We start from the raw sequence: 69,865 nt of genomic DNA on the forward strand, positions 1-69,865 counted from the left end.
GCTGGGGCACACAGGTTTGATGGGCCCTGGTCTGTCTAGAATACGTTTCTGTTAGCTCACTGGAAGTGAAAAGGGTGTGGATGAGTCCCCACACCACGCTCCACGACAGCTTCTTGTGTGAGTCATGGATCAAGGCCAGGGAGAAACCTCTCTGCATCCAGCCAGCCCTACTTCTCTCTGAAATGTCTGTTGCAATTTCCACTGAAGAGCAAGGTGGTATCTACCAGCACATGCAGCACAGGCAGACAAGGCTTGTTAAGCAATAAATACCACCTGGGCTAGTTTCTTTATCAGTGCCAAGAGCTTTCATTTCACCAGTGGAAGGTGATTATTTATTACAGCCCTACACACCCAGAAGTGTCTCATTGAGGATATTACTCCCAATTAGCATTCCACTCATTAAATAAAGATTGTCTCACTAAGGTGGAATATTTCCTATTGATCTATTTGTCTTGTTAACAGCAGTGAGTTACAAGCTCATTCCTGTGTCATACTCCTTTAGTGTTTTATTTCAGGTGATTAGCAATTTCTTGGATTTCAGGTTGCTTTCATGCCATGAGGAGAGGCTGAGAGCCCTTGGGCTGTTCAGCCTGGAGAAGACTGAGAGGGGATTTAATAAACACCTATAAATATCTGAGGGCTGGGCGTCAAGAGGAAGGGGGCAGGCTCTGCTCAGTTGTATCCTGTGATAGGACAAGGGGCAATGGATATAAACTCCAGCACAAAAGATTCCACCTCAACATGAGGAGGAACTTCTTCACTGTGAGGGTCACAGAGCCCTGGAACAGGCTGCCCAGAGAGGTTGTGGAGTATTCTCTGGAGACTTTCCAGCCCTGTCTGGATGTGTTCTTGTGCAACCTGCACTGGATTCTATGGTCCTGCTCTGGCAGGGGGTTGGACTGGAAGATCTCCCTTCCAGCCCCTAATGTCCTGGGATCCTGTGATGCATTTGGGTCAACTGCAATTGGCTGCAATTTACTGGCCACAAATCCATGATATTGTTTCCAGTTTTATCCACCTGCCCAGATTAGAATTTCAAACACCACTTGAGATGCAAATTAGCCTAGATAACATTTACATCTATCAGAAGCCATCTAAAGCCCTATAAATGCAGCATTGTTTGAAGTAATTTCCTACTATGGTGAACTTGATTTTCTTCTCCTTTCCATCATCAGATAAATTCCACAAAACTTAAACTGTCATGTAGTCAGCATAAGCAACATTAGAATGTAGTCCAAGTAGAGTTGCAGAACTACATGAAGATTACAAATAGGTGCAAATGAATTAAAAGTTGGTGATCCAAAACTCAACTCCAAGTTCCTCAGGTTGCTTGTTGCAAACCACATCCCTTCAAATTGTGAATCTAAACTGTCATTGGAAAGTCTTCTGACAACCTCTCTCTGATCCAATTTATTCTTCTTTAGGAATGGAAGGCAACTGTTGGTCTGCCTCCATAGTACACACTTCAGCATTCAGCAGCAGCATAGAAGGAAAAGCTCTAAACCCAAAGGAGGACATAAGTCATTGCCTTTCATCTGTCTCCTTCTGAAAGCACTGCTGAAGGGAAATTAGTGAAGTATTGGGTCACTCATCTTCACATCGAAGACACTTGAAAGAAGGCAACACTTGAAAGAAGGCAACATCAAAAAGCCATTATACATTTTCTAGTAATTACAAGAGCAATGACAAAAATACTTCTAAAGCTGGAGTTGAGTCTCTAGGTGTGTCCAGATTGAATGTATTTTTGCACTTCAAAAATGTCCTGAAAGAGACATACAAATATTTTGCCTGTGAAACTCAATCCACGCTGACATTGTTTGGTAATGTAGCTAGACCTGGACAAAGGCCTCCTCTGTGGCTGGCTGTGTGTTCCAGACTTGCCATGACAGGCTCACTTTTCTGGGGCGAGCAAGCTATACAGGGAAAACCAGGTTAAGAACAAATGTCATTAATATACATTATTTTTTTATGTTGATTACCCTTGTGTCTGAAAGAAAATTATTGGCAAACATTTCACCTGGAATTACTGTTCTGAAGAACAAATACAATTCAGGATGCAAAAGTAGTGTTTCCATTTGACTTAAGAGTATCTGTTACTTTCCACTTCCACACTGACAGAAGGAGTACTGGGGGAGTTGGTGGAGCAGACCTAAAAGGAACTGGTGAGCCCAGCTGGGTGAAAGCAGTTCAAAACACAAAACTAACTGGAGAATTAGTTGCTGAGCAACAACTATGGGAGCTTGTGGAACACAAGCTGTATTTGCCAGCTGATCCAGGCAAAATGTGACCTTTCACACAGAACAACCAGAGTGCCAGCTCAGCTTAACAGCATTTTCATCTTCAACATTCCTTGTTAAGTAACAGACTTTTCTTTCAGAATTATATTAGGGCAAGTTATGAATATAAGTCACAATTGGCAAAGAAAGAAGAGATGGTAAAAGAGAAGCTGGTCCCCTCCCTGCCTTTCTCAAATGGGAGTCTACACTGCCCAGCACTGGCAAAATAACCAAAGAGGCAGAACAAAGACTGCTTGTGTCTTTCCTGGCAGCAAGAAAATCTGTTTCCCTGGGTACTTCTCCTAGTTTCTTTCGACTTCTCATTTCTTCTATGTCATCGAGCCTAAGACCTAAAAAGGGTCTGACTCCATCCTTTCTTTCAAGCAGTGCATGAAGGCTTTTGTGACTCTAGCATTTTTTTCTGTGCCAGATTCCTGGTCCAGATGAATCATTGATCAATGCATTAGTCAATTCATGGGCAAAGCTGCCCAGATTTATGAGGAGGAAGCCTGTGTGTTTCGGTTCCTAGCACCACCTCCTTTCTTTCCCACAAGATTAAAGTATCACAACCTTTATCATATGAAGTTAGGAATTAGCACAAGCAAAGAGAAGGGAAATTCTCAGTGTGTGCTTTATCCAGAGACCTTGCTACAGAATCAGAACTGCTAGTCGTCTATTCAGCACCCCACTATATGTGATTTGCCAGTTAATTCAGCCAGTCTTTTCAAACAAAGTGACAAAGAATAAGCACTCACTGAACCTTGAATTAGTCTGGGTTTGGGGCAAGAATCAGTTCATTATTCGAACATATTTAAGAGAGGAGAAGGACTGGAGACAATTTTGCAGGTTCTGGGGATGTAGTTTTTGACTTGGCACAAGTTATCAGTCTGCATAGAAGCAGAACTGGGCGGTAAGAGTTCAAAGACTGTATCAAAAGAGCCTGAAAGCTGAAATCCAGCTAATTCTGGCTGCTCTTACTGGAATTCCACCTCCCCCGCTGCATAACTGTCTCTGCCTGGCAGTGCTCTTATGTCTGAAAAGGTAACACCTCGGGTTCAAATTCCTCCAGAGGTTTTAAAATTCCAGAGTGATACAATCTCAACTTAAGCCTCTGCTGTATGTCAAGAGGTGTCTACACCGAGCATGCCTCTCAGAGTAAGAGGAGAGAGGGGGGAAAGGATCCTGTGAAACATGTTTAAAATGCAGTTCAAGATTCTGTTTGCCTCCCCATACTTGTGTTTGAACTGAAGCTCTGTGTTTGAAGCTCTTAAACCTCTAACAAAGTTAGTAACAAAATAAAGCAAGACTTGAAATCAGGCAGTCTAGGAATATGCAATCTACTTTCTAAATCATCTCAGGAAAACTTCTCAGGGCTGATCATGAGAAAAAAAGCAACATCAGGCCCACATTCTACTTTATTCTTCTTGGGACTAAGTGAGCAGTACACTGTTATCTGCCTTCAGTGTCTTGCAGCATTGCACAACATTGCATTTGATAAAGGGATGAGATGAGATGACATATACACAGCCTCTCACAGAATCAACCAGGCTGGAAAAGACTTGAGAGATCATCAAGTCCAACCTATTACCTAATACCACCTGACAACTAAACCATGGCTCCAAGTGCCACATCCAATCTTTTTTTTGAAAACCCCAGGGATGGTGACTCCACCACCTCCCTGGGCAGCACATTCCAATAGCAAATTACTCTTTCTGTGAAGAGCTTTCTCCTCATCTCAAGCCTAAACTTGCCCTAGTGCAGCTTGAGACTGTGTCCTCTTCTTCTGGTGCTGGTTGCCTGGGGGAAAAGACCAACCCCCACCTGGCTACAATGAAAAGATCCACATAGGGGATACAGATTCTTCACAAGGAAAGGCAGAATAACACATATGGAGCTAAATCTTGCCAAATCCTTTTAATCTATCAAAAGCTGATGTGCTGATAGTGCAGGGACTTGTTATGGAGGTGATAATGTACAGCCGGACCGGCACAAAGCATCTATGTAGAAATCCTGTGAGTCGTACAGTTAGCTCTTCTCCCTACATATGGCACTTGCACCAGGGAAGGAGACCTGCCCCCAACAAGATTAAATTCTGGACATACACCTATGCAGTGCTACAGGCTGAGGCCAGAGTGGCTGGAGAGCGGCCAGGCAGAAAGGGACCTGGGGGTACTGGTTGACAGTAGGCTGAACATGAGCCTGCAGTGTGCCCAGGAGGCCAAGAAGACCAATGGCATCCTGGCCTGTATCAGGAACAGTGTGGCCAGCAGGAGCAGGGAGGTCATTCTGCCCCTGTACACTGCACTGGTTAGGCCACACCTTGAGTCCTGTGTCAAATCCTGGGCCCCTGTTTAGGAAGGATGTTGAGTTGCTGGAACGTGTCCAGAGAAGGGCAGCAAAGCTGGGGAGGGGTTTGGAGCACAGCCTTGGGAGGAGAGGCTGAGGGAGCTGGGGTTGCTTAGCCTGGAGAAGGGGAGGCTCAGGGGAGACTTTATTGCTGTCTGCAACTACCTGAAGGGAGGTTGTAGCCAGGTGGGGGTTGGTCTCTTCTCCCAGGCAACCAGCACCAGAACAAGCTGCAGCAGGGGAGGTTTAGGCTGGATGTTAGGAAGTTCTTCATAGAAAGAGTGATTGGCCATTGGAATGTTCTGCCCAGGGAGGTGGTGGAGTCACCATCACTGGAGGTGTTTAGGAAGAGACTGTATGGGGTGCTTGGTGCCATGGTTTAGTTGATTAGATAGTGCTGGGTGATAGGTTGGACTTGATGATCTCAAAGATCTCTTCCAACCTGGTCAATTCTATCCTATCCTATCCTATCCTATCCTATCCTATCCTATCCTATCCTATCCTATCCTATCCTATCCTATCCTATCCTATCCTATCCCATCTCTACATCTGCGCAAGTGTATGTATGCTTCTTCAGTATTATCAGGCACAGCTTGGCTCTATTTGCCTCCCTCTGCTTATGCCCTCTCCCCAAAAGCCAAAGTGAAATCAAGTAATGATTCAGGGAATGGCAGGGAAGATGCTCTTGGAGCATCAGGCACATTGACAGTTTGAGAAGTTAGAAGAGAAGACTTAGAAGCCAAGCAGTTCTGTTTTCAACTCTCTTAGCCAGCACACCCCTTCTCAGAAAGCTGCTGAGGTGCTGGCATTTTTTTACCAAACTGGACTTCATTACAGAAGTACCAAACCCCAACCTATTGTAATGGACATCCCTCCAGGAAGGCTGAATTCAGAGACTCGTGTCTCAAGCTGTGTTTCTGAAATGCCATACATTTTCAGTTTGGTTTCACCTTGTAACGTACAAGTCGTATCCAATGCCACCCAAGCCAAATGTGATGGTAGAAAAGGCTGAGTGTGCTTTAATTGTGTCAACCAGACCTTGTAAATAGCTTGCTACATGGTGATTTAGAAACTAGCTTGGAAATTAAGAGCCTAGTAGCATCAACTGTAACTCAGAGGTCTTGGGAGAACAGTACTCTGTCTTGCTCACTGTAACTTCTGGGCTGTGGTTTCTTTGGAAGGGGCATCACTTGCTGTGCCTCCTGTTCAGGAGAACCTGATTCTCAGAGAACATTTGTTCAACCATGTGCCTACAGGCAATACCCAAACTCTGATTCTTCTAGAACATGAATCCCAGAAGGAGAAAATGGTTAAGAGCTATTTCTTCAGAGGGATCATAGAACGTTAGAGGTTGGAAGGCACCTCCAGAGATCATCCAGTCCAACCCCCCTGCCAGAGCAGGATCACCCAGGGTAGTCCACAGAGGAATGCATCCAGGTGGGGTTTGAAAGTCTCCAGGGAGGGAGACTCCACAACCTCTCTGGGCAGCTTGCTCCAGGGCTCTGTCACCTCCACTGTAAAGAAGTTTCTCCTCATGTTGAGCTGAAACTTTCTGTTTTCAAGTTTGCCTCCATTGGTCCTTGTCTTACTGTGCACCACCCAGAAGAGCTTGGCCCCCTCCACTTGACACCCACCCCTCAGATATTGATAGACATTGATCAGATCCCTCTCAGCCTTCTCTTCTCCAGACTAAACAGCCCCAGAGCCCTCAGCCTCTCTTCACAGGGGAGGTGCTCAAGTCCCCTAATTATCCTCATGGCTCTCCCTTGGACTCCCTCCATCAGGTCTCTGTCTCTCTTGAATTAGACATAGGATTGCAGGTGTGGTCTCAGCAGGGCAGAGTGGAGGGGGAGGTGAACCTCCCTAGCCCTGCTGGCCACGCTTTTCTTGCTGCACCCCAGGATCCTATTGGCTCTCTTGGCCACAAGGGCACTTTGCTGTCCCATGCAGAACTTGATGTCCAGGAATGAACTGGAGTATCTGTGGGTTTCCACATCTGCATGCTGTTGCTCCACATCACAGTATTTGTTATTGAAATGGGTCCAGGTGTCCATTGATTATGTGGAGCAGCTGGGCTTCAGACCAGCATTACCTACACCTCAGCTAATTTCACTAGTGTCTTCTTTCATTCACCAGTGCCTTCTATCATTCACCAGTGTTCAGGATAGATAACTGCTTACAAGAACTCTACAGACACCACTCTTCTAAGTTCATCACATTCTGCAGATGCAAAACAGTTTTTCTTGACAAATTTGACCCTAACACCTTAATGGGAACTTCAGATGTATTTGTAACAGTATTAGAATGAGGTCCTAAGACCCTGCTTTATAAGCTTGGAAAAGTCTGGGAGTTGCTAGGTGACAAATCCACATAACTTGGCTGTTGTACTTCCCTGTTTAAGTACTTACAAGTTTTGGTTCAGAGGAAAAGATAAGCAAATGCATCTAAACAAATGGTTAGCCACAAAACTCAGAGCCTGTAGTGTCTGAAATCATTTTAGAATTCTTCTTACAAAGGAATTTTTATTGCAGAGTGACAGCCTGGTTCAATGGTGCAACAGATACCATCTCATTCACTTGTTTCCAGTTTATTGTTCCCTGTATGTTACATTCTGCTAAAAAGAAAGGGAGAAAAAGAATGGGAGAAGCAAAGAGGAGCAGAGAACAAGGGACTGCTGGGAAGCACAGGGAGCAAACACAAGCCAACTCTCCCAACTGAGCTTAAAAAAAAAACCCCAAGAAACACACAAAAAAACCCAAACCTCACAACCTTTTTCCAGGCAGCTAAAGGGACTCTGTAAAGTGTATTACAAGTCAGGAAAGATTGTGGGGAAAAGTGCAAAGCTAGAGAACAGGACTGTGTTCTGCAGGAAAGAAGGAGCAGAGACCCCCAGTGTGCCCTTTCATTTCTCTTACAGCTTGTTCTACATGATCCTGTGCAAAGAGCACACAGCTCTGATTTTTTTTCTTTCTTTTTTTTTTTCTAAATGCAAGCTAGTTTAGAGTCAACAAAACACTTTAAAGTGCTAAAATGTGCAGCATTTGGAAAAGACCTAAGCAATGGTATTTCAAACTTGCCGCTAAGCGGGGGACCTGCCACCAGCAGGCATACTACTTACATTTGCAATTGGAAGCTTACAGTGGGGTGCTTTAGAATAGAATAGAATAGAATAGAATAGAATAGAATAGAATAGAATAGAATAGAATAGAATAGAATAAACCAGGTTGGAAGAGACCCTCGAGATCATCATGTCCAACCCATCATCCAACACCACCCAACCAACTAAACCATGGCACCAAGCATCCTGTCAAGCCTCGCCCTGAACACCCCCAGCGACGGTGACTCCACCACCTCCTCAGGCAGCCCATTCCAGTGGGCAATCACTCTCTCTGTGTAAAACTTCCTCCTAACCTCCAGCCTAAACCTCCCCTGGCGCAGCCTGAGACTGTGTCCTCTTGTTCTGGTACTGGTTGCCTGGGAGAAGAGACCAACCTCCGCCTCACTACAACCCCCCTTCAGGTAGTTGTAGAGAGCAATAAGGTCACCCCTGAGTCTCCTCCTCTCCAGACTAAGCAACCCCAGCTCCCTCAGCCTCTCCTCCCAAGGCTGTGCTCCAAACCCCTCCCCAGCTTTGCTGCCCTTCTCTGGACACGCTCCAGCAAGTCAACCTCCTTCCTAAACTGAGGGGCCCAGAACTGGACACAGGACTCAAGGTGTGGCCTAACCAGTGCAGTGTACAGGGGCAGAATGACCTCCCTGCTCCTGCTGGCCACACTGTTCCTGATGCAGGCCAGGATGCCACTGGCCCTCCTGGCTGCCTGGGCACACTGCAGGCTCATGTTCAGCCTACCATCAACCAGCACCCCCAGGTCCCTTTCCACCTGACCGCTCTCCAGCCACTCTGACCCCAGCCTGTAGCTCTGCATGGGGTTGCTGTGGCCAATGTGCAGAACCCGGCACTTGGATGTGTTCAATCTCATGCCGTTGGACTCTGCCAATCTGTCCAGCCTGTTTAGATGTCTTAGATAGCCAAGGAGTATTTTCCCTTTATATGAAATGCATTTTGCTTCCTATACTAACAGTTGTACCAATCAGATGCCAATCACAGTGTTTAAGTCAAAAGGAACCGAATCAGGAGGTAGGGAGAGAGATAAATTGCCTCAAATGTTCCTGTGAGTCCAGCACAGTTTAGATGAAGGAGACTGAAACGAAGAAACAAAAACTGATCAGGTGTTACTTTGAAACAAGATATCATGGAGAAAGAACAGTCATAACTGGACTCAAATCAGCTCTTCAGACTTAAAAACCTGAGCTGTCTCTAGCTATTAATAGAATAACCTGGAAGCAAACATTCTTTATGAGGGAAGGCATTTGAAACTGAGACTGGTCAATGTTTATCACTTCTAGATTGCTGTTGTTCTAATGAAAATATTCAACCTAAGAACATGTTTCCTCTCTGCACTTTACCTTCCATTCAAGTACACTAACAAACACAGCTAATCAAACAGCTGCATGTCAAGGCTGGCAGTCTGGAGTGCCAGCATTCCAGCTATACAGGAGACCCTCATTTGACCCCTAACACATTCTAATACAAAATACAGGGTTCAATATGGAGTACTTTGCTACAAAGCATACAGCTTTGCTACTGCAAAAGGCGTGACAGGAGGGTTACTGGAAGTTTTCCCTCACTCCTCCACCAAATCAGTTCACACAGGTCGGCAGCATTGCGCTCTGCCAGCCCACTGATATGGGGAACGAATGCACTTGTGTGCTGGCTGCTGCAGGAGCCTTGCTCCACACACAGGAATGCAATACCTTAGTACCAGCTGAGGTTGCAATCACCCTGGCCATCAGTTGGCTGAGTTGAATTTGTTTATGATGTTCAAAGGCAGAGAATGAATATGTCTGTAAAGACCTGCCTGTGGAGAGAGGAGAAAACCACTTTGGACGTTCTCCATAGATCACATCTGAGATGTTTCTCTTCCTTTATACTGGACTGGCAACAGCTATGCTCTTCCCTTCACACAGGGTTTGTGGGTTTTGGCAGGGCTAAAATGTTAAGATCTTTACACTGGCCTCAGTGGTTTGAGTTGACAAGAACCTGAAGCAGCAGAGAACATCTAAGAAGCGATATGGTCTCTGCTAGTATTTTGTCAGTCCTAGCTGACATCAGAGCCCAGCAAGAATCAAATCCTTCTTTCATTCAAAGCATCTGGAAGAAAAATTCACTCTTTCTTGTCATAATGATGAGCCCTGAGCTCAAACCAAAGGGCTTTCTGAGTTCCTTTAAAAGACAATCTCAAGTCTGACAATGAGGACACAAATGCACTCATTTCAGGAAACGTTATGGATCAAGGGCCAATGGTGGAAGTTGAGGCAGAGGAAGTTCCATGGAAACATAAAGAAACCTATTTTCCCTGTGAGGGTGACAGAACACTGGAACAGGCTGCCCAGGGGGGTTGTGGAGTCTCCCTCTCTGGAGATATTAAAAACCCTAGCTGGATGTGTTCCCGTGTGATCCGCTCTAGGTGATCCTGCTCTGGCAGGGGGGGGTTGGACTGGATGAGCTTTCAAGGTTCCTTCCAGCCCCTAACATTCTGTGATTCTGTGATAATTTACATTATTGTAGAGATTTTTTTTTTCACTGCACAGTGATATTTAATTACTCATCAAACTGTGAGCAATCATGTCAAGTTGAATAGGTAATGCCTGTAGTGTTTGGATAATATTCTTCCCATGGTGATTTTATTAAAGAATAAGATAAGACTTGAGTTGTATTTTCCTGAACAATGCACCACTATTCATTTTAAAATCCCCTAACCAAAATGCTCACAGAGTAATCATAGAATCATAAAATCAAAAAGGTTGGAAAAGACCTCAAAGATCATTAAGTCCAACCTGTCACCCAACACCTCATGACTAGACCATGGCACCAAGTGCCACATCCAATCCCCTCTTGAACACCTCCAGGGATGGGGACTCCACCACCTCCCTGGGCAGCACATTCCAATGACGAACGACTCTCTCGGTGAAGAACTTTCTCCTCACCTCCAGCCTAAACTTCCCCTGGCACAGCTTGAGACTGTGTCCTCTTGTTCTGGTGCTGGTTGCCTGGGAGAAGAGACCAACCCCTTCCTGGCTACAACCACGTTTCAGGTAGTTGTAGAGGGCAATGAGGTCACCCCTGAGCCTCCTCTTCTCCAGGCTAAACAATCCCAGCTCCCTCAGCCTCTCCTCACAGGGCTGTGCTCAAGGCCTCTCCCCAGCCTCGTTGCCCTTCTCTGGACATGTTCAGGAGTCTCAATGTCCTTCTTAAACTGAGGGGCCCAGAGCTGGACACTCAAGGTGTGGCCTAACCAAGGCAGAGTATAGGGGCAGAATGACCTCCCTGCTCCTGCTGGCCACATATATTGTGACCATGTTCTCTGAAGTACAATTCTACCATTGGTATGCTTCATTTTCTGAGGAAAAGAATTAAATTCCACTGATTATTACCATGTATGTGTTCAGTAAGTAGAAAGCTCAAACTAAAGACTGATGCATAACAATCATCACAAATCAGCCAGGTCTCATCATACAGAAAACATCCAGAAGTTTAAAGGCTGCCTCCAGTCATGGAAGCAATCAACAACCAATGCTGCTGAGTCTTGCAACGAGCTCTGGTAACGTACAAACCGCAGTGTGCAGCACTGCTTAACTTGCTGCTCTTCAGCAAGGAGACAAGTGCTGTACTGTGACAGCAAAGAAGGGCTGAAAGGACTCAGCAGTCTCTTGACAGAGAAGTAAAGCACCATCTCCCTCATGGCATTACTGGTGCACAGGGGGTAACTCTGATAGAGAGGGGGGGCGACAAAAATGATCATGGAGCTGGAGTACCACTGCTGTGAGGACAGGATGAGGGAACTGGGGGTGTTCAGAAGAGAAGGCTCCAGGGAGACCTAATGGCAACCTGGCAGTACCTGCAGGGGGCTATGAGAAGGATGGAGAGAGACTCTTCCCAAAGGCCTGAAGTGACAGGACCAGGGGCAATGGCTTCAAACTAGATGTGCAGAGCAGATTTTGATTGGATGTTAGGAACAAGTTCTGCACCATGAGGGTAGTGGAACACTGGAACAGGCTGCCCAGGGAGGTATTTCGAGTCCCATCTCTGGAGATACTCAAAGTGAGGCTGGACAGGGCTCTGGGCAACCTGATCTAGTGGAGGATTACCCTGCTGACTGCAGAGGGGGTTGGACTGGATGACTTTTTTAGGCCCCTTCCAACCCAGACCATTCTGTGATTCCATGATTCTATGACACATGCTAATGAATAAGTTATCTATGTACTCTAGTGCTAAATGGGAAGGTTTGATATGTTTTTCAAATGCTTTAACGAGTTTGCTAAGCTCATTGACTCTCCTTGGGTGTGATACACATTTTCAGATTTAGGAAGAGGAAAAATCTCAGAATGAAGATGCCTAGGCTGTAAAAGAGGAGAGCTACACCACTACAGCAGGCTAATTCTATTGATCTCTTTCCCAATTACCTTTAATCTACTCACCCCCAAGTCATCCACAAGCCAGCATCAACAAAGTAATGTTATACCAAAGAACAGAGATGCAGGATATTAAAGAAATCCTTGATTTAATTTTGCTGGTTAGCTTTAGTAAAGGATGCTGGAGGGTTTCATCAAATAACTCCAGAAGAGTAAGCTGTATCACAAGAGGATTCAATATTATAACAGCCAACAAGGGCAACAAAGCTGGGGAGGGGTTTGGAGCACAAGCCCTACGAGGAGAGGCTGAGGGAGCTGGGGTTGTTTAGCCTGGAGAAGAGGAGGCTCAGGGGAGACCTTATTGCTCTCTGCAACTACCTTAAGGGAGATTGTAGCCAGGTGGGGGTTGGTCTCTTCTCCTAGGCAACCAGCACCAGAACAAGAGGACACAGTCTCAAGCTGCACCAGGGGAGATTTAGACTGGATGTTAGGAAGAAATTCTTCATAGAGAGAGTGATTGGCCATTGGAATGTGCTGCCCAGGGAGGTGGTGGAGTTGCCATCACTGGAGGTGTTTAGGAGGAGACTTGATGGGGGTGCTCAGTGCCATGGTTTAGTTGATTAGATGGTGATGGATGATGGGTTGGACACGATGATCTCAAAGGTCTCTTCCAACCTGGTCTGGTGTATTCTATTCTATTCTATTCCATTCTAATCAGACAGAGTATGGTTTAACTTTTCCTCTCTCATAGTTCCCAAGAATAGGCTTAATAACAGCCTTGGGATGATATTTGTTCCAAGTGAAGTTTTGTTTATTCTACCCATCTAGTTGCCTAGATGTCATGCTCACACCAAATATTTTTGAAGAGCACTAAATCTGACCACCAGAACCTTCACTGAAAAGTTGTCTATGCCACAGCTCATGTTAAAAAGTCAGGATGGTGAGGAAGGGAAATATTTTTTACTAACCAACAATTGCTTAGTAAATGTAATTTATTTCCCTTAATTAAAAAGTCTTAAGGCTAGACTGGATTTGGTATTAAAAAATAAGAAAATAAAATAATTTTAAAATCTGTGTTCATTTAGATGAACCTTTTAAATGAACCTTTTAAACAGGTTTTATTCTCACTTTCCCCCACCCCCGGTTTGGCCACTTCCTCACAAAGCCAGGCATGACAAGAAAACCCAAGGAAACAATGTATGGGAGTTGCACTTGTGTCTATCATCATTTGAGAACAATAAACCTCATGGGACAGATGGATAGATACTGAAAGATTAATTTATGTAATTAAGATATTCTAGGGTAATGAAATTACTCTGAGAGACTACTTCGCACTTGTGGTGGAATACTTGGAACACTTTGGTCAGGCTAGCCAAAAGCATCTAGACACAGAAGGAACTGACAAATTTAGTGTCTCCATTTCTGTCACTTCTGTTGAGCTTCAATGACTTTTATTACTCTTTAGAACTACCCTAACTCTAGCAGGAGAGCATCACTACTGAATAAACATAGCCCTGTACAGCAGGACCTTACCACTCACAACAAGACATCTGTGGCATTGCTACAGCCACTCGCTCCCAGAGAAGTCTTCCATGCACCACAATAATCAGGGTGTAGTTCAAGTGTTCACTTGCACAAACCTTATTCCCCCTCAGGCACCCACATCTGGAGATAACAGACACCCAATGTACCCAAACCTGCAGGTTCAACCCCCTTGTAAGCAATAATGTTGCAAAACAGTTATGAGAAAAGCAGTAACTGCATCACACACCATGGTGTGAGTAAGAAGCAGCAGGACAGCATCCGGTAATTTAAGAGTTGATGCCAAAGCAATGTCGACAGAATTTTGTAGTGTGGGAAAGGCTCAAAGCCTCCCTCCCTGGGACACCTCCCCTGCATCCCAATCAGGCATCGTTTCCACCCTGAATCCCAGAAGCAACCCAGACACAAAAACACCCTCAGGATTTGTTCTTTGGCTGGTGGCTGGTTTAAAAGCGCTTGCATGGCAAGCGAGGGAATGCACGTGTGAGAAAACAAATTTGGAAAGCAGGGTATGAGCAAAACATCCAAAGATTTGCTTCAGGATCTCTAATGTCCATGAGAAATTAAGACTGGCCCTGTGATTCCCCTGAATCCCCTGAGATCTCTTTTGCTGATTTAAACTTTTATATCACTCTTGCCTACTCATGTTTTTTCAACAAGTGACATTAATGTCAGACCTGGGTTCAGCTCTACCCCAGTGCCTCTTTGTTATTTTCAGTTAAGCTACATATGGTTGTATAAAATCACAAGGTAGCTTTGGAATCTTAGAGCAGTTCACAGCAGTTTAGATAATAAGAAAATCAGAGATGCAGGAGGAGTTTATCACACTGGTATGGAGACTTCAGGAATAAACACAGCTACTTTTAGCTGTAAAAGTTGGTTCTTCACTCCATTACACCAGTTTAATAATATTGCTCATTACAAGAGTCAGTTAATAGAATAGAATAGAATAGAATAGAATAGAATAGAATAGAATAGAATAGAATAGAATAGACCAGGTTGGAAGAGACCTTTGAGATCATCGTGTCCAACCGATCATCCAACACCACCTAATCAATTAAACCATGGCACCAAGCACCCCATCCAGTCTCCTCCTGAACACCTCCAGTGATGGTGACTCCACCACCTCCCTGGGCAGCACATTCCAATGGGCAATCACTCTCTCTGTGTAGAACTTCTTCCTAACCTCCAGCCTAAACCTCCCCTGGCACAGCTTGAGACTGTGTCCTCTTGTTCTGGTGCTGGCTGCCTGGGAGAAGAGACCAACCTCTGCCTGACTACAACCTCCCTTAAGGTAGTTGTAGAGAGCAAAAAGGTCTCCCCTGAGTCTCCTCTTCTCCAGACTAAGAAACCCCAGCTCCCTCAGCCTCTCCTCACAGGGCTTGTGTTCCAAACCCCTCCCCAGCTTTGTTGCCCTTCTCTGGACTCGTTCCAGCAAGTCAACCTCCTTCCTAAACTGAGGGGCCCAGAACTGGACACAGGACTCAAGGTGTGGCCTAACCAGTGCAGTGTACAGGGGCAGAATGACCTCCCTCCTCCTGCTGGCCACACTGTTCCTGATGCAGGCCAGGATGCCATTGGCCCTCCTGGCTTCCTGGGCACACTGCAGGCTCATGTTCAGCCTACTATCAACCAGCACCCCCAGGTCCCTCTCTGCCTGGCTGCTCTCAGCCACTCTGACCCCAGCCTGTAGCTCTGCATGGGGTTGTTATGGCCAATGTGCAGAACCCGGCACTTGGATGTGTTCAATCTCATGCCCTTGGACTCTGCCCATCTGTCCAGCCTGTCCAGGTCCCTCTGCAGAGCCTCTCTACCCTCCAGCAGATCAACTCCTGCCCCCAGCTTGGTGTTGTCTGCAAATTTACTGATGATGGACTCAATACCCTCATCCAGATCATCAATAAAGATGTTAAAGAGCATGGGGCCCAGCACTGATCCTTGGGGCACACCACTACTGACTTGCTGCCAGCTGGCTGTGGCACCATTCACCACCACTCTCTGGGCTCGGCCCTCCAGCCAGGTCCTAACCCAACACAGTGTGCTCCCATCCAAGCCATCGGCTGACAGCTTGGCCAGGAGTTTGCTGTGGGGGACAGTGTCAAAGGCCTTGCTGAAGTCCAGGTAGACTACATCCACAGGCCTTAAATTACACTAATTCAGTTTCCAAGCATCAAAAAGGAGACCTGGTAATCCATTTTATGACCTGAGACAAATCCTCTTAATTGCAAATGCAGTTAAACAATTTTTGTCAGCACAGCCATTTATATACAAGCTGTTTGTAGTTTCCTTGCTTTTCCTGACCTGGAGTTCATTGGTGTCATCACCTATAATTCACATCACTTTTAGGGAAGATGCTCAGCATGCTCATGGCATGGCAGATGTTCAGCAGCTATGAGAATAGGCCAGCAGTAATGACAGTGCACTGCAGAACTGCTCAGTGAGCAGAGTTACTCCTGGGCAGTGCATGGACCTAATCAGCTCTCATACCAGTTCTGGTATCCACCTGCCATACCTTCATTCAGGTCAGTTCTTGGTATTTAGATACCAATGAATTTATCTGCATACTGAAGCTAGTTTTCTTTATTCTTCCTTCCTCTTTCTTTGCTTAAAAAAACAAGGAAAAAAAGGCATAATCCCATGATTACAACACAAGAAGAGAAATTAATATAAAATCAAGATATTGTACACTCCTGACTTCACCATGGCCTTTTGGCATACCCATAGGAGAGGTGGGTGAAGAGTTTCCTCCCCATGGATAAAAAGGGTGCAACATAACCCATGGGATGTATATAATCCAAATTAATTGAGGTATTTACAGGCACATACAGAAAACATTGACATAAGCTTGCTCTCAGGTCAAGATTCTTGACAGGCATTTTCCTTTTAGAAAGTTGGTTGGAACTGAAAAAGATTGAAATCACTAAGACTTATGCCAGGTACACACAGTATACAGAATCATAAATTACTTTGGGCTTGAAGGGACCTTAAAGATCATCTAGTTCCAACCCCCTGCCATGGGCAGGTTCACTGTGATGGGTTACGCCTACCCTGAAAGCAAGCGGGGGAGGGCTTGTGAGAGCCTTGCTCTCCCTGCAGGGCGTTTTCCCAGTGGGGAACTGAGTTAGTCTGTTCCACTCCCCCTCCCTGTCCAGCAAGCCTATAAAAAGGAAGACACTGCAGCCGTTTGGCTCTCTTTTGCTTCTGCCTCGTGGGGACAAAAGAGAGTTGCTGCTGGCTTCCTTCTTCTCTGCTACGTGGTCAGGCCTGGCCTTCCTCTCTGCTACATCCACACCTCTTCAAAGGACTGGTTTTGTATACATATTTTTCCCCATCCATCCCTCTTCCTTACCCTTGTGAACCCTTCCTGTTTTATATATATATATATATATATATATATATGTGTGTGTGTGTGTGCATAAAATTTTTTCTAAATAAATAAATAAATATAGTGTAAAGAAAATTTTTTTCCTCTCTACTTCCAAACCAACTCAAAATTATTTCTCAGTGGGTTTGCCACCTTCCCTTTTTTTTTCCTCTCTATTGGGAAAGAGGAGGGGGGAACAGGGGAGGGATTCTCAGCTTTGCCCCCATCTGAGCTCTTAAATCCCACTTAAGTCTCAAGCCACCACAGTCACCTTCCTCTCAACCAGGTTGCTCAAGGCCCAACTTTAGGTTCCATGGGACCAAACTGAAGGTAATTTTACATTACTGAAATTCACAGCCTAACTACTAGCATTGCAGATGGATGCACAGTACCTAACAAAAGTTTTTCACTTACCAAATATATTAATTATAATGCTGCTAAACCACAATGTTTCAAAGGCAGTGGTATTTGTGAGCCTGTGCATGCATTTACAGCACAGTACTTGATGTAAGAGCTCTGAGTGATAAATGCCAAGACACTTGTAGAAGTAGGAACCAAGTCAGAGATTGCTCCCTAACCTTCTGCTTTATCTAATTAAATACAATTAATTGTACAAGCCAGTTACCCAATCACATGTGTCACAGAGACAAATCAAACCAAGATCAGGAGCAAGGTTGTCTTTGAAAAGCTCCCGGGAGTTCCAAATCTTACACAAGTAAATTGTGCACTCTAGGTCACGACAATATTGCTGGCTTTTAAGTGGTGAATGTTTTATAGCACCACAAAGTTTCAAAATATTAATAATTATTATGAAATTTCACTCACAGTCTTGCAAAACTGTAAGCATAGTGAAACTGATCTACTACTGCTGTCGTGTGAGGCATTCCCCTGCAATGCCAACTGTATAAGCTAGTACCTAAACCATGATGTTGAAATTGCTGTGCTAAGCAATGCGTTATTTTGCAGCTCTCTCTCAGATAACCAGTTTAGAGATCTGGCAGATCATCTGATAAACCAAGTACATCCATCTCTTTCAAGAAACCTGGCAGGTTTAGGTTCACTTTCTCCTCACTTTTCCCATAATCAGTTCTGTGCTCTACATGTTGTGGAATGAAAATGTGTAGGATCTGCTCACCACCTGGCAAACCTTCCCAGAGGTGAATAACCTTCATCTCACGATGTTCATCAGAGTGAAGGAGTCACAGAGCAGCAGAGGTCATCTCCTAACCCAAATCATGAAGCTGGGCTCATGCTCTTATGCTATGTCGCCCTCATACTCCAAAAAAGCCACACTGGGACCCTGGCCTCCATCAATAGAAACATCTCATTCACTTCCATGCATTAGCAGATGAATATGACTTGCTTTAGATGCCTATACTAGGAGAAGATGGGTTTCACCTTAGGAGTGGACTTTTTCTCTGCTGACTGTAAAATGAGCAAAAGATAACTAAATTGGTTGGACTGTCTCTAAAGACTTGGATGCTTACATTTTGACATTCCACTATGGCAGCCAGATTCTAAATTTCTAGACAAAGTGGCAGAGTTCTAAGTCAGCAGAAAACTTGCCTGCATGTAGGAACATATATGTGAAATAAAAGGGAAAATTTCTGTCTTAAATGAGCTAGTACATACAGAATCACAGAACTGTCAGGGTCAGATGGGGGGACCTTGAGGATCATCCAGTTCCAACCACCCTGCCATGGGCAGGGACACTTCCCACTAGATCAGGGTGCCCAGAGCCACATCCAGGCTGGCCTTAAAAGCTTCCACTGAAGTGGTCAGGAAATGTGATCAGAATGTCACAGTTATGTCACCAGCTGCTGAGAATACTTCCAGCTCAGAGGCATCAGCCCATGTCAGGCAGCACAGGGTTCCTCTCCTCTCTCACACTGCTTGGTGCCTGGAGTCAGGCAGTACTGAGCAGTTCTCATTCTACAGTCACATTCTGCACTAAGACAGAGTGAAAGAGGACAAAGAAGAGCAGAGGCTGCAGCAGCAGTTCCTCATCTCGACACTTCTCCCTTCTCTGTCATGCTCTTCTCCTGCCAGCCTTATCTAGCTGCACTGTTCCCTTGGCATGCTGACTTTCCCCCCAGCTTTCAGATTTTACCTTCAACTTCCTTCCCTCCCTCAGAATGGCCACCTTGGTAAAGTTACCCTATTTCCTCTAACCACACAATGCCCCCCAAGCCCTGCTTGACTGCTTGACCCACACACATCCTTTTGCTCAGGCTCTGCTTTGTGCCACTCTGCTAAACTGATGGCTTCCTTTCATGCTGCACATGGTGAGAGAATCCTCTCCTGGACATGTCAATCACCTGGTGATGTGATGATTACATTAAGAACTGAGAAGTGTCTCCACAAAGATAAGATCATCCTGAAGGACCTGCCTCATGTTCCGGTTCTGCCCACCAAGACCGCAGCTGCCCAGGGGGTGTGGTAGACAGGGGACAGCAAAGAGGGGTTGAGGCCACTCATAGCTGACCCCTGCAGGCACATGAGAACCCCCCTGGAAGTCCACTTACACATTGTTGATGTGAGCCAGGTGGAGCTACAATGAATGAACCAGGAACATAAAAAGAGCCCTGGGCTATGCCAGCTTACAGGGGGGAACATCACAGAGAGGAACATCACAGAGGCACCAAGGACATCTGAGGCTGGAAGCAGCAGCCCCGGAACATCTTTCTTTCTCTGTTTTGCTTGCTCCATTCTCTCTCTCTTTAACAAACAGTCTCATCTTGATATATGACCTCCTTTGTGTCTTTGTCTCACTCACAGGAACGTCCAAGAGAACCAAGTCTCCTTCCCAACCTTTGTACTGAGACACCTGGAGTACAGCATTTAAAAGCCAAGTGTTAGTGGACACCGGAATATCTTGCTGGAAATTGGAATAAGGTAACATTGGTCAAGCTCGTTAGTCTGGACAGAGTCTGGAGGGTTCCCCACCTATCTCAGGTATGGAAGGTCATGAAAGAAGAGGTGGGAGTGAGAAGGATGAGCAGGAGAAGGGAACTCTGAGATTACCTCTGTCAAAAATGGAAGCCAACACATCCCACTTTCCACCTTTTGTGACTGAAGGACAAGGAAACTAACTGGAATGAGAGCCTAAAGGTGATTTAAAGCTTTATATAAGCACCTCTTTTCTTCAAACAAGTAAGTGCTGTTTATCTTTGTGAAGTCCTCTGGAAATTTGCAATGGTCTTATAAGGTCACAAACCTGAAAATCTCGTCACACGAGATCTGTGTTCTGCACAAAGTCAAATGCATGCGAGCCTTTGGGCTGATGCAATACTGACACACACCTGCACAGAGACAGTGTTGAAATGTGATCAAAAGCAAGGCAAGAAAATAAAAAAAATGGCTGGATTTTAAGGAAGGTCTACTGGTTATTTAAAACTCCAGGCTTTAAGGTGCACCTTGGAACACACCACATGAATTTTAATGCAAACTCTGGTTGAAATGGTCCATATGCAGTTATTCTGCATTGTGAAACAGACCTGACTGCATGCATTTCAGTACCTGTCAACTGTGAAAATAAAAGGCAATCAAGTATGCAACTTTGTTTGTCTTCTCCTACCTCCAATTTTCAGGTATAAAACACTGTACAAATCAGCATCAAAATAAAAAGTCCTCTTAACACTGTAAAATGCATCTATTCTTCCAAATTACGTAATAGCATCTACCATGAAACTCCTTTCCCACCTTCCCCGCAGAAGAATCAGAGGCTAAGTGCAAGACCAGCTCCCTCTAGAGCTTGTGTATTAGATGAGAACACAGCATGCAAATCACTGTCTCCAAAGCGTTGGGTTAAGTACTCAGAAAGGCAGCACAGTGAGAAAGAGCAATATAAACAGCAGGTGAGACACAGAGACTGTCCCAAGGCTGTAAGTTGAGATTCAGAAAATGCTGTCAGTTGTGTGTGGAAATGCCATTCCCAGTGATGTGTGGAAATAGCATACCCTTCCAGTGTAAGGCAGGGAAAGGTTTAACAGGTCCCTGGTTTATGGGAGAGGTGAGGTGCAAACCCCTGAACATTTGAACGTTATTTGCTGTCTAGCGAGACAGGCGAAACTTGCCAGGGTCCACATTTGCATGTGCACGGAGCAAGAGACCCAGGGCTGTGAGCTAGCTGAACAGTCGTGCCGAACGTCTTGTGTTTAGCCCCTCAGAATTTACAGCGCTTAAGATAATGAACCAAACACCACTGCTTCAGGATGAGCTGAACCAAACACCACTGCTTCAGGATGAGCGGAACCAAACACCACTGCTTCAGGATGAGCGGAACCAAACACCACTGCTTCAGGATGAGCGGAACCAAACACCACTGCTTCAGGATGAGCTGCCCTGCCGAGAAGTTAGAGTGCCAGCACCTCTCGCCCTCTCACCTTGACAACCAGCCAAAGGTGTGCAGAGAGTGAAGCTCGTTGTTGGTTGCCTGGTACCACCGATACTCCTTCCAACGGCTAACAGAAGGGAAGGGAGGGGTGGTAAAAGTGCATGGGGACGCGGAGGAGGCGGGGAGACACGGGCTGCAGGCACGTACAGGTGTGCTTGCACACGCAGGTGGGCCTGCGCCCGGGAGCGCTGTTCTGAGGCCGGAGAGGCCCGGGGGACACGCCGCTACTTCCCTCACTGCTCCTCTCCTTACAGAAGAGGTTTCCTCGACGATCGCCCTCCTCCGCTTGCTCAACCCGCGACGCCTAAGCGCTTCCGGCAGCCCCGCCGCTATTCCCAATGACCCCGTCCCGGCCGGCCCCCCGCCGCTCCCACCGCCTTCGTCGCCGCTCTGCTCCGCGGGCGAGGCGCCCGCAGTCCCCGCCTCTCCTCCCACACATATAAACCGGCGGCTCCTGCCCAGTCGCAGCTCAGCGCGATCAGCCTGACTGACGTCCCGCCGGATCTCTGCCCCGAGGATGCTGCCCGTAGTGGCCGGAGGACGGGCGCTGCTACGGAGCGCCCTGCTGCTGAGCACCCTGCTGTGGCGCCTGGCTGCCGGTGGGTAGCGGCGGGCTGGCAGACCGGAGGGCCGCGGTCTCGGGCGGAGTGGACTGGCGGCGGGGTTCGGCTCCGCTGACAGAGGAGGGGAGCCCCGGGCCGTTGAGGGAGGGCTCCGCCGCTATCCCGCGCAGGGTCGCGGCGGGAGCGCGGCCCTTGCCCGCGCGCTGTGCCGGACCCCGAGCCCGAAGCGACCCTGCTTCGGCGCCCGGACGGCGGAGCTCTCGGCGCGGGGGGAGGGTGAAGGGGCGCCGAGGGCCGGCTTCTTCTGGATGGGATCCTTAATGACTACAGCTGTGCCACAGGTGGGGAGCAGGGGCAGTCTCCGCGGGTCGGCGGCTGCACGGTAGCAAGGAGCCATCTGCAGGATCTCTTTCCCTTGTCCCCCACTGCCGAGCTTGGGGAGAGTGGGCAGTGGGGAGAGGCAGAGAAGGTGGCACTTAGGAAGCGCCTGGGATACCGCTCAGCGAAACGCCTGATTTCCAGCGGTTACAGCGCTTGTGCATTGTGCGGGGTTTTCCGCTCCCGCTTCCTCCTGGGCAGTTCCCCGAAGCCGCGATGGCCTCTGCCGGCGGGGGCAGTCCCGTCCGCCCCCCCTGCCTGGGGTGTCCCCGCGCAGGTGCGAGCGTGTAGGGCAGCCGTTCTTCAAAATGAATGCCTTCAGCAGCAGGTACGGCCAAGGACCATTCTGTACTGCACCGCCTTCGTTTGGTGCTTGGACATTCTCATCTTAAAGCTTCTTCAGAGGCCTTGGACCCAAAAGTAAACGTTAGAGATCCAAATAATTTAGCTCGGCAATCTTGAGTCACAAAAAAATACAATATTCTTCTCTTATTTCTCACATCTGCCAGGACACATTCCTTTAGCAGGATGAGTATGAGCCCAGAGGGCAGGACCAAGGCTTTTCACCCAAAAAGAACATTTCGAAGTAGCACTTAACAGCAACTGTCAAATGATGACTGCAGGGAACCAGGAATTGCATGCAATATGACTGATGGCCGCCTTCTCTTTTCTGTATTTAAAGGCAATCCAGAGCTACCAACAGCAGTTAATATAACTTGGTCTTCAATCAATTTTAAAACTATACTGCAGTGGCAACCCAAACCATCAGGCTACTTCTACACAGTAGAAATACACGGGTAAGTAGGCAGCAACACCAAGGGCTGTCCTCTAATGGCAGTCGGAGAGGGTACAACCAGAGCATGTTTGCATATATCTGAGGCTGTACCAGGAGCCTACACGTGAGGATTCGGGAAGATTGACCGCTCAGCTGCTAATACTTCTCTGTATCAAGCTGTAGGAATACCTGGTTCAGGCCTCTGTTTTTCGCCTGTTTCAGGAAAGGAGAGTTGAGTTTAGATGTATTTTAGTTGTGGGGTTCAGTGCAGGCCACTTACTCTGGAGATCTAGGACAGAATACTTTGAGGAAGTTGGCACTCGGTCTGGCATACCGCATATTAGATAGACCTTCACCTTTCTGTGTCTTTCAGGATGTCTGGACTGAGTCCTTCATTTTTAGTCTTGGGAGGTGTCTGATATATACAAGTCCATTAAATATAATCAGTGAATCACAGCAAATGAGTAATTTGTCTTGCTGGGTAATAATAAAACCACCTTTGTTCATCTACCTCTGCTGAGACTTCCTCTGTCATCATATTTTATGTAAGCTATAAAATATGTGGACATAAAAGGTATATTCACCTTATGTGAAGTATCTAACACCTCCTTCAATACTGCACACAAATTTCCATGAGGTTCAGTAATGAGCCTTTACTGTTCTCAGCTCCATTATTAAATATGCCCCAAAGGGAAACTACATCATCACTTCTACAGACTAATGAAAATGTGGTGCTGTAGTCTCTTCTGTCTGGAAAATGAGAGCTGTGCCACGACTGGTGGATGAAATACCAGTGCAGTGGCCTAATGTGAAATTAGCAGACTTAAAAGCACACAACTAGCAGAAGGAACTTTATTAAAATTCAGCCATCTGTGCTTGCAAGCCAGTGAAGTCTGTTTGCCCCAGATTCAGTGTAGAATCAGGCACAGTGCTGATAGAGACAAGGTGCTCTTAGGGATGAGGTGTGCTTGAACAGTTGCTTTCTCGTCTGTGTCCCTTTATGGGACACACTTGTCTGATCACGAAGATCCTATCTCCTCTGTCCCCTTTCAAGGCACCTTTAGAACACTGGTGCTAACTGACCTGTGACATAAAAACAGAGAGAGAAGGGAGTTCAGATGACTTAAAGCTTGGAGGAAAACGCGTTTGTTAATCTCCAAACAGTTGCACTTTCAGCTGAGGTCACGCAGCAAAAAACAGGGAAAGGAGCTGAAGTGCTAACCTAATCTGTATTGCTCTTCCTTCTTGTTAGGGAGTAAAATGGGGATCTTAACACCTTTTTCCTTGTTCCATCATGATTTCTCAAGGAAATGGACCTGCTTCCCATCATTTAAAAATCAAGAGAAGTGCATGGCTCAAGCTTTTTGTCAAGACTTTTTCGTTGTAATTCTGCTACTGTCTGGTTCTTCGTGACGTTGGCACCTGTGCAGGTGCAAACATCAGTGACATAAATGAGGAGATGCTGCCACATTGAACAATTAACACTGGTGTCAACAGAGCTTCCCAGCACAACAGGCGTTTCTTAAGGCAATAGTTTGCAGATGCATCAGGGATAACACCTTAAAAGTCACTTATGCATCTTCTAGGTTTTTTTAGTAAGTCATAGAATCACAGAATGTTAGGGTTTGGAAGGGACCTCCAGAGATCATTTAGTCCAACCCCCTGCAAAGCAGGACCACTTAGGGCAGGTCACACAGGAATGCACCCAGGCAGGATTTGAAGATATCTAGAGGAGGAGACTCCACAGCTGCTCTGGGCAGCCTGCTCCAGGGTTCTGGCACCCTCACAGACAAAAAAGTTTTTCCTCATGTTGAGGTGGAATTTCCTGTGATGGAGTCAGCTGCAGAAAAGTCCAAAATCAGAACTACTTACATTTTCTGCGCAGGTCATATGAAAGATTGAATTGTAATTCATGTATGTATCCAGTAGTATATTTCTATCATTAACATGGCTTGTATTTGATTTACTTGATGCTACTTTGAAGTGTGAAATACAGAGGCACAGGATAGTGGGGTTGGATTTTATTTTGTTTGTTTTTTGCCTTCTCCTTTTCAGCCTAGTACACCTGCAGGACTTCCACTGGGTGAAGGAAACCTGTACAGTTAGGGGGGGGGCGGCAAAACATGTTTTCAGCTTATCTATAGCTGTAAAAGTCAGTTTGGAAAGTACTGATGCATTTTTCTTGCTCTTTTCAGGCAGACATCTAACACCAGAAAAAAATGCATACAGACAACAGAAACAGAGTGTGATGTGACTGATGTGGTCAGGAATGTAAAGGAGACCTATACAGCACACATACTGTCTGTGACATCCTCGGGGATGGATAACTTTGAAGAACCACCTTTTGCAGTCTCTGAAAAATTTACACCTTATAATCAGAGTAAGTAGGATTACCAGTTAAATTTTATCATAAACTTCCTTACAAGAGAGCTTCCCAGATGGCCAAGAAAGCCAATGGCATCCTGGCTTGGGTTAGATACAGGGTGGGCAGCAGGGACAGGAGGTGATCATCCCTCTCAGCACTGGGGATGCCACACCTTGAGTGCTGTGTTCAGCTCTGGGCCCTCACTGCAGGAAGGACATTGAGGGGCTGGAGCCTGTCCAGAGATGGGCCTGGAGTACCTGGGCTACGAGTCGGAGCTGAGGGAGCTGGGGGTGTTCAGGCTGGAGAAGAGGAGGTTGAGGGGAGACCTCATTGCTCTCTACAGCTCCTTGAAGGGAGATTAGAACAAGGAGGGGGGCAGCTTCTGCTCCTTGGTGGCAAAGGACAGCACCAGAAGAAATGGTTCCAAGCTGCAGCAGGGGAGGTTCAGTCTGGATGCTAGGAAATATTTCCTCTGAGACACTGGAATGATCTGCCCAGGGCAGTGCTGGAGTCACCATCCCTGGAGGTGTTTAATCAGCATGTGGAGCTGGTGCTTAGGGACATGGTTTAGTACTGACCCTGCAGTGCTGGGTGCAGGGTTGGACTGGATAAGCTTGGAGGTCTCTTCCAGCTGGATGTTTTCTGTGACTGGGCCTAAAAGGTCTTGCTGTTGATTGTTACAGTAGCCACACTGATATCTGAGAAGAAGACATTCAGGCTTAAAACTGTCCCTGTTACAGGGTGTGTGTAAGATTTGAGTTACCATTTGTTTCTCGCTGCAGTGAGGAGACAGTTTTACTAACATTTTGTAGATGAAGATGTTTCAGGATATTACCATGTTACCCTGGCTCTGTAAACTTGAGTATATTTGTGGACAACACCAAGCTGGGGGCAGGAGTTGATCTGCTGTAGAGTAGAGAGGCTTTGCAGAGGGACCTGGACAGGCTGGACAGTTGGGCAGAGTCCAAGGGCAGGAGACTGAACACATCCAAGTGCCAGGTTCTGCACATTAGCCACAGCAACCCCATGCAGTGCTACAGGCTGGGGACAGAGTGGCTGGAGAGCAGCCAGGCAGAGAGGGACCTGGTCGATGGTAGGCTGAACATGAGCCTGCAGTGTGCCCAGGCAGCCAGGAGGGCCAATGGCATCCTGGCCTGCATCAGGAACAGTGTGGCCAGCAGGAGCAGGGAGGTCATTCTGCCCCTGTACACTGCACTGGTTAGGCCACACCTTGAGTACTGTGTCCAGTTCTGGGCCCCTCAGTTTAGGAAGGAGGTTGACTTGCTGGAACGAGTCCAGAGAAGGGCAACAAAGTTGGTGAGGTGTTTGGAGCACAGCCCTGTGAGGAGAGGCTGAGGGAGCTGGGGTTGCATAGCCTGGAGAAGAGGAGACTCGGGGGTGACCTTTTTACTCTTTACAACTACCTTAATGGAGGTTTTAGACAGGCAGAGGTAGGTCTCTTCTCCCAGGCAGCCAGCACCAGAACAAGAGGACACAGTCTCAAGCTGCGCCAGGGGAGGTCTAAGCTAGAGGTTAGGAAGAAGTTCTACACAGAGAGAGTAATTGCCTATTGGAATGGGCTACCTGAGGAGGTGGTGGAGTTGCCATCACTGGAGGTGTTCAGGAGGAGACTTGATAGGATGCTTGGTTGCATGGTTTAGTTGATTAGGTGGTGTTGGATGATAGGTTGGACACGATGATCTTGAAGGTCTCTTCCAACCTGGTTCATTCCATTCCATTCTTTACCTAGATTTGAGGAGGGAAGTGGGAGGGAATAGAGGATGCTGTGTGGGAAAGATGATGCCAGTTTTCTAAGTCTAAAATTGTTGTTTAGCTGTTGTTGGAAAACCAGAGATACAGAACTACACGCAAAAAGGTTCCAAGCTGAGCGTCGTGTTCCAAGATCCGCTGACACCGTACACGTTTCCTAATGGAAGCTTCCTGAGTGTTCGGGACATTTTCCAGCATGACCTGGAGTACAGACTGTATTACTGGAAAGATCAAAGTTCTGGGAAGGTAAGGTCCAGCTCTACTTCTGACAGATTGTGTATCTGTAGGATAGCAGCACCATTTCTGTGCTGCCTTTCAGTGCCAGCTGTTCTGCACAGAAGACTTCCCTGACATCTCTCTGCTTTGCCTTTCCAGAAAGCTGAAACATCAAAAAGCCATACATTTGAAGTCAGTGTTGACAGCACAAAGAACTACTGCTTCTACATCCAGGGCATCATTCCCTCCCGCAGAGAAAACCGGAGTGGTCAGGAAAGCCTGGTGCTTTGTACCAGTGTGGGGAGAAACGTCCTAGATGGTAGGTAGCTGGTCACGGCTGTCTGACAGGCTTCAGCATTCTGAAAAACAGGCACTTCAATTCTCAGTACATTTTTATACCTCTTTAAATTGTGACACCCAAGTTCTAAAACAAACTGTTTGCTGCCTAAGTGGTAAGACACAGACCAAACGTGGAAACTTGTGGGAAGAGCCCACGTTACGTGTCCACTGTGTTTGGCATGTGGAGGCTGCTTTTGCAGCTTTGTCTTGCTAAAGTGTCCTGATTAGTTTCAATTTTGTCTTGCTAAAGTGTTCTGATCAGTTTTAAACTAAGCTGATGGCTGGTCACTGGGGTTTCAGATCTCATCACTAGCCTTCACAGTATCACCAAGGCTGGAAGAGACCTCAAGGATCATCGAGTCCAACCTGTCACCACAGACCTCATGACTAAACCATGGCACCAAGTGCCACATCCAATCCCCTCTTGAGCACCTCCAGGGATGGTGACTCCACCACCTCCCTGGGCAGCACATTCCAATGGCAAACGACTCTCTCAGTGAAGAACTTTCTCCTCACCTCCAGCCTAAACTTCCCCTGGTGCAGCTTGAGACTGTGTCCTCTTGTTCTGGTGCTGGTTGCTAGAGAGAAGAGACCAACCCCTTCCTGGCTACAACCTCCCTTCAGGTAGTTGTAGAGAGCAATGAGGTCACCCCTGAGCCTCCTCTTCTCCAGGCTAAACAACCCCAGCTCCCTCAGCCTCTCCTCATAGGGCTGTGCTCAAGGCCTCTCCCCAGCCTTGTTGCCCTTCTCTGGACACATTCAAGTGTCTCAATGTCCTTCCTAAACTGAGGGGCCCAGAACTGGACACAGTAATCAAGGTGTGGCCTAACCAGTGCAGAGTACAGGGACACAATGACTTCCCTGCTCCTGCTGGCCACACTATTCCTAATACAGGCCAGGATGCCATTGGCCTTCTTGGCCACCTGGCCACATCGCTGGCTCATGTTTAGGCGGCTGTCAATCAGCACCCCCAGGTCCCTCTCTTGCAGCTCTAAGCATTGGGGTGGTTTTGTTTTCTGATGATTTTGGTCAGATTATTCCAATAGCAGGTTCCACAGTAAGTGCTGGAAGGATTAGCTGTAGAACAGGAGTGCTGGAGCCCTACCTAGCAGGCAGTTCCATGGACTCACAGTTTGAGCTGAACTTCAGTTGTTTTCTCAAAAGCTGATGTTGAGACTTTCTTCAGTGCTGTATCACAAGGTTAGAAGTTGGCAGATAAACATATTCACCAGTAAATAAGTTGGAGAGTGGTTGGTGAATCAGGCAGTGCAACTCATGGCAACTACTCTGGAAAGCACTTTATTCAATATAAGATCATCAGTATTTATTAAATAACACAGTCTCAAGCTGTGCCAGGGGAGGTTTAGGCTGGATATCTGGAAGAAGTTCTTCATAGAAAGAGTTATTGGCAATTGGAATGGGCTGCCCAGGGAGGTGGTGGAGTCGCCATCACTGGAGGTGTTTAGGAGGAGACTTGATGGGGTGCTTGGTGCCATGGTTTAGTTGATTAGATAGTGTTGGGTGATAGGTTGGACTCAATGATCTCAAAGGTCTCTTCCAACCTGGTCTGGTCTATTCTATTCTACCTTTTTTCTCCCCCCCCCTCCCCCCCTTTTTTTTTCTCCATTTAATAGACAGTAATGCAGGGCTAGGGGGAATGCTTTAGCTCACTCTTGTGGTGGCAGTGTGCACTGAATGAGCTGGACTGAAACCTAGTGGGAACCACGTGAAACAAAGCTTTGCCGTAGTCCAGCAAATTCATGGTGGAATGAATTCGGCCGCCACTGGCGTGGTCACTCCACTCCCATGATAATGTAAAACACAGAAAGCATTCTCTGTGGTCAGTGGAGGGGGTTCCTGGAGACTGTAGCCTTGTGACAGTATGAGTTGTGATAATGGAGTTTTGAATTATTTTTGTCTCTCCTGTACAGAATACAGGGCAGAAGTCTTCATCATCATAGCAGTGATAGCAATTGCGGTCATCACTCTTGCCATTGTCCTGTCAGTCGTCCTGTGTAAACGCAGGAGAGCCAGATCTGCAAGGGGAAAGGAACACCTCAATACTCTCTAAGGAACAGCTGCTGCTCTGCTCCAAAGCAGAAAACCAACCAAACAACAAAAGCCAACAAACCCCATAAATTACCTAAGTGGGTGGAACCCTTTCAGCCTCCTTGATACAGGGACTTTGAAGCCCAAACTTTACATGGATTCAAAAATCTGAGAGTCACAGATGAAAACTCCAGGTACGAGGAAGCCCCTGTGTTAGTGGTGCCCAAAGGCTGCAAGAGTTTTCTGGTGATGTTCCAATAGCCTAACCCTGCTCATAGTCTCTTCCCAAGACCCTTCTATTGTCCTGTCTGAAACTGGATTCTGAACTGGATGGACCTTTGACTTGACGAGGTACAGATATTCTGCAAATAGGGCCCTACTGAGCCAGAAGATGATGGTATCTGTGAGGGGAAAAAACCACTACTTGGACAAAATGTGTCCTTTGCCTGACTAAAAGGAACAACTCTCTGTTTCTGTGAAACACGCCTGTATTTACCTGACTTGCTTTTAATATTATTAACTGGTGAAATGATCTGTTAGCCCAAACATGACAGAGATGCTACTGTTGTTTTTTATCTTGGATAAGATTAGCTTCGGCTATTTCTGTTTGGATAAAGACAATGGAAGGTAAACAGACTGAAACTGCTGTACTGGTGACCTAGAAGGAACATTCCTGAAGTAGGTAGCTGCTATCGATCTGGAAAGCGTATCCAGATTACACTACACCTAGAATTCTACCAAACAAGGTAGTCTGATGGTTCCCAGTAAGTGTAAGAACAGATACGTGGCATGTTTTGAGGCAGTGGTAACTGCCTTCATGCAAGGACTGAGTAGGCAGCAGTATTTACTGCATCTTCAATGCTGACTGAATGCTGGGTAAATCAATGGTTGAGGTGGGAGAGACTCAAATCATCTTGGTGATGGTATTTGGGGGTACCTGTTGCTTTGACTATTTTAATATTTATTTTAGAAATGCAAATCTAATTTTTATACTGGTGATACCTGTATTTATGATGGTAATTTATACTTTTCTAATGAAATAAAGGTGACTGGGAAAAAGAAGACTCTCTTTGAATTTGTTTGTTTACTTAAAATTGTGGCAATGCCAGCCACGAGCAGTGTGAGCAACCTGGCAGTGCAGGCCTAGAGCCTGACATGGTGGTAAGCCATGCTCAGCATCAGTGCAGAGCCAGCTAGCAGTGTACCAAACAGTGCTGTCTTGCAGCACTGTAACTAAAGCAAGGCACTGCTAGCTATAAACACAGCAAGTTATCTTGGGACAGCAGGACATGCACCTGCATCAACAAACCTCACGTGTCTTCAGTAGTTGGACTGATAATCTATAACAGTGTGATGTGTGGTCACTCATAGGGAACCAGTGAGTCCATGCCAACAAGGCACTCTGAGTTTATATAAGTTGTGGAAGTTCCCTTGCTATGCACTTCTGCCTGTCCTATCCCTTCCCCTTCCATGCTTTACTTTACCGTGCTATACTCGCCTGCACCATAGGCCTGCAATACTGGAACAATAAAGGATCAATACTCGATCATATTGGTCAGCTGCATTGACTCCAATCTCTGTCCCAAATAAAATGAAGCACAGTATTTGTTCCAGGGCTAAATAAAAAGTACTTATAGGGAATCTGTCATGTGACAGCAGTGTGGAGAAGCTGCCAGAAGTCTTACTAAGTAACGCCCTGTGAAACAGGGCACCAGGGTACCTGCTAACCTAAGTTGCTCTGTCTGTCATTGTGACCATAGTCCCAATTCACACCACTGTGTTCTGCATCTGAGCAATCCCTAGAGGAGAACTGGTGGGATTGAATAGTAACTACCTTTTACATTGTGCTGCTGTTTGTGGTCAGTTCTTACCTTCCAGTGGGAGCCACATTAATCTGCATGCTGTTTATGGGCCTGACTGTTAGTCCACCTGCTATCAACATGAGGAGGGACTTCACTGTGAGGGTCATAGAGCACTGGAACAGGCTTCCCAGAGAGGTTGTGGAGTCTCCTTCTCTGGAGACTTTCAAAACCCATCTGGATGTGTTCCTGTGTGACCTGTCCTAGATTCTCTGGTCCTGTTCTGGCAGGGGGCTGGGATTCAATGATCTTCGGAGGTCCCTTCCAACTCCTAACATCCTGTGATCCTGTGAAAAGCCACATTTCACTAACTGATGGAAGGGTTTGGAAAGTCCCAGGTTGCTTTTCAGTTGTTGCTTTTGTGAGGGTGGTTTGATTCTAAAGGAAAGCACACCAGGCATTTCCTTACAGGAATCACATTGGGATACCCACAGCGGTGTCTGTACAGCTGTGGTGGTAATGTTCAAGGCATTATAGGGCTTGGCACAGAGATGAAAGCTGCAGTTAGTGTTGGTAGTTGCTGCTGCTGCTAATGATAGCAATAGGCACATGGGGGGGAGAAGAAAGAGAATGAAAAACCAAACAAAAGCATCTTGCAGTTGGCAAAAACTGGCTGTAGATCTCAAAGCTTTCTGTGTGTCTTGAAATATCCACTGCACTTAGGAGAAGAAATAACATCATAAGAAGAAATAACCAATTTTTGCAGAATTGTACTTTCATGTTTTTCATCCCTACTGTACCACAGGTACCTTCTTTCTTTGGATTTTAAGTCTCCTGTCAACATGGAGGTCTTCTTTGTTCTTTAATTGCCTTTTCTTTTTTTTTTTTACAGAGGAGAGAAAACAATCACCATTCCCCTCACAAAATCCCCAACCCTGTTTACTTAACACTGTGAGATAAATGCTGGCTGTATTTTCTGCTGATGCATAAGTCTCACAGGGAGGACTCCTACAACAGCGATCGAAAATGTGATAGAGCTTGTGGGAGTAAACTTTAAACCATTCCAAAGCTGTCACCGTTGCTTCCATTCCCTGTACTGATCTGCTTCCTCAGCTTCATTCAGCACCAAACTCTGAAATGAGCAGAGCTCCTAGGAAAAAGGAAAGCCTGAGGGATGCAGCACAGCATTTATTAAACCAGAGCATGCAGCTAATGGCCATAAACTGCACAGAATGATGTTACAATCTTACACAATCATTTGAGTTGGAAAAGACCCTGAAGATCATCGAGTCCAACTGTGTCTTATTCATTAACTTCTCATAAATATCCAAATAACAGCCTGGGCTGGGAAGTAGCAAATATGCCTGAAGAGACTCCTGTCAAAAGTCAGTCTCGAAAGTGATTTTATTTATTTTATTAATTTTTGTTAGGTGCTTCAAGTATTTAAAATCCAGAAACCCAGGTCTGAAGTAGCCTGGTAAGACTCAGAAAGGAAGAAAGAAAGAAAGAAAGAGAGAAGGAAAGAGAAAGAAAGAAAGAAGGAAAGGAAAGAAAGAAGGAAAGAAGGAAAGGAAAGAAAAGAAAGAAGGAAAGGAAAGAAAAGAAAGAAGGAAAGGAAAGAAAAGAAAGAAGAAAAGAAAGAAGGAAAGAAGGAAAGGAAAGAAAAGAAAGAAGGAAAGGAAAGAAAAGAAAGAAGGAAAGGAAAGAAAAGAAAGAAGGAAAGAAGAAAAGAAAAGAAAGAAGGAAAGAAGGAAAGAAAAGAAAGAAGGAAAGAAAAGAAAGAAAGAAGGAAAGAGGGAAAGAAAAGAAAGAAAGGAAAGAAGGAAAAGAAAGAAGGAAAGAAGAAAGAAGGAAAGAAGGAAAGAAAAGAAAGAAAAGAAAGAAAGGAAAGAAAAGAACAAAGGAAAGAAAGAAGGAAAGAAAGAAAGGAAAGAAAGAAAGGAAAGAAAGAAAGGAAAGAAGGAAAGAAAAGGAGAAGAGAGGAGGGGAGGGGAGGGGAGGGGAGGGGAGGGGAGGGGAGGGGAGGGGAAGGACAAGCAAGCCAGCAAGCACAGCTATAGAAATGCAACCGAGGGCCTTAAGTGGCAAGAGCGCCCCACCGCTGCCCGAGCTGTGCAGGCCTGGAGCAGCGCTGTTCCCTAGCTGCAGGATGTTATCACCCAGCAATGCTGAGTAACCAGTCATGGGGCTCCGAGATGCCATTTCAAAGTGGTTTTGTTGTTAGTGGAGACAGTGGAGAAAGAGGCTTCTTATTGCAGGCTTCCTGAAGCAGGATCCTTTGGACCAGCGGGCTGAGCCCATACAAAACCCTCCTGCAGACTGAACTCTCAGCGTGTCAGGGTGCACAGGAGGAGCTGCTGAATGCAAGCATTGCCACCATGCGGAAGGGCTGGACCCCATCTACAGCACACACGCGGCCGCTTCAGCACCGTGCTGGTGAAGGCAGAGCCAGCCTCATGTGGATGTGAGCCAGGGAAGGCTTTTCCCACGCACCTGCTTTCCCTGCCTTATCACCTGAGCAGGTTTCTGCAAGCAAGCACGCTCCCGCTGATGCTCCTGATTCCCTGTGCTGCTTTGCTTCTCTTAATCTGTTGCAGAAAAAGGTCTCCAGCTGATCCAAATGGATCAAAAGATTTGCACAGCTCCCTGTGCAGCAACACAGTGCTTGTGCTCCTTCCCTGTGCAAAGGAACATGTAACACTGCCTGCTGTAATAAGCCACTTCCATCCTCTAGCACTGCTTTAAAGCCACATTCTTCTTCTTCACGTGAGTGAATAAAGGCTGATGCTGGTTTGCTACTTTCCTGTCAGCCCTAACAGCATTACAGATAATAAAGTGCTGGAGCATGTCCTGAGAAGGATCATGAAGATGAGCAGAGGGCTGGAGCTGCTCTACTATGAGGACAGACTAGGGGAGTTGGGGCTGTTCAGTCTGGAGAAGAGAAGACTCTGAGGAGAACTTCTTGTGGCCTTCCAGTATCTGAAGGGGCTACAAGAAAGCTGGGGAGGGACTTTTTAGGGTGTCAGGGAGTGATAGGAGTGAGGGGAATGGAGCAAAACTAGAAGTGGGGAGATTCAGATTGGATGTTAGGAAGTTCTTCTTCATGAGGGTGGTGAGACTCTGGAACAGGCTGCCCAGGGAGGTGGTGTAGGTTTTTAAGGCCAGGCTGGATGTGGCTGTGAGCTGTCTGATCTAGTGTGAGGTGTCCCTGCCCATAGCAAGGGGGTTGGAACTGGATGATCTTTGAGGTCCCTTCCAACACTGATGATTCTATGATTCTGTGATTACTTAAAATTTACTGTACAGGACTTCACAGATACAGGCAAGCAGCTTTCCTCTTCTAGCAGAGTCAGCTTTCCACTGTGATAAGGCTGCTGTGACACCAAGACTGATGAGAAGCTTGATGTGGGTCACCGGTTATGTGGCAACTCAGGACAGAGTTTCTGCATTAAGTAAGAGAGAGTAAACAGCTATGATAGATTATCCTCCCAGTTCAGTTTTGTAATGCTGATTATTTTGCAGGTTAATTGTGGTTACTACACAGTTTCAGACTCTTGCAATACACCAGTGAGGCCTTTTGACAGCACCAGAGCCAAAAATCAGTTGAGAAGTCTTCTGATTCCACAGTGTTTTATGGAATGCAGACAAGCACACTTGCTGTAGCCTGTGTCACTGCAGGAGGGAGAAGCCCTGCGGTTCATGTTTGAAAAGACAGAACCAAAACAGAACAATCTGCTAGACAGGACAGAAACAAGAACTGGCCAGCTGAAGATCTTTCCCCAGCCATCAGGTGTGGTGCACCTGCTCTCGCACACAGGACGCCTTAATTCCATCAATAAAATCAAACAGTCACGCCAGGCTGTCCTCCCCTCCTTGGCCTGCGTGCGCCCTCCAGTGCTCTGCAGCAGGACACATGCTGGAGCCCAGGCTGTGACAACCAGTGCAGATGTGCTACAAGGCTCTTCTTTCCACCTTATGGTGAGAAGTTTTCCCACTACTGGGATCCTTCTCCTGGCACAGGCTCTTGAGCCTATGACAGAATCCCCCAAAAGGATCCAAAGGAAATATCTTCCCCTGCAATTCCTGCCCCTAACTGTCACTGAATGAGAGAAGTTCAGAGGAGGACCCCTCAGGGGTCTCCTCTTCCAGCAAAACATGCCAATATTTGGGTTGGGGTTAGGGGTTAGGCTTTAGGGTTAGGATTAATGTTAAGGATTAGTGGTTAAGGTCAAGGTTTAAGGGTAAGAGTAGTGTTAGGGGATAGGAGTTAGGGTTAGGCTTTACTGCTAGGGTTAGGGGCTATGATTAAGGTTTAGAATTAAGGTTAAGATTAGGTTTTAGGGTTAATGTCTGACATCATCTCTGGATGTTGGTAGGTTTAGGGGTTAGAGCCTAGGTTGGTAGGGTGTGGCATTGTTTGTGGATGTGGGTTAGGCTGTGGCATCATCTGTTGCTGTGTTGTTTTACAGGTTCACAGGCATGTGGGGAATGAGGATGTTGGTTTGTGGACAAGAGGAGTGGGGAATGGCACTAGGCACTATGGCACAAGAGGTGGGTGCCTTGGTGATAGAGGATATAAAGAAGGCAGAGTTGCTGAATGCCTTCTTGCTCTCCATCTATACTGCTGGGGACTGTCCTCAGGAGCCCCAGACCCCTGAGGCCCCAGAGGAAGACAGGACAAAGGAGGAGTTTTCCTTGGTTGATGAGGACTGGGTTAGAGAACAGTTAAGTCACCTGGACATCCATAAATCCATGGGTCCTGGTAGGATGCACCCACAGGTGCTGAGGGCGCTGGCAGAGGTCATTGCCACACCACTCTCCACCATCTTTGGTAAGTAATGGCAGACAGGAGAGGTGCCTGGGGACTGGAGGGGGGCAAATGTCACTCCAGTCTTCAACAAGGGTAAGAAGAAGGACCCAGGTAACTCTAGACCAGTCAGCATCACCTCCATCCCTGGGAAGGTAATGGAGCAACTTCTCCTCGGCACTGGCCTTAGGCACCTGAAGGACAAGCATGGTTTTACCCAGGGGAAGTCATGTCTGACCAACCTGATAGCCTTTGATGAGGACATAACCAGGTGGATAGATGATGGTAGAGCAGTGGATGTGGTTTACTTTGATTCCAGTAAAGCTTTTGACACCATCTGCCACAGCATCCTTGCAGCTAAGCTGAGGCAGCATGGACTGGGTGACTGGGGAATGAGGTGGATGGGAACTGATTGAAGGGAAGAAGTCAGAGAATTGTGGTCAATGGGATGGAGTCTAGCTGGAGGCCTGTGTCTAATGGAGTCCCTCAGGGGTCAGTACTGGGACTGGTGCTATTCAACAACCTGGCTGAGGGCACAGAAGGCACTGTCAGCAAGTTTGCTGAGGACACCAAACTGGGAGGAGTGGCTGACACCCCTCAGGCTGTGCTGCCATTCAGTGGGACTTGGACAGGCTGTGAGTTGGGCAGGGAGAAACTCAATGAAATTCAATGAGGGCAGGGGGAGAGTCCTGCACCTGGGAAAGAACAACGCCATGGAGCAGGGTAAGTTGGGGACTGACCTGCTGGAGAGCAGTGAAGGGGAAAAGGAAGGGGGGATCCTGGTGGATGGGAGGTTGACCATGAGCCAGCAATATGCTCTTTTGGCCAAGAAGGCCAATGCCATCCTGGGGTGGATTAGAAGGGCTGTGGTTAGTAGGTCAAGAGAGGTTCTCCTCCCCCTCTACTCTACCCTGGTGAGGCCACATCTGGAATATTGCTTCCAGTTCTGGGTCCCTCTGTTCAAGAAGGACAACAGGGAACTGCTTGAAAGAGTCCAGCACTGAGCCACAGAAAGGGGAGTGGAACATCTTCCTTATGAGAAGAGCCTGAGGGAGCTGAGGGCTCTGTAGCTTGGAGAGGAGGAGCCTGAGGGATGACCTCATTCATGTTGATCAAGATGTGCAGGGTGAATGCCAAGAGGATGGAGCCAGGCTCTGCTGGGTGATGCCCAATGACAGCACAAGGGGCAGTGGTGAAAGTTGAGGCATAGGAAGTTCCATGGAAACATGAGGATAACTTTTTTCCCTGTGAGTGTTACAGAACACTGTAACAGGCTGCCCAGGAGCAGGGTGGTGCAGTCTTCCCCTCTGGAGATATTCAGGATCTCTCTGGATGTGTTCCTGTGTGAGCTGCTCTAGGTGCTCCTGCTCTGGCAGGGGGGTTGGACTGGATGAGCTTTTGAGGACCCTTTCAGCACCTAACATTCTGTGCATAGAGGCTCCAGTGGTCAACATAGAGGCTCCATAGGCCTCTATGGAGATTAGCACGGTCTGTATAGAGGCTCCATAGGCCTCTATAGAGGCTACCACAGTGTATACAGAGGCTACACTGGCCTCTGTAGAGGCTACAATGGTCAGTATAGAGGCTTCATAGGCCTCTATAGAGGCTCCATCAGCCACTATAGAGGGTCCATTGGCTTCTATAGAGGCTACATAGGCCTCTATAGGGGCTCCACAGGCCTCTACAGAGGCTACCACCGTCTATATAGAGGCTCCGTTGGCCTCTGTAGAGGCTTCAATGGTCTATATATAGGCTCCATCGGCCTCTATAGAGGCTCCATTGGCATGTATAGAGGCTCCACAGGGCTCCATAGAGGCTATGTGGGGCTATCTAGAGACTGCATGGGGCTCTCTAGAGGCTCCATGGGGCATCTTATGGCTCTATAGGGGCTTCATAGGGCTCTCTAGAGGCTGCATTGGGCTCTATAGAGGCTCTATGGAGGCACCACAGGGCATGCTAGGGATTCATAGTACTCTACTGAGGCTCATTAGGGCTCCATAGAGGCTGTTTTGGGCTCTATATAGAATAGAATAGAATAGAATAGAATAGAATAGAATAGAATAGAATAGAATAGACCAGGTTGGAAGAGACCTTCAAGATCATCATGTCCAACCTATCATTCAATACCACCCAATCAACTAAACCATACAACCAAGCATCCTGTCAAGCCTTGTCCTGAACACCCCCAGCAACGGCGACCCCACCACCTCCTCAGGCAGCCCATTCCAGTGGGCAATCACTCTGTCTGTGTAAAACTTCCTCCTTCCCTGGCACAGCCTGAGGCTGTGTCCTCTTGTTCTGGTACTGGTTGCCTGGGAGAAGAGACCAACCTCCGCCGCACTACAACCCCCCTTCAGGTAGTTGTAGAGAGCAATAAGGTCACCCCTGAGTCTCCTCTTCTCCAGGCTAAGCAACCCCAGCTCCCTCAGCCTCTCCTCACAGGGCTGTGTTCCAAGCCCCTCACCAACTCCGTTGCCCTTCTCTGGACACACTCCAGCAACTCAACCTCCTTCCTAAACTGAGGGCCCAGAACTGGACACAGGACTCAAGGTGTGGCCTAACCAGTGCAGTATACAGGGGCAGAATGACCTCCCTGCTCCTGCTGGCCACACTGTTCCTGATGCAGGCCAGGATGCCATTGGCCCTCCTGGCTTCCTGGGCACACTGCAGGCTCATTTTCAGCCTACCATCAATCAGCACCCCCAGGTCCCTCTCCACCTGGCTGCTCTCCAGCCACTCTGACCCCAGCCTGTAGCTCTGCATGGGGTTGCTGTGGCCAATGTGCAGAACCTGGCACTTGGATGTGTTCAATCTCCTGCCCTTGGCCTCTGCCCATCTGCCCAGCCTGTCGAGGTCCCTCTGCAGAGCCTCTCTACCCTCCAGCAGATCAACTCCTGCCCCCAGCTTGGTGTCATCTGCAAATTTACTGATGATGGACTCAATGCCCTCATCCAGATCATCAATAAAGATGTTAAAGAGCATGGGGCCCAGCACTGATCCCTGGGGCACACCACTAGTGACTGCTATAGCATCTATAGAGGCTCCTCAGGGCTCTATAGCAGGTCCATAGGGCTTTTTAGAGGCTCATAGTGCTCCACATGGGTCTGTTGAGGCTCCATAGGGCTAGGCTCGGGTGGAGTAGGCCAGGCTAGGGTGGGGTAGGCAAGGATGGGGTTGGGTGGGGTAGATTCTACATGGCTACATAGACGTCTATAGAGGATCCACAGGGGTACATAGGTCTCTACAGAGGCTCCATAAGGCTCTATTGAGGCTCCATAGGTCGCTATAGAGGCTGAGTTAGGCTCTACAGAGGCCCTAAAGAGGCTCAGTAGGGATGTGCACACACTCCATGGGGCTCAACACAAATTCTATATGGTCTCCATAGGCCTCTATAGAGGTGCTCAAAGACTGTATAGAGGCTCCATAGGCCTCTATAGAGGCTCACACGGGCTCTACAGAGGTGCCACGGGCCTCTGTAGAGGCTCCATAGCCCACTATAGAGGCTCCCACGAGCTCTACAGAGGCTCCATAGGCCTCTATAGAGGCTCCCATGGTCTATATAGAGGCTGCATAGACCTCTATAGAGACTCCAACAGTCTATATAGAGGCTCCCATGGTCTATACAGGGGTTCCATAGGCCTCTATAGAGGCTCCAGTGGGCTATATAGAAGCTCCCACTGGCTCAGTAGGGGCTCCATAGGCCACCATATAGGCTCCCCAGGTCTATATAGAGCCTCCCATGGTCTATAGAGAGGCTCCATAGGCCTCTATAGAGCTTGAATGTTCAATGTAGAGTTTTCATAGGACTCCATAGAGACTCCCACAGGCTCTACAGAGGCTCCCTAGGCCTCTATAGAGGCTACCATGGTATACATAGAGGCTCCAACTGTCAATATAGTGGCTCCATAGGCCTCTATAGAGGCTCCAATGATCAATATGGAGGTTCCTTAGGCCTCCATAGAGAATCCCAAGGGCTCTTCAGAGGCTTCATAGGCCTCCATTGAGGCTCCACGGGCTCTACAGAGCATCCATATGTTCTATAGAGTCTGCTTTGGGCCCTATAGAGGCTCTATAGGATGCTTCAGAAGCTCCAGAGGGTTCCATAGGGATCTATAGAAGTTCTTTAGGGCTCTGTAAGGCACAGTATAGGCTCCTTAGAGCTACATAGGATTCTATAGTGGCTCCTTAGGGCTCTATAGTGGCTCACTAGAGGCGCTGTAGAGGCTCCATAGGGCTCCACTGCACTGTATAGAGGATTCTTAGGGATCTATAGAGGCTCCCTTGGGCTCCATGGGGCATTACAGAGGATACAGAGGACTCTGTATCTGAGGTCCATTAAGGCTCCATAGTAGTCCATAGGGCTATATAGAGGCTCCATAGGGTATTATAAAGGCTCCATAGGTCTCTATGGAGGCTTCCACGGGCACTACCGAGGTGCCATAGGCTTCTGTAGAGGATCCACAGGCCTCTATAGAGGCTCCCACTGTCTGTATAGAGGCTGCGTAGGCCTCTAGAGAGGCTCCAAAGTTCAATATAGAGGTTCCATAGGCCTCCATAGAGACTCCCATGGGTTCTTCAGAGGCTCCATAGGATTCTATAGAGGCTCCCACGGGCTCCACAGACGCTCCCATTGGCTCAATATGGGCTCCATAGGCCACTACAGAGGCTTCCAATGTCTATATAGATGCTCCCATGGTTTATATAGAGGCTCCATAGGCCTCTATAGAGGCTCCCACAGGCTCTATAGAGGCCACCACTGGCTCAATAGGGGCTCCATAGTCCACTATAGTGTCTCCCAAGGTCTATATAGAAGCTCCATAGGCCTCTATAGAGGCTACCACAGTCAATACAGAGGCTTCTCAGCCTTCCATAGACACTACCACAGTCTATATATTGGCTTCAAAAGTCAATATAAGGTCTCCATAGACCTCATTGGAGGCTAGCACTCTCTATGTAGACACTCCATAGGTCTCTATAGAGGCTCCCATGGGCTCCATAGACACTCCCATTGCCTCTATATGGGCTCCATAGGCCTCTATAGAGGCTCCCACTGGCTCTACAGAGTCTCCTTAAGGCACTATAGAGGCTCCATAGGCCTCTACAGAGGCAACCACAGTCCATCTAGAGGCTCCATCAGCCTCTATAGAGGCCGATGCAGCCTCTATAGAGGCTACCATGGTCTACATAGAAGCACCAACAGTCAATATAGAGGCTCCATAGACCTCCACAGAGGCTCCAATGGTCAATATAGAGGTTCCATAGGCCTCCATAGAGGCTCTTCAGAGGCTCCATAGGCCTTTACCTAGGCAGCCATGGTCTGTCTAGAGGCTCCACAAGTCTCTCTAGAGGCTATCATGGTCTACTTAGAGGCTCCTACGGGCTCTCCAGAGGCACCATAGGATTCTGTAGAGGCATAATAGGCCTGTATAGAGGCTCCCACTGTCGATATAGTGGCTGCATATCACGGTATCACAGTATCACAGTATAACTAAGGTTGGAAGAGACCCCAAGGATCATCGAGTCCAACCTGTCTCCACAGACCTCACGACTAGACCATGGCACCAAGTGCCACGTCCAATCTCCCCTTGAACACCTCCAGGGACGGTGACTCCACCACCTCCCTGGGCAGCACATCCCAATGACGAACGACTCGCTCAGTGAAGAACTTTCTCCTCACTTCCAGTCTAAACCTCCCCTGGCACAGCTTGAGACTGTGTCCCCTTGTTCTGGTGCTGGTTGCCTGGGAGAAGAGACCAACCCCTTCCTGGCTATAAACACCATTCAGGTAGCTGTAGAGAGCAATGAGGTCACCCCTGAGCCTCCTCTTCTCCAGGCTAAACAATCCCAGCTCCCTCAGCCTCTCCTCGTAGGGCTTGTGCTCAAGGCCTCTCCCCAGCCTTGTTGCCCTTCTCTGGACACGTTCAAGTGTCTCAATGTCCTTCTTAAACTGAGGGACCCAGAACTGGACACAGGACTCAAGGTGCGGCCTAACCAATGCAGGGCACAATGACCTCTCTGCTCCTGCTGGCCACACTATTCCTAATACAGGCCAGGATGCCATTGGCCCTCTTGGCCACCTGGGCACACTGCTGGCTCTTGTTTAGGCAGCTGTCAATCAGCACCCCCAGGTCCCTCTCTGTTTGGCAGCTCTCCAGCCACTCTGACCCCAGCCTGTAGCTCTGCATGGGGTTGCCGTGGCCAAAGTGCAGCACCTGGCACTTGGACTTGTTGAATGCCATCCCATTGGACTCTGCCCATCTGTCCAGTCAGTCGAGGTCCCTCTGCAGAGCCCTTTCTATCCTCTAACTGACCAACATCTGTTCCTAACTTGGTGTCATCTGCAAACTTGCTGATGACTGACTCAACCCCCTTATCCAGATCATCAATGAAGATGTTCAAGAGGATGGGGCCCAGCACCGATCCCTGGGGGACACCACTGGTGACTGGCTGCCAGCTGGATGTGGCACCATTCACCACCACTCTCTGGGCTCGGCCCTCCAGCCAGATCCTAACCCAGCACAGAGTGTTGTGGTCCAAGCCACGAGCTGACAGCTTAGCCAGCAGTTTACTGTGGGGGACAGTGTCAAAGGCCTTGCTGAAGTCCAGGCAGACTACATCCACAGCCTGCCCCACATCCACCAGACGGGTCACCTGATCATAGAAGGAGATCAGGTTGGAGAGGCAGGACCTGCCCTTCCTAAATCCATGTTGGCTGGACCTGAGCCCTCTGCCATCCTTCAGGTGTGCAGTTATTGCCACCAGGATAATCTGCTCCATCACTTTCCCTGGCACTGAGGTCAGGCTGACTGGCCTGGAGTTTCCAGGTTCCTCCATCCGGCCCTTCTTGTGGATGGGGACCACACTGGCCAGTTTCCAGTCATCTGGGACCTCTCCAGTGAGCCAGGACTGGAGGAAAATGATGGAGAGAGGCTTGGCAGCTCATCTGCCAGCTCCCTCAGCACCCTAGGATGGATCCCATCCGGTCCCATGGACTTGTGAGTGTGCAAGTGGCTCAGCAGGTCCCCAACTAATTCCTCATGGATTTCCAGGGCATCACACTGCTCCCTGACCCTATTGCCCAGCTCAGGAGGCCACTCATCCTGAACTCCTGCCTTGCTGTTAAACATTGAGGCAAAGAAGGTGTTCAGGACCTCAGCCTTTGCCTCGTCTCCAGACACCGTGTTCCCCTCCAGGTCCAGTAAGGAGTGGAGGTTCTTCTTGCCCTTCTTTTTAGTGTTGATATATTTGTAACAATGCTTTTTGTTGTCTTTGACAGAGGTGTTCAGCTTCAGTTCCAACTGGGCCTTTGCCTCTCTAAGTTTATTCCTACATAATCTAACCATTTCCTTGAACATACCTCGAGAAGCCTTCCCCTCCTTCCAAAGGTGACACAGCCTCTTTTTTCCCCTTAAATCCTCCAGGAGCTGCTTGTCCATCCAGGCCCAGAGCCTTCCCCGCCGGCTCATCTTTCGGCACATGGGGACCGGCAGTTCCTGTGCCTTCAAGAGCTCCTGTTTGAAGTAGGTCCAACCCTCCTGGACCCCTCGGTTCATGAGGGTTGGTACCCAGGGAACTTTACAAATAAGTTTCTTAAAGAGGCTGAAGTTTGCCCTCCTGCAGTCCAAGGTGAAGGTTCTGTTGGTGCTCCTCCCTATCCCCCTGCATATTGAAAACTTCACTATCTCATGGTCACTGCACCCTAGGCAGGCTCCCACGGTCACATCTCCCACCAGCCCTTCCCTATTGGAGAGCAGCAAGTCAAGCAGAGCATGTCCCCTGGTAGGCTCTCTGAACAGCTGCATCAGGAAGCAGTCCTCCATTCGCTCCAGGAATCTTCTGGCCTGCCTCCTCTCTGCTGAATTAAGATCCCAGCAGATATCTGGCAGGTTGAAGTCCCCCACGAGGACAAGATCTGATGATCTTGAGACAGCCTCCAGAATAATGTAGAATAATTCATCAGCCTCCTCATCCTGGTTGGGTGGTCTATAACAGACTCCAACCAGGATGTCAGATTTGTTAGGCTGCCCTCTGATTTTAGCCCACAGGCTCTCAATCCCCTCATTTTCCACCTCAAGTTCTGTGGCAGAGAGTCACTCCCTAATATACAGAGCCACCCCTCCACCTCTTCTCCCTCGCCTGTCTCTCCTAAAGAGCCTGTATGTGGGAACATCAGTTACGAGCGGTGTGAGCAATCTGGCAGTGCAGGCCTAGAGCCTGACATGGTGGTAGGCCATGCTCAGCAGAAGTGCAGAGCCAGCTACCAGTATGCCAAAACAGTGCTGTGCTTGCAGGACTGTAACTAAAACAAGATGCTGTTAGCTAGAAACATAGTAAGTTATCTCAGGACAACAGGACATGCACCTGCATCGACAAACCTCATGTGTCATCCATAGTTGGACCAATGATCTACAATAGTGTGATGTGTGGTCACTCATAGGGGACCAATGAGTCCATGCCAACAAGGCATACCAAGGTTATATAAATTGTAGCAGTTTCCTTGCTACGCACTTCTTCTCCTCCTTTTCCTCCCTGTCCTATCTCCTTTCCTTCCATGCTTTACTGTGCCATGCTTTCACCATAGGCCTGAGCCATAGGCCTGCAATACTGGAACAATAAAGGATCAATACCCGATCATATTGGTCAGCCATATTGATTCCAAGAACCTCCGTCGTCACCATATCTGGCTAAACCTGTAACCCCCCAGTGCAGCACTCCAATCGTGCCTGTTGTCCCACCATGTTTCTGAGATGGCAACTACATCATAGTCACCCTGGTGGACCAGGACCTCCAGCTCCTCTTGCTTATTGCCCATGCTGCGTGCATTGGTGTACATGCACTGCAGCTGGGCTCCCCACCTCTCAACTGACCCTACCTTGTGCCCTACTCTTTCCTCTGCAGAGGGACCAATATCCTCACCCACCCCCTTCAGACCTAGTTTAAAGCCCTCCTAATGAGCCCTGCCAACTCCAGTGCTAGGACTCTCTTACCCCTTCTAGATAACTGCACCCCATCAGGACCCAGCAGGTCGGGTGCAGTAAAAGTTGTCCCATGACTGAAGAAACCAAAGTTCCACTGCTGGCACCGTCCCCTGAGCCAATTGTTGATGGCATGGGTTCTGTTCCTCTCTCCCCTGCCACTGAGGGAACTGAGCAGAACACCACTTGAGCTCCTGCCCCATCAATCAATTGTCCAAGGGCCCTGAACTCCTTCTTAATTGCCCTGGTGCCCTTCTTGTCGATTTCATCACTCCCAGCCTGTATTACCAGCAGAGGGTAATAGTCAGAGGGATGGATCAGCTCTGGGAGTCTCCTTGCAATGTCACTTACCCGCGCCCCAGGTAGGGAGCAGACCTCCCTGTGGGATGGGTCGGGATGACATATGGGTCCCTCAGTACCCCCTAGGAGAGAGTCCCCAACAACTATAACCCTTCTCCTTTTCTTTGTAGAGCCGGTCATTATAGCTGGTGGGGACCGCTTGGCCTTAGGCTTGGCCTTAGGCTCCTCTCCGGAGCTGGCCGTTACAGCTGGTGGGGACCGCTTGGCCTTAGGCTCCCCTCTGGATGGCTGCTCCTCAGCCCTCTCATCCCCACTGCCCTTGGCCTGCAGGGTCTCATACTTATTATTCAAGGGCAGCGGAGGAGGAGAGGGCCGGGGTGGATTTCTCTTGCCACCCTTGGCAGGGACCTGTATCCATCCCTCTCTGTTTCCAGGGACCCTTCCCTCAGCAGGGGAGATCTGCAGAGCCTTCTCCCACAAATCTAACTCCCTTTCACTTTCCCTTATTGTCCTTAGCCTAGATACCTCCTCCTTCAGCTCAGCCACTTTGTCCTTCAGCTCTGCCACCACGCTGAGGAGAAAGTTCACCTGCTCACACCTGACACAGGGGTCCTCTCCCTCTCCCTCTATTCCATCTGTCAGGCTGAAGCACTCTCTGCAGCTGGCAGCCTGGACTTTTTTGTTTTGCAAGCAGCCGCAAGGCTCTGGAGCCAAACTGGCGCCACGCGCACAGCCCGGCCGGGATTGAAACCGCCCGCTGCTGATGTCAGGCTCCCGTTGCCATGCACACTCGTGAGACCACGGTCCTGCCGGCACCCCTGCCCATCAGGACTCCCCCCGACCCTCAAAACCCCGAAAACAAGGCGAAAAGCCGAGCAGAAAGCTCACAAACCAAGAGGAGCTGTCCTGAAGCAGCGGTGCCGAGCGGCTATCGAGCCAAAATGATTCTATGAATTCTCCCTTGTCCTTATCTTCCTCTTCTGTGTCATGTTGGTGTTTTAGGTGTTAGGTGTTTAGGTGTTGGTCTGGTGTTTTAGGTGTTTAGGTGTTCAAGAGAGGAATGGACGTGGCCCTTGGTGCCATGGTTTAGTAATGAGGTCTGTGGTGACAGGTTGGACTTGATGATCTTTGAGGTCTCTTCCAACTTTGGTGATTCTGTGATTCTGTGATGTTCTTCCACACTGAATCCTTCTTGTGCTGTATCATCCCCTTCTCCTTTTGTGTCATCTTCTTCTTCCTTTTCTACATTGTTCCATATGTGCTCCGTGCCATCCTTCATTGGGTTGTCCCCTTCTTCCTTTTTTGCATCATCCTCTTCCTCTTCTGTGTCATGTTCCTTCTCCTTGTGCCCTTCCTCTTATTATACCTTGTCCCCTTCTGATATTCTGCCTTGTGCCCATCTGCATCCCGCCTGTGCCATCCCCTTCTTCTTTTGCCTTGTTCTCCTCTTCCTCCTCAGAGTTATTCCTTTTTCTTCTGTGTCTTTCTCCGTTGCATTGTGACCACCTTCTGCTTTCCCTTTTTCTTCTTTAATGGAGAACATGGTGGGCTTGGGAAGGCACATCATGGGCATGGGTGGAAATGGGGAAAAAATGGTGAAGATCTGAGTGACACAGAGGGAAAAGATGGGGATGAAGCAGCAGATGACAGCACTCAAGGGTGTGCTTGGGGAAAAGAAGGGTGAGAGACTGGGTCAGGCCTGGGAAAAGGTCACCCAGGAAGATGGGGCTGTCACCCTCCCTGGAGGTGTTCGAGAAGGGTGTAGATGTGCATGCTTCAGGACACAGGTCAGTGGTCATGGTAGCTGGGTTACAGTTGGATTCAATGTTCTTAAAGTTCTTTTCCAACTTCAATGATTTTAATGATTCTGTGATGAAGATGACTTCACCTTTTGTGTCATGTTTTTCCATGCCATGTACATCTTATTATTCTGTGTTGTCCTCTTCCTCTTTTGCTTCATCTTCTTTGTCTTCTACATTGTCCCTTATTTCCTCTGTGCTGTCCTTCATTGTGTCCTTCCCTTCTTCTTCATGTTGTCCTCTTCTTCCTCCTCTGCATCACGTTATTCCTTGTGGTGCCCATCCTCTTATTATGCCAAATCCTTTTTTGTGATCCTGTGTCCTCTCCTTCTGTGTCGTGCCTGCCTGTATGGTGCCCACCTGCATCTGTGGCAATGCATCCAGAACCCCTTCCCAACCCCTGGTGGAGTCAGCATGGGAGTGAAGACCAGAAATGTAGGAAAAGTGGGAAGGAGGAAGGCTGCTTTTTAATCTTTGTTCCGTGCAATGAAACCGAGGCAGTGTGGTCTGCATGATCAGGTAGTGAGGTGGATGTGAACTGGTTGAAGGAAAGAAGCCAAAGAGTTGTGGTCAATGGGATGGAGTCTAGTTGGAGGCCTGTGTCTAGTGGAGTCCCTCAGGGGCTAGTACAGGCCCAGTACTGTTCAATATATTCATCAGTGACATGGATGAGGGCACAGAGGGCACTGTCAGCAAGTTTGCTGATGACACCAAGCTGTGTGGAGTGGCTGACACACCAGAAGGTTGTGCTGCCATTCAGGAAGACTTGGACAGGCTGAGAGTTGAGCAGAAAGAAATTTGATGAAGCTCAACAAGGGCAAGTGTAGAGTCTTGCACCTGGGAAGGAACAACTCCATGGACCAGTATAGGTTGGGGAAGGACATGCTGAATAGCAGTGTGGGTGAAAAGGACCTGGGGGTCCTGGTGGATGGAAGGATGACCATGAGCCAGCAATGTGCTCTTGTGGCCAGGAAGGCCAAAGCCATTCTGGGGTGGATTAGAAGGGATGTGACAAGTAGGTTGAGAGAGGTTCTCCTCCCCCTCTACTCTGCACTGGTGAGGCTGCATCTGGAATATTGTGTACAGTTCTGGGCCCATCAGTTCAAGGAAGACAGTGAGCTTCTTGAAAGAGTCCAGCACAGAGCCATGAGGGTGATGAAGGGAGTGGAACATCTTCCATATGGGAAGAGACTGAAAGAGCTGAGGACTCTTTAGCTTAGAGGAGACTGAGAGGTGACCTCCTCAATGTTTATAAAGATGTGCAGGGTGAGTCCCAAGAGGATGGAGCCAGGCTCTTGTCGGTGGTGCCCAATGACAGGACAAGAGGCAATGGTGGAAGTTGAGGCATTGGAAATTTGACTTAAATATGAGGAAAACTTTTTTTCCTGTGAGGGTGACAGAGCCCTGGAACAGGATGCCCAGGGAGGTTGTGGAGTCTCCCTCTCTAGAGACATTCAAAACTCACCTGGATGAGTTCCTGTGTAATGTGGTATAGGTGATCCTGCTCTGGCAGGGGAGCTGGACTGGATGACCATTCGAGGTCCCTTCCAGCCCCTGTGATTCTGTGATTCCCTGTCTGTTGTGATGTGTGCAGGCAATGGTTAATTGTGCTTTGAAAGAGGCTTTTTTTATGTATAAAGAAGGGGGAGATGTGGGATTGAAGGAGATGAATTAATCACTTTTGAGCCTGAAACACAGCTTTCTGGTAATGAACCAGACCCCCTCTTTAAAATGGAACCTTGGGAGGTGGTAGGGTAGAGAGCAGACAAGGTAAAGGACATCTGTTGTTGACTTGGGCGGTGCACATGTTTGAACTGTTTGACCAATGACAATTTAGATGAGTTTTGTGTGGCTGAAGTTGAAAAGTCCTTCTAGAAACAGGCTTGCTGTCAAGTGCTGGCAAGAGTATATAAGCTTTGTGTGTTCTCCCCAGGATCTGATAATTTCTGAGGTATCTCATGGGATCATCAAGTCATCTGTGGTATCTCAGGGGTCTGAGTGAGTCTAGTGATTGATTGATTTTGGTGTGATTAGGAAACATGTTCCATGGGCTTGTGTGTTAATTCATCAGAATAGCAGAGTTAAACAATGATCTCCAATGGTTCCACCTAAAAAAAACCAGTTTAGTGGCTTCAATTTCAGAGTGTAGCTATGTCCCCTCTGCAAAGAGTAGCACAAGCACATTATGTTCTCTCATGTTGCCCTTAATATGCCACCCTGCCGCCCTGGGCAGGCGAATCAGTGGGAGCAAGGCCTGCTGCTGTCACAGCCCTGTTTTGGGGTGCTGATGGAGTCACAGCAGCCCCCGAGAACAGGCTGCCCTTGGGTGAGGAATGGATGAACCCCGACCTTGGATAACGCGATTCAGAAATGCAGAGAGGAGAGAATCTCAGCAGTGCTCTCAGAAGTCCTTTATTACAGCCCTGGCAGGAATCCACAGCATGAGAGAGTCTCAGAGTGGCCTTAACAGAAGACCTTAACAAAAGAAGTAGCTAGCAGAAGTCCCTCGCAGCCCTCACCCCACAATGGTGTCTGTTGCTCCATAATAGCTGTTTAAATTCTCTTTCTTATCAACCTCTTAACCAACAAACCCCAGCCACATCTAGAAGCTAAAATCATTTCCCAAGAAGCACTATCATGAATATGAAGACCAAAACCATTCTGTAATATCCTTGTTCTAAACATGGATTTAGGAAGGGCAGGTCCTGCCTCACTAACCTGATCTCGTCCTATGATCAGGTGATAGCCTGGTGGCTGTGGGGCAGGCTGTGGATGTAGTCTATCTGGACTTCAGCAAGGGCTTTGACACCCTCCCCCACAGCAAACTCCTGGCCAAGCTGTCAGCCCCTGGCTTGGACAGCAGCACTCTGAGCTGGGTTAGGAACTGGCTGGAGGGCTGAGCCCAGAGAGTGGTGGTGAATGGTGCCACATCCAGCTGGTGGCCAGTCACCAGTGGCATCCCCCAGGGATCAGTGCTGGGCCCCGTCCTCTTTAATATCTTCACTGATGATCTGGATGAGGGCATTGAGTCCATCAGTAAATTTGCAGATGACACCAAGCTAGGGGCAGGTGTTGGTCTGTTAGAGGGTAGAAGGGCTCTGCAGAGGGACCTTGACAGGCTGCACAGATGGGTGGAGTCCAAAATGATGGCATTTCACAAGTCCAACTGCCAGGTGCTGCACTTTGGTCACAGCAACCCCATGCAGTGCTACAGGCTGGGGACAGAGTGGCTGGAGAGCAGCCAGGCAGAGAGGGACCTGGGGGTGCTGGTTGACAGCAGCTGAACATGAGCCAGCAGTGTGCCCAGGTGGCCAAGAAGGCCAATGGCATCCTAGCCTGGATCAGGAACAGTGTGGCCAGCAGGAGCAGGGAGGTCATTCTGCCCCTGTGCTCAGCACTGGTTAGGCCACACCTCGAGTCCTGTGTCCAGTTCTGGGCCCCTCAATTTAAGAAGAATATTGAAACCCTTGAACCTTTCCAGAGAAGGGCAACAAGGCTGGTGAGGGGTCTGGAGCACTGCCCTGTGAGGAGAGGCTGAGGGAGCTGGGATTGTTCAGCCTGGAGAAGAGGAGGCTCAGGGGAGACAACTATCTGAAGGGCAGTTGCAGACAGGTGGGGATTGGTCTCTTCTCCCAGGCAAGCAGCACCCAAACAAGAGGACAGAGTCTCAAGCTGTGCCAGGGGAAGTTTAGACTTGAGGTGGGGAGAAAGTTCTTCACAGAAAGAGAGATTTGCCATAGGAATGATCTGTGCAGGGAGGTGGTGGAGTCACTGTCCCTGGAGGCATTCAAGAGGGGATTGGATGTGGCACTTGAAGCCATGGTTTAGTTAGTCATGAGGTGTTGGGTGACAGGTTGGACTTGATGATCTCTGAGATCTCTTCCAACCTTGTTGATTCGAAGATTCGATGATTAGCCCAGTAGACCCTGAGTGGGTCTACTTCTGCCTCCCCTGCACTGTGGGCTCATCACCAGTGTGCGTGAGGCGATGCTTGGTGAGCTCTGAGCTGCTCCTGAAGCTCTTCCTACAGTCAGGGCAGGTGAAAGGCTTCTCACCAGTGTGGCTGTGGCGGTGGTAAATGAGATTGCTCCTGCGGGTGAAGGTCTTGCCACAGTCGGCACAGGTGAAAGGTTTCTCACCGCTGTGGGTGAGTTGGTGGTGGATGAGTCTGGTACTCGTGGTGAAGTTCTTGCCGCACTCAGAACAGGGGAACAACTTCTCTCCAGTGTGGATGCGGCAGTGAAGAGTGAGATTGTAACTGTGTTTGAAGCTCTTGCCACAGTCCCTGCAGGTGAAGGCCTTCTCAGTGCTGTGCACACTGCGGTGCCTGGTGAGCCCGCTGCTGTCAGTGAAGGTCTTGCCACAGTCAGCACAGCTATATGGCCTCTCACCGGTGTGAGGGCAGCAGTGCTGGCTGAGGCCAGACTGGCTGATGAAGCTCTGTCTGCATTCGGCACAGGTGGAAGGATTCTTACTGCTGTGCACATGGCGGTGCTGGGTCAGCTGGTATCTACGGGCAAAGCTCTTGCCACAGTCAGCACAGCTGTATGGTTTGTCACCGCTGTGGATGAGTTGATGCCGGATGAACGAAGTTCTTGTGGTGAAGCTCTGGCCGCAGTCGGCACAGCTGTACGGTTTGTCACTGCTGTGGATGAGCTGATGCTGGATGAATGCGGTGCTGGTGGTGAAGCTCTTGCCGCACTCAGCACAGGGGAACAGCCTCTCTCCAGTATGGATGCGGCGGTGGATGGTGAGGTAGGACCTACTTTTGAAGCTCTTGCCACAGTCCCTGCAGTTGAAGGACTTCTCAGTGCTGTGCACAGTGCGGTGCTGCTTGACGGCACATCTATGAGAGAAGCTCCTGCCACAGTCAGCACAGCTGTAAGGCCTCTCACCCGTGTGAGTTCGGCGGTGGATGGTGAGGGCAGACCTGCTGTTGAAGCTCCTGCCGCAGTCGGCACAGCTGTATGGTTGGTCACCGCTGTGGATGAGTTGATGTTGGATGAATGCAGTGCTGGTGGTGAAGCTCTTGCCACACTCAGCACAGGGGAACAGCTTCTCTCCGGTGTGGAGGCGGCGGTGGATCTTGAGGTAGGAGTCGTGTTTGAAGCTCTTGCCACAGTCAGCACAGCTGTACAGACTCTTACAAGTGTGGGTGTGGCGGTGGATGGTGAGGTCACAGCTCTTGCTGAACCTCTTCCCACAGTCACCACAGACAAAGGGCTGGATGCCAATTTGGAGGCAGTGGTGCTTCACCTGCTCTGAGCCAGTTGGGAAGCTCTGCCCACACTCAGGGCACTGATTCAGCTGTCTGAGTGGCACAGAGGGACCTGCTCTGGCTTCATCCTCCTCCATACATTCTTTCTCCTCACCTTCATCCTCATCATTATCCTCCTCTTCATACTCATCCTCCTCACAGTCATCATGCTCTTCAGTATCATCATTCTCCATCTTGTAATCTTTTTGCTCCTCCTCCTCCTCCTCTCCCTTGGGACTGCACATTGGCTGCTCCAACTTGATCTCTGGGTGCTGCTTCTCCTCCCAGCTCATGTCTGGGACCTTCTGTGAGGCCATACTGTGGCAGGAAGGGGTCACAGCTCTGCAACAGGGAAGATGGAAGCACCTGAGCCCAGGACCAGAAACACTCAGATCCTGCATGAGTCATGACAGTCCCTGACTCCCAACACCTCCAAACACCCAGCTAGAGGAAAGAATGCAGAGGGGACCTCAAACCTTCACTTCTTGGCACGGTGTGGGCTCCAACCTCTAATACCCCAGGTTCCTGTGATCAGTGCCCTGAGGTAACCTGGGACTTACAACTCATTTTGTCCCACTCTCCCCAGGCCTAGCAGCATTAGCAGGGTGGTTCCTGGCTCAGGCCCTGCCATTTGATCTCTCCTGGCTCAGACAATGGAGGCAGCAGCACTGACCAAGAAAGAGCAAACAACCTCCAACCTTCTCCCGCCACTTTCTACACCCCAACCCCAACCAACACCTCCTGCACACAACTGACCCCCACCGGCCTGGGGAGTTCCCAGATTCACACCACAGCTGATGTCCTTCAGAGCCCCTGGAGAGGTGAAATGCAGTGGGCAGGATGGGCTGGAGGTGGTTGGGAGGAGCCCTGAAGGGTGGGGTCCTGCTGTTGCCACACTCTGGGTTCCTTACCTGCTGGGCTACTCCAAGGGGAAGATCTGCAGACTCTGCTCTTCCCCAGCACACAGGAGCAGGGATAAAGGGGAGAGAGGAACACAGCTCCTACAAGAGAAACAAAGGGCTCAGAGGAGAGCACTGACCTGCAAAGAATGGCTCAGCGCAGCCCAGGACCAGGCAGCACAGCTCAGCCTTGCTGGGGGCAGCTCCCAAGCCCAGCAGCACAGGCACAGCACACAGCCAGGGCTGCTCAAGATGGCAGGCCTCAACAAGTGCAGACTCAGCTCCTTGCCCAGCACACAGACCCCAGCACACAGCTGCAGGCCACCACCACAACACAGCTGCCTCCACACAGCCTCTCCAGGCCTTGCCTAAAGCTTCCTCCCACTGCCTGCCCAGGGTTCTGCTGCCTGCAGCTGCATTTCACAGCAGATCGTGCCCTGGCCCCACCTCTCCTCCCTGGCCCTGCCCACACCACACCCACTCTGTGCTCAGCTCTGCCCTGCACACACCTCTCTGCTGCCCACTCCCCAAGAGAAGATCAGAGCAGCCCTCAGGACACAGACAAAGGGAGCTTCATGATCCCTGCAGATGCAGCAAAGGGGGAAGGGACTTGCTCAGTTCTTGCTAAACCTCTTCAGCCCTCACTGGGATGCTGGAGGAGTCTCTGGCTCCTGCCCAAACCTGACCCCTCCAGCACCCTTCACACACCTGCAGCCCAAAGAGACTCAGTGGAAAGGGTTTGGCTTCCTTCTCTCCTTAACCATTTCTCTCAGCTTTCTCTTTGCAGCTCTCCTGGAGCTGCCACTCCACATCCCCAAGAGAAAATGAGGTTGGATGGGAGGGCACAGTGCCCATGGGCTGCAGTTCATCTCCCAGCTGACACATGCAGAGCTGCAGCACAATTCACTCCTTTCACCTCCTCAAATGCTGCCAGACTCTGCCATTCCCTGCACACACATTTGCCACCTGGGCCCTGGATCCCCTCCCCTTTTTGGGGGGACAAGGCCTAATTCCTGCCTGGCCATTCCCAGGCCCTTCCCTCATTCCCAGCCCATCCATGTCCCTGCTGCCTTGGCTGTCCCATGGCCCTGTGTCATCCACCTCCACTGCCCCTGCAGCTGGAAGGGTGAAGTGGGAAATGCTGTGGCTGAGGAAGCATCTAAGGAACTGGGCTGGAAGCAGCAGCACAAGAATGGAAAGGGCCTGAGACTAAAGGCTGGGATCAGCTGGAGGGCTGAAAGAACAGCACCAAGCCAAGGGGGGGTTACAGATGAGGGCTGGGGAGGGACCCTGCAGCCACCTCATGCAGCAACTGAGGAGAGGAAGGGGGACAGAGAGGGAGTGAGACCTCAGGTGACTCCTGCCATGGGGTAGGGCTGGGGTGGGTGGCTAGGAGCCCTGAGTGCCTGCTTGGGCTGTGCTGGAGGTCAGGAGGGGTCAGGGGACTGTCCTGAGCCAGGCAGGGTTTGGGGCTGTCAGCTTCTGGGGTCAGCTGCTGCCAGCACCATTGTAGGTAGGAGCCAGGCAGTGCCTCACAGCTGCTGAACTAAGCCTTCCCACCCCCTGCAGCCTTCACCCTCCATCTCTCCATCCATTGCTCCATCTCCACTCACTTCCTGCTTAGAGTCCCCAGGGCCCCACCAAGTCCCCAGGGTTGATCTACACAGCCAGCAGGGCCCAACAGAAGCCCCTGGATGAGAGCATGGAGAATCCCTGTGGTGGGTGGAAGGCACTGGGATGTCTTACACCAGAGAGTAAAGACCTCCAGAAGGGACAGCAGAGTCCAGAGGGACACCACAATGTGTCATCTCTCTTAGTTCATTCCCACAAGGCCTGCACCCACTCTACAAAGGAACAGCACAGGCTCTGCAGCCCCCTTTGCCCTTCCTCTCTACTCCCAGGAACATCTTCTGGGCTCTCTCTCTGCAGAGGAGCTTTGAGGCCTTGGCAATGCTGCCAACTATGGCCTGGAGCAGCCTGGCTCACCTGGGAGCTGCCCACCAGCATCTGTAACTGCATCTCTTGGGTATGGGGGCAGGGGGGGCAGAGAGGCATGGGGGAGGGGGAAGGCATTTGGGGCCTGGGGCTCTGGCCTGGTTTGGTGGAGCTCTGGAGGCAGCTTTGGCCTAGGCAGGTTGCTTGGGTCCCGTGGCCGAGGCGCACTATGGATTGTTGTGGGTTTGATGCTTGGCACTGTAGGATGCAGCTCTGAACAGCACAGCCATGGAAACTGCCCAATTCCATCCACCCCTCTGGGCACAGCTTGGCATCACCTCCTTTGACAGGGCTCAAAGAGAGCCTCTCTGCCCCCTTAAACCTAAGGCAATCCCCTGCAGAACAAGTTGGAGGAGCTCAAGCGGACAAGCTGCAGAGGGGGCCCAGGGCAACCTCCTGAGGTCCAACAAGAGCAAGGGCAGGGTCCTGCCCCTGGCCTGGCACAATCCTCACAATCAGCACAGGCTGGGGGAGGAGGGGAGAGGAAGCAGCCCTGCACAAAAGGACTGGGGGGTGCTGCTGGACAAGCTGCTGCACAGGAACAGAAAGACAGGGGGAGCCTGCAGCCCAGAAGGCCAAGGGCAGCCTGGGCTGCACCAAAAGCAGCATGGCCAGAGATGGACAGAGGCCATCCTGGCACTTGGCTCTGCTCTGCTGAGGCTTCACCTGCAGCACTGCAGCCAGCTCTGGAGCCCTCAACACAGGAAGGACAGGGACCTGATGGAGAGGGCCCAGAGGAGGGACACAGAAATGATCAGGGGCTTGCAGCAGCTCTGCTACCAGGACAGGCTGAGGGAGCTGGGGGTGTTCAGCCAGGAGAGCAGAAGAGAAGACTCTGGGGAGACCTAAGAGTGACCTTCTGGTACCTGAAGGGGGCTACAAGAAGGCTGCAGAGGGACTGTTTGCAAAGCCTGCAGGGACAGCACCAGAGGCAATGGCCTCAAACTAGAGCAGAGCAGATTGAGATTGGATGTGAGGAACAAGTTCTGCACCAGGAGGCTGCTGGAACACTCCACCAGTTGCCCAGGTAGGGAGGTGAGGGCCCAGCCCTGGAGATGTTCAGGGTGAGGCTGGACAGGGCTCTGGGCAGCCTGAGCTAGTGCAGGATGTCCCTGCTGACTGCAGAGGGGCTTGGACTGCATCACCTTTGCAGCTCCCTGCCAACCCAAACCACTCCAGGATTCTAGGAGTCTAAGTGCAGCCTCCAGGGAGATCAGGAAAAGATGAGGCAGAGGAGGACAAGGAAGAGGACAAGGAGGAAGTGCTGGGATGCTGCTGGCTGTTGGAGGAAGAGGTGGTTGGGAAAGAGGCTTGGGGCAGATGGTGCTGTGGCCTCTGGTGGAGGTGAGGAGCTGGTCTCATCCTGCTCAGCAGTGCAGTGCATAGGGCTGCAGTAGATGAAGTTTTGATGATAGGGAGATGAAACTTCATTTATTAGCTAAGGAAAAACCCAGCCTGCAGTTCAGTCCTTCCTGGAAGGTGGTTGGAAAACCCTGGAAGGGCTGCCCTGGTTCCTGGGCACGCAGGGCAGGCTGCGAACTCAGCACACCCAAACTGGCACCAGGTCAGGGCACTCCTTATTGATTCAGTACCTGCCTGCAAGGGCTTCACATCAGCATTGCCCTTCTCCCCCTCCCCACTGCCACTCACTGCTGTGGGGTTTGCTGTGTTTGCTCTCTTCTGCCCTCTGGGAGTGTGTGTGGGAAGTACCCAGGGGAAGGTTGAGCTCTGTGCAGCTTCTCCTGCAGCACTTGGGGTGCATGGCACACACCTTGGGCAGGCTGCTGCTCTCTCCCCACCCCATGACAGGCACAGCCACACAGAGCAGGTGCAGGGGGTGGGAGCAAGGCCACCCCAGCCACAAAAATTGGGCCAGGAGGTGGTGGGGTGAGGTGAGCCTGGTGGGTTTGGATGGGATGAAGGACATGGAGCTGATGGAGCAGCACAAATGATCAGGGGGTCGGAGCACCTCTGCTGCAAGGGCAGGCTGAGGGGGCTGGGGGTGTTCAGGCTGGAGAAGAGGAGGCTCTGGGCAGGGGGGAGACACCTTAAAGCAGCCTTCCAGTACCTGAAGGGGCTGCAGGAGAGCTGGGGAGGGACTGTTTGCAGAGGCCTGCAGTGACAGGATGAGGGACAATGGTCTGGAGTGAGAGCAGAGCAGATTCAGATTGGATGTGAGGAGCAAGTTCTGCACTGTGAGGCTGCTGGAACACTGCCACAGGTTGCCCAGGGAGAGGTGCTTGTGGCCACATCCCTGGAGGTATTCAAGGTGAGGCTCAACAGGGCTCTGGGCAACCAGAGAGCAGCCAGGCAGGAAGGGACCTAGGGGTACTGATTGACAGCCAGCTCAACATGAGCCAGCAGTGTGCCCTGGCCTGCATCCTGGCCTGCATCAGGGAGAGTGTGGCCAGCAGGAGCAGGGAGGGCTCAGCACTGCTCAGGCCACACCTGGAGTCCTGTGTCCAGTTCTGGGCTCCTCAGTTTCAGAAGGACATTGAGAGGACTTGAAGGTGTCCAGAGAAGGGCAACAAAGCTGGGGAGGGGTCTGGAGCACAGCCCTGGGAGGAGAGGCTGAGGGAGCTGGGGTTGCTTAGCCTGCAAAAGAGGAGGCTCAGGGGAGACCTTATTGCTGTCTACAACTACCTGAAGGGAGGTTGTAGCCAGGTGGGGGTTGGGCTCTTCTCCCAGGCAACCAGCACCAGAACAAGAGGACACAGTCTCAGGCTGTGCCAGGGGAGGTTTAGGCTGGAGGTTAGGAGGAAGTTCTACAGAGAGAGAGTGATAGCCCATTGGGATGTGCTGCCAGGGAGGTGGTGGAGTCCCCATCCCTGGAGGTGTTTAAGAGGAGTCTGGATGAGCCTCCAATTCCTTCCACACAACTCACCCCCACCCACCTGGGGGTCCCACAGCCTCCTCCCACAGCTGATGTCCCTCAGGACTGGTGAAATGTGATGGGCAGGGGAGGCCTGGAGGAGGTTGGGAGGTGCCCCAGGACCTCCTCAGCAATGGGCTGGGGTCCTGCTGTTGCCCCCCAGTCTGGGTTCTTTACCTGCTGGGCTGTTCCAAGGGGCAGCTCTGCAGACCCCCTGCAGACTCTGCTCTTCCCCAGCCTAGAGGGGCAGGGCTGATGGAGAGAGAAGGACCCAGCCCCTGCCAGAGAGAAGCAAAGGGCTCAGAGGAGAGAACTGAACTCCAAGGGATGGCTCAGCACTGCCCAGGGCCACACAGCAGAGCTGAACCTTGCTGGGGGCAGCCCCCAAGGCCAGCAGCACAGGCACAGCAGGCAGGGAGGAAGGGCTGCTGGAGATGGGAGGCCTCAACAAGTGCAGGCTCAGCCCCCTGCCCAGCACACAGCTGCAGGGCAGCACAAGAGAGCTGCCTCCAGGCAGCCTCTCCCAGGCCCTGGCTGCAGCTTCTTCCCCCTGCCTGCAGCTGCATTTGCCAGGAGCTGTTGCTCTGGCTCCAGATCTCCTCCCTGCTGCTGCCCACAGCCCCCAACCCCACCAGCTCTGTGCTCAGCTCTGCCCTGCAGGCCCCCCCCTGCCAGCAGGGCCCTCTCTGTGGTGCCCACTCCCCAAGACCAGAGGAGCCCTGAGGACACAGAGAAAGGCAGGTTCCTGCTCTCTGGAGATGCAGGGAAGGGGGAAGGGACTTGCCCAGCTTCTTGCTGAACCTCTTCAGCCCTCACTGGGATCCTGGACAAACCCTGGCAGCTCCAGCACCACACACACACATGCAACATAAAGAGCCTCAGCTGAAAGGGGTTTTGTTGCCTTCTCTCCCTGCCCCTTTCTCTCTGGAGCTCTCCTGGAGCTGCCACCCCACATCCCCAAGGTGAAGATGAGGTCTGATGGGAGGGCACAGTGCCCAGGGGCTGCTGTGCATCCCCCAGCTGCCACCTGCAGAGCTGCAGCACAATTCACTCCTTTGGTCCCCTGGCACTTCCTGCACACACAACTTCCAGCTGGGCACTGGATCCCTTCCCCTTTTGGGGGGGACAAGGCCTAATTCCTGCCTAAGCACCCCCAGGCCCTTCCCTCACTCCCAGCCCATCCCTGTCCCTGGAGTCTTTGCTGTCCTATGGCCCTGGAAGGGGGTAAAAAATGTGGTGGCTGAGGAAGGCTCTAAGGGACCTGGGCTGGAAGCTGGAGAACAAGAATGGAAGAGCCCTGAGGCTAAAGGCTGGGATGAGCTGGAGGGCTCCAGCCAAGGGAGAGGCTTACAGAGGAGGGGTGGGGAGGGACCCTGCAGCCCACTCACACAGGAACTGATGAAGGGGGAGACAGAGGGAGTGAGACCTCAGGTGACTCCTGCCCTGGGCTGTGGGGTGAGGTGTAAGGAGTGGTCTGAAGAGCATCATCTGCCTCATCAGTGCCATCAGCAACCAGGGCACAGCCTGGGCACAGACTGGGTACAGCCAAAGCATAACCTGGGCATAGCCTGGGCACAGCCAAAGCATAACCTGGGCACAGGCAGGGCTCCCCCCTGGGCCTGGCCCTCAACCCAGACACTGGTCATTAGCACAGCAGATGCCAGCACAAAGACTCCAAGCCCCCAGGGCTCCCCCAGAGGAGCCTCTGCTGCACCCCAGCCCCCACGCTGCCCACGACCCCTGCTGGCCACAGCAGCCCCCAGAGGGCAGCAGTGAGCGGGGGGGGGTGGGGTGGGGGGAGCACGGCCAGTCCCTGCAGGGCACCAGTGGCTCCTGCTGCAACACAGCAGCAACCAGAGGGGGTCTGCAGCTGCCCCTGGCAGGGGGATTCAGCAGCACAAGGAACCCCACCGACCCCCCACCCCAACCCCACCCGCGGCCCCGCAACCGCACAGACCCCTCCCAGAACAGCACAGACGACGCTCACCGACCCTGCACACCTCCATCCTACCCCACAGCGCCCACCCCGACCACCCCCAACACCACAGACCCCCACAGCCGCACAGAGGTCCCCACAATCACAGCGACCCCCCCCCCAAACAGCACAGACCCCAAGCGCCAAGCTTGCAGAGCTCCCCCGGACCCCACAGACCCCCCACTGTACCCCACGGACCCCCCCCCCCCCGCATATCCCCAGAAGCCCCCAAACCAACCCCCACCGATTCCCCCTAGATCCCCGCAGAGGCTCCAGCCCCAGCCCCACCGACCCCCGCCCCACAAACCCTTTCCCCAGTCCAAGCGACCCTCCCGACCCCTCGCAGCCCCCCTGATCCCCACCGCCGACCCCCAACTCAGCCCCAGAGACTCCCTCACCCCACCTGGACACCGGGACAAGGAGCACCAAGCAGAGCAGGAGGAGGAGGAAGTGCTCAGCGCACAGGGAGCCGCCGGCCCCGGCAGGCTGCTGCCGAGCAGAGGGCGCTGGGAGGGAGACCCCGGCCCGGCCCCTCCGGCTGCTGCGGCCACGTGTGACGGGGAGCGGAAGCAGCTCGCAGTCCGGAACAGAAGTCCCGCCCACGAGCGGGCGGCCGCAGCCAATCAGAAGCGCTAAGAGCGCGGCGGCTCCTCCCCCTGGCGGCTACCGAGGCACAGCGAGGAGCTGCCGCTGCCGGCCGCGGCCGCCATTGCTGCTGCCCCGCGGGGAGCGGCGGCAGAGCTGCGGGAGGAGCGCCGCAGGCGGGCGAGCGGCGGCTGCCGGCTGGTGAGCCGCGGCGGGAGGGGCTGAGGGGGCCGGGGAGCGGAGCTGGAGCTAGGCTACGGGGCGATTATTTTTGTCCCACTCCGAGCCGCCGTCGCCACGTGGCAGCGGCTGGCCCCGCCTACTCGTCCTTCCCCCGCGTCACGTGACGCGCGGGAGGGCAGGGGAGGCGGGGGGCGGGGGGACGCGAGAGGTCGCGGAGGCAGCGCCGGGAGCGGCCCAGGCCCGGGGCTGCAGAGGGAGCGGGACCGGCACCGAGACCGGGACAAGGAGCGGGAGCAGAGTGAGGAGCGGCTGGGAGCGGGAGCGGCACCGGGAGCGGCACCGGGAGCGGCAGAGGGTCCAGGCGCAGGCCCGGGATCGCGATGGGGATCGGGACAAGGACCGGGAGCGGTGCCGGGCTAGGGCCCGGAGCGGAGCCGCCGAGGAGGGGAGGAGAATAGAATAGAATAGAATAGAATAGAATAGAATAGAATAGAATAGAATAGAATAGAATAGAATAAACCAGGTTGGAAGAGACCTTCAAGATCACCGAGTCCAACCTATCACCCAGCACCATCTGATCAACTAACCCATGGCACCAAGCACCCCATCCAGTCTCCTCCTGAACACCTCCAGGGATGGTGACTCCACCACCTCCCCACAGCCCATTCCAATGGGCAATCACTCTCTCTGTGTAGAACTTCTTCCTAACATCCAGCCTAAACTTCCCCTGGCACAGCCTGGGACTGTGTCCTCTTGTTCTGGTGCTGCTTGCCTGGGAGAAGAGCCCAACCCCCACCTGGCTACAGCCTCCCTTCAGGGAGTTGTAGAGAGCAGTAAGGTCTCCCCTGAGCCTCCTCCAGGCTAAGCAACCCCAGCTCCCTCAGCCTCTCCTCCCAGGGCTGTGCTCCAGACCCCTCCCCAGCTTTGTTGCCCTTCTCTGGACACCTTCCAGCAGCTCAACCTCCTTCCTGACCTGAGGGGCCCAGAGCTGGACACAGATGCTGTGTCCTCCGGCATCAGGATCACCTCACCCTCGACCTCCAGTGCCCCATGCCTGTTTTCCAAGGGCAGTGGGGAGGGTGAGGGGAGGCAGGGAGGTTTTCCTTGCATCTTTTGAGAGGATCCTGCGTCCATTCCCCGCTGCTTTTCAGATGCTCAGCCTCTGCTGGGCCCTGCAGAGCCTCCCTGCTCAACGTCCTCTCCCTTCTACACTCCCAGCAGCACTAAGTCTGGCAACCTCCTCTGTCAGTCTGGCCACCACGTTAAGCAGACAGTCCATCTGATTTAAAGCAGGGTCCAGGCTCCAGTGGCTGTGGCACCACTTACCCCCACAGACAATCAATAGATAACCCTGAGACAAAGAGGTGCTTGTGCTGAAACCCAGTCTGCAGCTTGGTGACACAGATCCTTCTGCTGCCTCTCTAGAGACCTGGGGATGGACCCTCCGAAACCCAGCCCAGAATGCCCCCAGGGAAACCACAGCAGCAGCCTGGGAGGGAGGGCTGCAGAGACTATGGTATAAAGCCCTGAGCCCCCAAACAGCCTCCCCCAACTCCTTGTGCCCCCTCCCCCCCCAGGGAGCCCACGCTGGGCCCCACAACAAGCAGGAGGAGCCAAGGCCCAGCCCAAAATGCCCCCAGGGAAACCACAGCAGCAGCCTGGGAGCTCAAAGTGCCTCCCTGGGACCCTCAGTTACCTCCTTGCACCCCAAAGGAACGAAGGATGTCCCCAAAGCAGTCCCCAGGTGGAGTTGAGAGGGAAGAGCAGGAGGCAGCTAAAATGTTGCTGCCACCAGCAGGTTTCTTTGCCTCAAGCCAGGAAGGGTCCAACCCGCTGCTGCCATGGCCCTGCTGCTCAGAATCCCTCCAGAGCCCCCAGCCCTGGCTCCCTTGGGGCTCTGGGGGGATCCTTTCCTGCCCCCTGGGGCTTGGAGACCATTTCTGGTTCCTTTGGGATACTTTTGTGGTGCCAGGGCAGGAACTGAGGGTCCCAGGCCTGCATTGTGGGGTCCCAGGCGGTGCTTTGGTTCCTTGGGGGCCAGCTCAGGCTCCTGGGTTCTCACTTTGCTGTCCCGAGGGAACATTCTGAGCTCCAGGAGGCATTTAGGGCTGTGCCTTTGCTCCTCCTGCTTGTGGCAGGGGCCAGCCTGGGCTGCCCGGGGGGAGACAGGGGGTCCGGGGAGGCTGTTTGGGGCTTCAGGGCTGGAACTGCCCCCGCAGCCCCCCGCCCAGCCCCACGGAGCCCCCTGCCCCCCCGCCCCCCAGCTCCACACACGCCCCCGGCAGCCCCCCGCAGCCAGAGCCTTCCCCGCTCCGCTGCCGCCGCCCGCAGCGCTCCCCGGCCCCCTCAGCCCCTCCCGCCCCGCCGCAGCTCCCCAGCCGGCAGCTGCCGCTCGCCCGCCAGCACCTCCGGCACTTGTGCCGCGCTCCGGCCCCGCTGCCGCTCCCCGCGGGGCAGCAGCAATGGCGGCCGCGGCCGGCAGCGGCAGCTCCTCGCTGTGCCTCGGCAGCCAGCAGGGGGAGGAGCTGCCGCCCTCCCGCCGCCTCTCATTGGCTAAGGCTGCCCGCCCGTGGGCGGGACTTCCTCTCCGGAGCCAGAACCCTCTCCCGCTCGGCCGAAACGTGGCCGGTTCAGGGCTTCCATTGCATCGCTCTCTGCTCGCCTAGGCTGCCAGGAGGCTGCAGGGGACGGCAGCTGGCAGCTGCCTCTGCTCCGAGCTCTTCCTCCTTCCTCTTCCTCCTGCTCTGCGCCCCCTTGGCCGCGGCTGTGGGGTAGGTGTGGGCAGCCGCGGGGCAGAGTGGGGGATGCTGGGGTGGGGATCGCTTGGGGCTCGGGGGAGCGGCTCCTGGGGTTGGCGCTGGGATGCCCCGGGGCTGGGGGCCGTGCCCAGGGGCTGGGATTGAGGAGGGATCCGTGAGGTGCGGGGCTGGTGTCCGTGGGGCTGTGGGGGGTGGTTCGTGGGGGCTGTGCAGTTCTGGGGGCGTCTGTGAGGTTCCTTGGGGGCTTCGGGGCCGAGAGAGTCGTCTGAGGGGCTGGGCAGGGGTCCCGTGGGGCTGTGTGGGTTCCGTACGGTTGGGCAGGGTCCGTGCGGGGACAGCGATCAGCTACAGAGCCAGGGGCAGGCACCTGTGGGGCTGTGCGGGAGCCGTGGGGCTGGGAGGTGCTCTGCGGGGTTGGGAGGGGTCCGCAGGGTCATGCGGGGCGGTTCTGTGTGGTCTCTCGGGTTGGGGCCCATGGGGTTGGGGAGGGGTGTGGGGTCTTGAGCTGGAGGGTTCCATGGGGTATGGGGGGGCTGTGGGGTTGGCGGCAGAGATTCTGTGGGGCTAAGAGGGGGGAAGCTGTGGGAACCAATGGGGCCCGCGGGCGGCAGGGGCGGTTGTGGGCAGTGTGTGGGGAGCTGTGGGGTGTGTGGTGTTGGGGGTGCTGTGGGGGGTGTGTGAGTGTCTGTGGGGGTGTGGGGGGTAGGGCAGAGGTGTTGGGGGTGGGTGGGTGTCGTGTGTGGGGTTGTGGGTGCGTGGGGGGGGTTGGGGTGGGTGTGTTTGGGGGTTCCTTGTGCTGCTGCCTCCCCCTGCCAGGGGCAGCTGCAGGCCCCCTTTGGCTGCTGCTGTGCTGCAGGCGGAGCCATGGGTGGGCTGCAGGGGCTGGCCCTGGCCCTGTGTCCCTCTGCTGGGGGCTGGGCTGGCAGCAGAGCTGAGCTGGCAGCAGCGCTGTGGGGGCTGCTGTGTGCAGGAGGTGGTGGTCAGCCTGGGGGGTGGCTGGCAGCAGAGGCTGCTGTGGGGGGGTGTGGGGGAGCCCTGGGGGGTCGGAGGCTTTGTGCCGGCAGCTGCCGGGCGGCTGCTGTGCCGAAGGGCAGCGGCTGGGCTGAGGGCCAGGCGCGGGGGGGAGCTGTGGGCAGGCTGTGTGCTGGGTGCCGTGGGGGTGTCAGGCGTGGGTGCTGTGCTGAGCCTGAGCTTAGGGGCGCCTGGGGCTGGACTCAGCTGGGTTTGGCTGTGCTGGGGGTGGTGGCATCCAAGGCCTCTGTGCTCTGCAAGCTCTTGAGGCACAAAGATTCCCTGGGGGGTTGCAGACTGAGTTCAGTCTCTCTCCAGGCCTCCTGAGCACAGAAAGGCTCAGGGCAGGAGGAGCTTTTGCTGTGTGGCTGTGGCTGAGAGCTGTGGAGTACAGGAGAGCCTTCAAGGCCTTGTGGTATTGCTGGAGCTGTGGGCTGAGGAAGTGCTGCTGCCAGCCAAGGGCTTGAAGGAGGTTGAAAGTCAAGTGGTGTGCAGGGATTGGTGTGGGGAAGTGTTTGGCTTCTTGTGGCCAAGCCAAGCTTTGCTTCTGCAGGAGGAGAGTGACAGCCTGGGCTTTGCAGGCCCTGGAGCCCTTCTGGAGTGGTTTTCTTCCCTAGAGCTTTGCAGCCCAGCTGCAGGTCTGCTGTTGCTTGGAGCTCTTGCTGGCTGTTTTGTGCAGCCTTGGGTGTTGGATCAGTCTCTTGGCTCAGGTTGGTCCTTTCCCTTGTGGCCAGGTTCAGCTCCCTTTGGTTTGGCAGCTGAGCACAGCTTGAGGCTTTTGCTGCAATGGTTTTTGTGCTGGCAGCATTCTGTGCTGGCAGCTGGAGTGCTGTGTGCAGCTCTGGTGCCCCCAGGAGGGGCAGGAGGTTGAGCTGTTGGAGGGGGTGTGTAGGAGGCCATGGGGGTGGTGGGAGGGGGGTGGGGCAGCTCCCCTGTGGGTGTGGGCTGTAAGAGTTGTGTCTGTTGAGGCTGGGGAGGAGAAGGCTGTGGGGAGAGGTTGGAGCAGCCTCGTGGTAGCTGCTGGGGGCTGCAGGAGAGCTGGGGAGGCCATTGCCTCTGGTGCTGTCTCTGCAGGCTTTGCAAACAGTCCCTCTGCAGCCTTCTTGTAGCCCCCTTCAGGTACCAGAAGGTCACTCTTAGGTCTCCCTAGAGTCTTCTCTTCTGCTCTCCTGGCTGAACACCCCCAGCTCCCTCAGCCTGTCCTGGTAGCAGAGCTGCTGCAAGCCCCTGATCATTTCTGTGTCCCTCCTCTGGGCCCTCTCCATCAGGTCCCTGTCCTTCCTGTGTTGAGGGCTCCAGAGCTGGCTGCAGTGCTGCAGGTGAAGCCTCAGCAGAGCAGAGCCAAGTGCCAGGATGGCCTCTGTCCATCTCTGGCCCTGCTGCTTTTGGTGCAGACCAGGCTGCCCTTGGCCTTCTGTCTGTTCCTGTGCAGCTTGTTGTCCAGCAGCACCCCCCAGTCCTTTTGTGCAGGGCTGCTTCCTCTCCCCTCCTCCCCAAGCCTGTGCTGCTTGTGAGGATTGTGCCAGGCCAGGGGCAGGACCCTGCCCTTGCTCTTGTTGGATCTCAGGAGGTTGCCCTGGGCCCCCTCTGCAGCTTGTCCGCTTGAGCTCCTCCAACTTGTTCTGCAGGGGATTGCCTTAGGTTTAAGGGGGCACAGGAGTGCTGTTCCTTTGTATAGAGTGGGTGCAGGCCTTGTGTGAGATGACACTTTGTGGTGTCCCTCTGGACTCTGCTGTCCCTTCTGGAGGTCTTTACTCTGGTGTAAGACATCCCAGTGCCTTCCACCCACCACAGGGATTCTCCTCCATGCTGTTATCCAGGGGCTTCTGTTGGGCCCTGCTGGCTGTGTAGATCAACCCTGGGGACTTGGTGGGGCCCTGCGCCTCTGAGAGAGAGCAGCAAGTGAGTGGAGATGGAGCAATGGATGGAGAGATGGAGGGTGAAGGCTGCAGGGGGTGGGAGGGCTTAGTTCAGCAGCTGTGAGGCACTGCCTGGCTCCTACCTACAATGGTGCTGGCAGCAGCTGACCCCGAAGCTGACAGCCCCAAACCCTGCCTGGCTCAGGACAGTCCCCTGACCCCTCCTGACCTCCAGCACAGCCCAAGCAGGCACTCAGGGCTCCTAGCCACCCACCCCAGCCCTACCCCATGGCAGGAGTCACCTGAGGTCTCACTCCCTCTCTGTCCCCCTTCCTCTCCTCAGTTGCTGCATGAGGTGGCTGCAGGGTCCCTCCCCAGCCCTCATCTGTAACCCCCCCTTGGCTTGGTGCTGTTCTTTCAGCCCTCCAGCTGATCCCAGCCTTTAGTCTCAGACCCCTTCCATTCTTGTGCTGCTGCTTCCAGCCCAGTTCCTTAGATGCTTCCTCAGCCACAGCATTTCCCACTCCACCCTTCCAGCTGCAGGGGCAGTGGAGGTGGGGGACACAGGGCCATGGGACAGCCAAGGCAGCAGGGACATGGATGGGCTGGGAATGAGGGAAGGGCCTGGGAGTGCTCAGGCAGGAATTAGGCCTTGTCCCCCCAAAAAGGGGAGGGGATCCAGGGCCCAGGTGGCAAATGTGTGTGCAGGGAATGGCAGAGTCTGGCAGCATTTGAGGAGGTGAAAGGAGTGAATTGTGCTGCAGCTCTGCATGTGTCAGCTGGGAGATGAACTGCAGCCCATGGGCGCTGTGCCCTCCCATCCAACCTCATTTTCTCTTGGGGATGTGGAGTGGCAGCTCCAGGAGAGCTGCAAAGAGAAAGCTGAGAGAAATGGTTAGGGAGAGCAGGAAGCCAAACCCTTTCCACTGAGTCTCTTTGGGCTGCAGGTGTGTGAAGGGTGCTGGAGGGGTCAGGTTTGGGCAGGAGACAGAGACTCCTCCAGCATCCCAGTGAGGGCTGAAGAGGTTTAGCAAGAAGCTGAGCAAGTCCCTTCCCCCTTTGCTGCATCTGCAGGGATCATGAAGCTCCCTTTGTCTGTGTCCTGAGGGCTGCTCTGATCTTCTCTTGGGGAGTGGGCAGCAGAGAGGTGTGTGCAGGGCAGAGCTGAGCACAGAGTGGGTGTGGTGTGGGCAGGGCCAGGGAGGAGAGGTGGGGCCAGGGCAAGATCTGCTGTGAAATGCAGCTGCAGGCAGCAGAACCCTGGGCAGGCAGTGGGAGGAAGCTTTAGGCAAGGCCTGGGAGAGGCTGTGTGGAGGCAGCTGTGTTGTGGTGCTGGCCTGCAGCTGTGTGCTGGGGTCTGTGTGCTGGGCAAGGAGCTGAGTCTGCACTTGTTGAGGCCTGCCATCTTGAGCAGCCCTGGCTGTGTGCTGTGCCTGTGCTGCTGGGCTTGGGAGCTGCCCCCAGCAAGGCTGAGCTGTGCTGCCTGGTCCTGGGCTGCACTGAGCCATTCTTTGCAGGTCAGTGCTCTCCTCTGAGCCCTTTGTTTCTCTTGTAGGAGCTGTGTTCCTCTCTCTCCTTCATCCCTGCTCCTGTGTGCTGGGGAAGAGCAGAGTCTGCAGATCTGCCCCTTGGAGTAGCCCAGCAGGTAAGGAACCCAGAGTGTGGCAACAGCAGGACCCCACCCTTCAGGGCTCCTCCCAACCACCTCCAGCCCATCCTCCCCACTACATTTCACATCTCCAGGGGCTCTGAGTTGGGAATCTGAGAACTCCCCAGACTGGTGTGGGTCTGTTGTGTGGCAGGAGTTGATGTTTTGTTGGATTTTGGAGGGTGGTAGGAGAAGCTTGGAGGTGGATTGGTGTTCCTAGGTCAGTGCTGCTGCTTCCATCATGTGAGCCAGCAGAGATCAAATGACAGGGTGTGGGCCAGGAAGCAGCCTGCCAATGGCAGCAGTCTCGATGAGAGTGGGACAAGACCACGTGTAAGTCCCAGGGTACCTCAGGGCACTGATCACAGGAACCTGGGGTCTCAGCACAGGTATTAGTGGTCTGAGCCTACACCGTGGCAAAAACTGACGGTTTGAGGTCCCCTCTGCGTTCTTTTCTCCAGCTGGGTGTTGGGAAGTGTTGGGAGTCAGGGACTGTCATGACCCAGGTACGATCTCAGGGTTTGAGCTCCTGGGCTCAGGTGTTTCCATCTTCCCTAGGGCCCAGCTGTGACCCCTTCCTCCCACAGTATGGCTTCACAGAAGGACCCAGACAAGAGCTGGGAGGAGAAGCAGCACCCAGAAATAAAGTTGGAGAAGCCAATGTGCAGTCCCAAGGCAGGGGAGGAGAGGAAGCAGGAGAAAAAACATTACAAGATGGAGGATGATGATGCTGAGGAGAATAATGACTATGTGGAGGATGAGTATGAAGAGGAGGATAATGATGAGGATGAAGGTGACCAGGATGAGAAAGAGGAATGTATGGAGAAGGATGAAGCCAGAGCAGATCCCTTAGTGCCACCCAAGCAGCTGAATCAGTGCTCTGAGTGTGGGCAGAGCTTCCCACCTGACTCGGGGCTGGTGAAACACCACTGCCCCCACCCTGGCACCCGGCCCTTTGTCTGTGGTGACTGTGGGAAGAGGTTCAGCTGGAATTCACAACTCATGCGGCACTGCCTTACCCACACTGGAGAGAAACCGTTCACCTGTGCTGAGTGCGGACAGCGCTTCACGCAGAGCTCAGACCTCACCATCCACCGCCGCACCCACACTGGTGAGAGACCATACAGCTGTGCAGAGTGTGGCAAGAGTTTCACTTGGAGATCTTCCCTCAAGCAGCACCGCAGTGTGCACAACACTGAGAAATGCTTCACCTGCAGGGACTGCGGCAAGAGATTCAAACGCAGCGACAGCCTCACTATCCACCGCCGCATCCACACCAGAGAGAAGCTG

The 69,865-nt window shown here is 51.5% G+C and overlaps 3 protein-coding genes across 3 annotated transcripts in view; 2 read left to right on the forward strand and 1 right to left on the reverse strand.

Moving 5' to 3' along the window:
• Positions 1-22,983: 22,983 nt before the first annotated feature.
• Positions 22,984-30,437, forward strand: F3 (coagulation factor III, tissue factor). Its single transcript, XM_054165604.1, has 5 exons — positions 22,984-23,135; positions 25,309-25,493; positions 27,313-27,494; positions 27,624-27,783; positions 29,735-30,437. Exons 1-5 carry the CDS (start codon positions 22,984-22,986, stop codon positions 29,872-29,874), a joined length of 819 nt encoding a protein of 272 aa, XP_054021579.1. The 3' UTR covers positions 29,875-30,437.
• Positions 30,438-35,011: 4,574 nt separating this feature from the next.
• LOC104306011 (gastrula zinc finger protein XlCGF26.1) lies at positions 35,012-53,082 on the reverse strand. The gene is made up of 3 exons (XM_054164979.1): positions 52,905-53,082; positions 51,588-52,793; positions 35,012-35,094 (listed from the first exon to the last, which is right to left on the reverse strand). The coding sequence occupies exons 1-3, from the start codon at positions 53,080-53,082 to the stop codon at positions 35,081-35,083; spliced, it is 1,398 nt and encodes a 465-aa protein (XP_054020954.1). The 3' UTR covers positions 35,012-35,080.
• A 16,081-nt stretch (positions 53,083-69,163) lies between these two features.
• LOC104306009 (gastrula zinc finger protein XlCGF28.1-like) overlaps positions 69,164-69,865 on the forward strand; it is a 1,239-nt gene continuing 537 nt past the window's right edge. The window contains exon 1 of the mRNA XM_009906939.2: positions 69,164-69,865. This exon is cut by the window's right edge and continues 537 nt beyond it. Coding sequence (XP_009905241.2) covers positions 69,164-69,865 — 702 coding nt within the window.

The sequence above is a fragment of the Dryobates pubescens genome, chromosome 11 (genome assembly GCF_014839835.1).
Source record: "Dryobates pubescens isolate bDryPub1 chromosome 11, bDryPub1.pri, whole genome shotgun sequence".
Taxonomy (NCBI): Eukaryota; Metazoa; Chordata; class Aves; order Piciformes; family Picidae; genus Dryobates; species Dryobates pubescens.

Excerpts from the sequence above, each read along its gene's own strand:
- F3 (XM_054165604.1), top strand. The coding sequence starts at position 22,984 with ATGACTGATGGCCGCCTTCTCTTTTCTGTATTTAAAGGCAATCCAGAG. Across the intron at positions 25,494-27,312 it reads ATTTACACCTTATAATCAGA|CTGTTGTTGGAAAACCAGAG; the intron begins GTAAGTAGGATT and ends ATTGTTGTTTAG. Across the intron at positions 27,495-27,623 it reads AAGATCAAAGTTCTGGGAAG|AAAGCTGAAACATCAAAAAG; the intron begins GTAAGGTCCAGC and ends TTGCCTTTCCAG.
- LOC104306011 (XM_054164979.1), bottom strand. The coding sequence starts at position 53,082 with ATGAGCTGGGAGGAGAAGCAGCACCCAGAGATCAAGTTGGAGCAGCCA. Across the intron at positions 52,794-52,904 it reads GGATAATGATGAGGATGAAG|AGCAGGTGAAGCACCACTGC; the intron begins GTGAGGAGAAAG and ends CAACTGGCTCAG.